Genomic DNA, 56,160 nt, shown 5'->3' on the forward strand with positions numbered 1-56,160 from the left:
TTTATTTTTAAAGTTTGTGAGTAAGAATCGTGAGGAAAAAAACACCTTATTTTGGTGATGGTTCCCGGGAAATCTCCCTTTGATGTTGACAGCTATGGGTCGGTCAACTGCCTGAAAGATGAGTTTATCTATTGATCCATCTGCCACTCCACTAGTTATACCGCAAATTAGTTCCAAATCTCACGTGATCTATAGCGAATGAATATAGATCATCTATAGCGAATGACAGCTGTGGGTCGGTCAACTGCCTGAAAGATGAGTTTTATCTATTGATCTATCTGCCACTCGTGGTCCACTAGTTATACCGCAAATTAGTTACAAATCTCACGTGATCTATAGCGAATGAATATAGATCATCTATAGCGAATGAACATATATCTCCCCCCCCCCCCCCCCCCCCCCGTCAACAGATCTCACGCCAAGCAAAACTCAGAAGTTGGCAGGTATGGATCCAATATAGCCCCTTTTCCACCAAAGCATTTTGAGAGCCGGTTCGGAGCCGGTGCCTGCGCGCGAACCAGTTCGACAGCCAAAGAACCGGTTCTCGGCCAGGAGAACTGGTTCCAAAGCGGCACCAATTCTTTGCTGGACTAGAACCGTTCTTTTACAACGTCATGCTTACGTCGGGGGCTGGGGCGGGTTTAGATGTGTTCTGAACATCTAATAAAGGATCGCAAAGCCAAGAGAAACATTTGCAGAAACACGATGGAGTCCGCCTTTGTAATCGTTATGCTTGAAGTCAACGCAAGCGTTTCTATTTTTGTAATTTTTTTATTGAAGACATTAAAAGCAAAGAAGAAAAGTCACAATATAGAACAAAAAAAGACACAATTACAGGGGTAGCCTACATAACTTATAAGAAAAAATTACACATCAAATGAAAAGATTAAAAGACTTGCATATTTGAATTGTTTTTAAAGCTTTCTTGGTATACGAGTTAGAGGTAATACGAAAGTAATGTTGTATTTGCAAGCGTTTCTAGCTAAGACGTATGGCGACGTACACAGTGACGTAACGACGTCGTTCCCTGGGCGCTCTAGTTAGTGGAAAAACGTCTCGGGTTATGACTATAACCCTTGTTCCCTGAGAAGGGAACGAGACACTGCGTCGATAAAATCGACTCTTTGGGGACGCTCCCTAAGCGTGCGCCTCTGAAGTATGAATGAAACTAATCCAATCCTGATTGGTGTTGCGTCGTGACGTAACATGTGACGGCATACCCGGAAGTATAAAAGTGACGCTGTCACAACACACACTAGCCTCGCGATGAAGCAAGACGCTCACGGGTCTGAAAAGGGGGCGTGGCAACACGACGCAGTGTCTCGTTCCCTTCTCAGGGAACAAGGGTTATAGTCATAACCCGAGACGTTCCCTATCGAGGGAACTCAACACTGCGTCGATAAAATCGACTCTTTGGGGAACGAGTACCCACTAGGCCACGCACCGAACAGACCCGCCCCAGAGTGAAACTGATTAGGCACTCAGCAAGGGCCGAGTACGTGTGCACCGGGCGTACTGGGAAGGCTGAGACTGTAAAACCTGATGAAAGTATGCGGGGTAGCCCAGCCGGCTGCCTCACAAATCTCCTGCAGAGGTACTCCCGACAGAAGGGCCCTAGAGGACGCCATGCCTCTAGTCGAGTGAGCCCTTAAGGCCAAAGGTGAAGGAACCCCACGCACCTTGTAAGCCTCAGTAATAGCCTGGACAATCCAGTTACTTATAGTTTGTTTGGTCGCCGGGAGCCCCCTCTTAGGTGACCCAAAGCATACTAACAACTGGTCAGATCTTCTCCAAGAAGCAGACTTTTCCAAGTATACACTTAAAGCTCTGACGGGGCAGAGCAAGTGAAGCCTCTCTTCTCCCGCCGACACATGAGGTGGAGGATGGAATGCCTGAAGGACTACAGAGCGAGCCGTACTCGAAGGAACTTTAGGCACGTAGCCCGGACTCGGGTGCAAAAAGGCCTTTACTTTGCCAGGGGCAAACTCCAAGCAAGCTGGCGTTACCGCCAGGGCCTGGAGATCTCCCACCCTCTTAAGAGAGGTAATCGCTAAGAGAAAGACCATTTTCAGCGTTAAGTCCTTAGGCGAAGCCGACTCTAAAGGTTCGAAGGGAGCGAGGGACAACCCTTCCAGAACTATTGCCAGATCCCAGGCAGGCACCCTGGACCTGATCGCCGGCCTCATCCTCCAAGCACCACGGAGAAACCTAATGACCAATTGGTGCCTCCCCAGAGGTCCACCATCTACTGGCGCGTGGAAAGCCGAAACGGCAGCCACGTACACCTTAAGAGTGGACGGGGAGAGACCCGCAGAGAAACGATCCTGAAGGAATTCCAGAACTGAAGCCACTGGGCAGTTTACTGGATCCAACCTTCGTTCTCCACACCAAGTGTGAAACACCTTCCACTTGAGGCCATATAATCTCCTGGTAGATGGGGCCCTAGAGCTAAGTATGGTTTCAACCACCTCAGCTGATAAGCCAGCATTTAGGTACTGAACCCCCTCAGAGGCCAGACCCACAGCTTCCACAACTCTGGGCGAGGGTGGAAGATTGTGCCCTCCGCCTGAGACAATAGATCCCTCCTCAGAGGAATCGGCCATGGCGGAGCTATGAGGAGTGATATTATATCCGAGAACCATACTCGTGTCGGCCATCTCGGGGCAACCAGAAGTAGACTGATGCCCTCTTGACGGACCCTCTCCAGGACCCCTGGGAGCAGAGCGATCGGGGGGAAAGCATACAGGCGAAGCCTCGGCCAAGCCTGTACCATGGCATCCAACCCCAGCGGGGCTGGATGTGAGAGGGAGAACCAAAGTGGACAGTGGGACGTCTCTCGAGACGCAAACAGATCCACTTCCATCGGTCCGAACCTCTCCCATATCGACTTCACCACATCCGGATGAAGTCTCCATTCCCCGGGCCTCAGCCCCTGCCTCGACAGGACGTCTGCTCCCCAAATCTGAACCCCTGGGATATACATTGCCCTTATTGACAATATCTTTCCCTGGGACCAAAGGATAATCTGATGCGCCAGTTTGCACAGAGGGCGCGATCTGAGTTCCCCCTGTCGGTTCAGATAGGCCACCACTGACGTATTGTCCGTCCGTATAAGGACGTGGCGACCCTCGATGTCTGGGAGGAAGCTCCTCAAAGCCTTGAATACCGCCATCATCTCCAGGCAATTTATATGCCAAGTGCGATGATGGTCCTGCCACAGACCCCTGGTAAAGCGGCCGTCCATGACCGCGCCCCAGCCCGTAAGGGAGGCGTCTGTCGAAACGGTTTCCCGGCGACATGACACCCCCAACACTGGCCCTTGGGATTGTTTCACAGTGACGGCCTGACCTAGCCTCACCCTGGACACCATCGCCAGAATTGACTCGATACGTGCAGGAGACATACGTGCCTGCATTGTAATCGAGTTCCACACGACTCCCAAAAAGGTCGTGCCCTGGGACGGTTCTAGCGCACTCTTCTTCAAATTGAGTCTTAACCCCAATTTTTGAATATGGCCAAGAACGACATCTCGATGCCGAACTGCCATCTCCCGAGACTGGGCCAAAATAAGCCAGTCGTCGAGATAATTCAATACGCGAAACCCCTGAAGTCTCAGTGGAGCAAGGGCCACGTCCATACACTTGGTAAATGTGCGGGGAGAGAGTGCTAGGCCGAACGGAAGAACCCGATATTGGTATGCTTCGCCCCCGAAAGCGAACCTCAGGTACCTCCTGTGACAAGGAAGGATGGAGATGTGAAAATAGGCGTCTTTCAGATCTATCGTGACAAACCAGTCCTCGGATCTGATTTGACTCACGATTGTTGGAATGGTCAACATTCTGAATTTGAACTTTCTCAGAGACCGGTTCAACACCCTGAGATCCAAAATTGGCCTTAACCCCCCATCCTTCTTTGGAACTATAAAGTACCGGCTGTAAAACCCGGACTCCCTGTCTACCGGAAGAACACGTTCTATGGCTCCTTTCGACAGCAGAGTCTGTACTTCTTGTTCCAGCACCTGAGCCTGCTCTGGGACCACCGCAGTGAGCACCACCCCAGAGAACTTGGGGGGGCGGTGCGCGAACTGCAGTCTGTACCCAACTCGTATTATCTGCAGGACCCATGGAGATATGTTGGGAAGATGATACCATCCCTCTACAAAATCTGCTAAGGGTACCAGCCTCTCGAGGCTGGCCTCTGGTGTCCTTTCGCTGGAAATTGATGCGGCCCGAAGCGCTGTTAACGGCGGACCTGCATCTTTTCCTAGAGGGCCCCGTTGCGAGAACAACCTCGGTTGTCTCACTGCGGAGGGGGCAGCCCTCTGAAGTCCTGCCTTGGCTAGGACCTCTTTTCCGAAGTCCTCTTAGCCTGAATGACGTCCCTCAGGTCGCCCCTCTGGCTGGAGGACTTCGGTTTTAGGGAGCGTTTCCTCTGTTGCCAAGACCCCGGAGGGGGGGCTCTAGAGGAAACGCTCTCCTTCTGCTCTGCCCTGTGGGAGGAGCTGGCTGATGGCTGGGGCTGATTGCTTTGCCCCCCCCTACTAGATTTGGCCTTCGCTTTCCGGGGGAGGTACTGCTGGAACGCCGCAGATTGTTTTCTCGACTCCTGAAACCTGTCGACAACCGAATTAACGGCGTCGCCGAACAGGCCAGAAGCCGAAAGCGGCGCATCCAGCAGGAAGGACCTATCCTTTTCTTTAATACCAGATAAGTTCAGCCACAGATGCCTCTCCGTGGCCACCATGGCCGCCATAGAGCGGCCAATAGCGCTGGCCGCTTCCCTAGTGGCCCGGAGAGACAAATCTGTGGCCTTCCTCAACTCCGCGACATCTTCAGGAGTAGGCCCCTCCCCCTCATCCAAATCTTTCAGGAGGTCGGCCTGGTATGCCTGCAAAATCGCCATTGAGTGCAGACACGAACCAGCCCGACCCGCCGCCATGTAAGCCCTGCCCACCAATGCAGATGTCTCTCTGCAGGGCTTACTAGGCAACACCGGGGTCTTTAGGGAAGACGCCGATTCGGGAGAGAGATAGCTCGCTAAAGCCTCCTCCACCTTCGGCATCTTCCCATATCCCATATCTCGAGCCCCCATAACATTGCTGTAATCTATTACATTGGGACTCGAAATACGGGACGAGTGCGGTCTTTCCCACGTTCTCGATATCTCTTTATGGAGATCAGGGAAAAACGGCAGACCCCGGCGGTGAGGCTGTGACCTGCGCTGCAGGTAACGCTCGTCCATTTTACTGGTGACTTGCGTTTCCTGCTCATGTTGTGGCCAGCTGATGTTTAGTCTGGCCACAGCGCGTGTCACAACCTCCACCAGCTCCTCATAACCCAGGCCGCGTGATGGCGTGCTGAGATCACGGTCGTCCGCATCGATGCTGAGCACGTCCCCTTCCTCAGAAGTAGACAGCTCAAGCACCGGGACCTGATCGCGGGTAGGAGAAACCGCAGCGCGGGCTCCCACACCACTCTCAGAGGCTGCGGGATCAGCCGATGGCGAGCGAGAAAATGCCTCAGCATTCTCACTCTCCTCCGCCAGATCCCGCTGCGAACCCCAGGATCTCAGTCGCCGCATCGCCTCGACATATGCGGGACCGGAACCCTGGGGAACGCGAGCCTGACCGTGCTCGTCAAAGCACGCCAGCCGGGAGCGCAGCACTCTAATAGGCAAAGCCTCACACATTTCACAAGCAGCCCCCTCGAGAGCTGCCCGTGCGTGCTGCACTCCCAAACAATACACACAGAGAGAGTGTGCGTCCCCACCCGTGATGTAACGAGGACAGGGATGCACACACCTCTTGAATTGTTCACTGGCCATACTTTCTTTCAATAATAAGACAAACAACACCAAATAAGACAGACAGTTTCAACATAAAGCGCTTGCTGAAGAGCGAAAGCTAGTGTGTGTTGTGACAGCGTCACTTTTATACTTCCGGGTATGCCGTCACATGTTACGTCACGACGCAACACCAATCAGGATTGGATTAGTTTCATTCATACTTCAGAGGCGCACGCTTAGGGAGCGTCCCCAAAGAGTCGATTTTATCGACGCAGTGTTGAGTTCCCTCGATAGGGAACAAACAGGTTCTGAAGCGGTTCGCAAGTTGAACCAACTCCGAACCAGTACTTTTTTTGGTGGAAAAGGGGTATATTTGGGTCAGACTGTCTTTCTACTAGCACTGTGTTTTTAGCAATGGCGATCACAACCTTTCCCGTCGTGTTGTTGGTAACCCCGCCCTCAGCCCCCGACGTAAGGGTGACGTGGTAAAAGAACGGTTCTCTGGTTTTGGTTTTTGCACCAAACCAATTTTCCTGGCCGAGAACCGGTTCTTTGGCTGTCGAAACGCAAAGAGCAGGTAGGCACCGCTCTCAAAATGCTTTGGGGGAAACGGGGTAAATCAGCTCCTGGTTCAGTAGTCAGGGCACTGATCAGGGAGTCCCCTATACCCTAATTAGGGCACTGTCTGAGTGGCCATTTGTATTGGTGTCTGAAACTATAGTGGACATTATTGAGTGCACTCATTCAATCCCATAATGCACCACAATTTACAACTGATGTACACTCAACGGCTAGAGAATACCAATAATGCACTGAGATTTGCGCGTCAAATTAATTGCCACCAAGATGGCGCCGCCGCTGAATCAAACATCCATCCACTTTCCATTTGGTCCAGCGTAATATCATACAGGGATTAATTCCTTTTTAATTGCTTATTAAATAGTTTAATTAAGGTTTATACATAGTTTCCATGACGTAAATATTTTCATTATTGCTGGAGCTGCCAGTTTTCTAAGTGTTGATTAACTTTCCAGCACTCAGTGTCCACTCCGAATGCAATCACTCGTTTTAATTCACTCTGTCAAGCGGACTATATAGAGTGCCGAAGTTACGACGTCACTCTGTAGGAAGTGAGTTAGCATTTTAGCACTCCCGGTTCTCTCGCTCTAAAGCCTATGGGATTTTTGAATGGGTTTTTGCTAAATCGCCTGAAATAAGGTCTGTGGTGAACAAATCCTCTAAATATTTTCACATTGACATAAAACACACAGTTATAACCTGCTTGTGTTTTTTTTTAAACTTTATTGTGTCTGCTTGTGGTTTTTTTAAATCTTTATATAGGCTTCAAAATGTATAAATTTTGGATTAACTTGTAAAGATTATCTTGATAGACAAAACGTGTAAGGGTCACAACTCTTTGTTGAACACAGATCTTATTTTTTGCGATTTTCCAAAAGTCTATGGGGAAAATGCATTGCTTTTCGACCGAGGGAACCCATGCGCCGCTAGCTACCGAGTCGTCCTACAAAGTGACGTAATAACTTCGGAACTCTATTAGTGGAGTAGTGGAGGGAATAGTGAATGAGAGATGGTGATGTCGTACACACCTACTGTCCAGCGTGTAAGTTAACTAGAGTCCTATACTGATTCCCAAGCTCGAGAGCTATAGGTAACTGATTGAGGGTTTACTACGCTATCTCACGACCAATTCGTACGAATTCGTACGAGTGATTAAAAAGTGGCTAATTCGGATTAATTCATACGACCTCACTCGTACGAATTCGTACGATTTGTCCAAACCCACTTGATGGGTAGGTTTAGGGGTGGGGTCAGGTGTAGGTCATTTGTACGAATTGGCCAATTCGTAAAATATGCACGATTTAGCAAAAACGTACTAATTCGTACGAGTGAGGTCATACGAATAAGCCACATCGTGAAATTCGTACGAATTCTCGTGAGATCGGGTTGGGGTTTACATGACAATGATGTACAACAAACGGAAACATTTTTCCTTTGTGTTTTTCACGTACAGACAACCATTCACACGGATCTGAGAAAACGATTAATAAACACGCTGTATTCTGAGGCCAGGCCAGTAGATGGCGATGCCACTTTGCAAACAAACACTACACTTTATGTCACCATTTTCACGAATTCGCATTTTTTGTAACTTGGTATAATTTTCAATAGCGTTTTCAATAGTTTGCGTGTTCAGGACCCCAAAACGCTATTAACGGCCGAAACGCATCAAATTTTTGCGATTTTAGTTATAAACTGTTGTGTAAACGCCATTTAAGACAAAACGCCATGACAAAACAAGAGCACGCTCGGATATGTATCCCACAATGCAGTGCACTTGATATAACGTATTCAGGACTGCCAGAAGTTATAGGCCAATAAAAATAAAGCGTGTTAATTGTTTTCAACTAATAACGTGCTGAATTAAATGAGGTCATTTGACAACACTACTATTTGAAATGCTTATCACTGCATAATGCACATCAATACTTTTCAAGGAGGCACAGTATCCTAGTGATCCTTTCCGAACATAGTCGCAGACATAAAATACTGTAAACTACTAAACTATTAGACCATGTGGAATCAAATGATGGTTCAACACAGATCTGCTGCTTTATACATGAGAGAACAGGAAGGAGCGCCGGCCGTACAGCACGAGTGAGCCGCTCACGGCCATGGACTAGTGCACCACCTTGTGGCCAAGAGTAGCGATGCCACACATTTCAGAAGAACAACTCTGTAAACTCTGATGGACATTCCCTGATTTTATAAACACGTGGATATCGATCTATTTTTGCTGATGGATCACGATGGACTGAAAGGTTGCATGACATAGACTGAAAAAAAAAAATCATAATATTTAAACCACTGTACTGTAGTTAATGATAGAGCGAAGGTACAACATTTAGCGTGAATAACTTGTGCGTGTCTTATTGAGAGACTGGAATCCATCTATGTGATTTTTATCTTGTGTCTAACAGTGCCAGTATAGAGCTATTTTGGGTAAAGATCTAGTTTTTTTTTCTCCCTATAGTTGATCTTTTGTCACTGGAATAAACGCAATGTTTTGTTAACAATACTAAAAGCACTTTAACTCGAGGAGGAGGGATTATTTTTGATATTATCTTTGGGTCCATCTTAACTGTACATGGTCTTTTTTTATATGTGACGAGAATGAGGAAGAGTGAAAGGATATATTTTGAATTATAGCAATGGATATATAGTCAAAGTGCCTATGAATAATAATAATTATAATAATTTGTTTTTGGTTTTTTTTGTTATTGTTAGTGATTTGAACAAACCCCGGACCTTATTGAGCTTTCACACATAATCTGTCCTGCACTTTTTATGTTACAGACATGAATAACTCCTCAAATCGGGCAGATTATTGAGGTTATTTGAAATTAAAACCTTTTTGGTGATATAAACCACTTAGCAATGCCCTGTTAACCACTTAAAACACATTATTATTATTATTATTATTATTATTATATGAGATGGCGTACGTTGTTGATAAAGAAAGGCTTTGGTTGATTAAGCACATTTTGCCTGTCTTTAACTGTGGCTGTAAGGAAACTTGTGTTTTGTGTTTAGTCACTTTCAGAACTGGACTTTCATCACTTTAACTGCTAATGATCTCAAATGACTGTTTTTAATAAATGAGAAGTTTTGAAGCAGTTGCGCGGTGATTTCGTCTGTGTGCTCGACGGACGGTGTTAAATCACTTTCGCAACACCTGTGCTCGTGTAAGGGGAGTGTTAGAAACTCCCGCTGTGTATTCCCTAAAATTCCCAGCATCATGAAAATGAAAGATTAAAGTCACATGTGAACAATCACATGTACACACAGAGAATACAAACACTTCAGATTGTTACTCAATGCTGATGTTTTTGCTGTTGTGTCAATGCTTATTTGAATATGTGTGCTGTTTATGAAATGCAAACAGTTAAAAAACTTATTGGACAGTCATGCTGCTTAAATGATTTTGTGTTATATTATCTTAGTCAATGTAATAGATAGATAGATAGATTGTAGTGTATTGTTCATCGAGTTTCCGTACACTCTCAGAAAAAAAGCTTTTCAAAAGATACACTTTTGTCCCTAAAGAGTGCATATTGGTCCCTTAATGTTACATTTTAGCACCTAAATTGTACATATTATTACCTAAAAGGGACAAAAGTGTACAACCCCAGCTGTTTTCTGAGTGGATGACATCAGGTTTGTATCATGGGACAGACAATGATGGTTATGCAAATGAACAGGAAGAGTTTATAATTCATTTGTGAGTGCAAACCCTCGTTCATCTCTCATCCTGTTCAAGACATTTACTACAGCAGAGCTGGCAGGTAAGATATTATCAATCTCTCATCATGTGATCAATTTATTACATACATAACTGAAATGTGAGTGTGTGCATAATGTGTTTAATTTGTGCATTCTGTGCACTGCTGTTTCTGAACTATGTCTGATTTAACACACGTCACATGCACTAATGCCAGTTTTTTGTAGACTTTAAAGTGTGTAAAGTGTTCCCATGTTGAGCAGGGTTAGCAGTTTGTGGTGTAGTCTATCTATCTGCATAATTTTGTGTAATACTTGTAATTTGTGTCACACTTGCATGTTTTAGAAGATGTATGACAGAATCTTTAATATCTGCTTGTGGAGTGAATTGAGTTGGCGAGACTTAAACTATGAAACTTCGTGTGTGTGTTGGTGGAGGTGACCTTTTCTGCTGTGTGTGACTCAAAATGAAGAAAACAGTGAAAAAAAGCACTGAAAAACCTCTGGAGATTCAGATTTTCCACTAGAATTGGCAAACAAATCACACTGATACGCTCTGCTAACTGCATACCTTAACACCCCCTCATTTAATTACTTAAATGAGCGATTAGAAATAATCTCTCATTTTATATTGCTATATTTTCTATTTTATTAGTGCTTTAAAGAAGCAGTCTGAGGCTATAGTGTTAATGAGATGTTGAAATAGACATTTTTAAAGATGCTTTTTATGTAAAGCTGACTGCTGACTTTAACTTGTCTCTTGTTTCCGGCCTGCAGGTGCAAAAACAGGAAGCCTCATTTCAGTCTTCAAAGTCGACCTGACAGCAATGAAACTCTTTCTGCTGTGTATTTTTGGCTTCAGTTTAGGTACGAATTTACTTTACGATGGATTTCCCTGCTCAAAATATAATCTAAAGATTCCCTCACAGTTTCTTGTTCAGATTGAGACATATTTCTCACTAAACACCGCTTGTGTTGTTTCCAAACTGATATCACTCTTTCGTCATGGTGGACCATTTCCAGACTGTCTTTAGCATGTTGTATCACTGAAAAGTTTGGGGTCATTAAGTTTTTAAAGTCCCCTGTTGTCAATAATTGTAAAAAAATGAATTCATTGAAAAAAGTGTCTTCATCACTCTAAAAAATGCTGGGTTGTTTTAACCCAATTTTGGGTAAAATATGGACAAACACCCAAAATTGGGTTAAAACAACCCAGTATTTTTTAGAGTGATGTTTTAAAATAGCTTGAATTTAGTGGTTCGTCAGAAACACCAGCGACTTCAACAGTTTACCAGTGTGTTGCGTTCAAGTGCTTGTGTTGTCGTAATGTAAAAAGATTGAGATCCAGACCTTCTATTTAGCTGAAACTATAAGATTGCTTTTAGTCATCTGCTACAGCAAGAAAATGATTTATAAAAACTCAAACGGTAAATAATATGCTGTATATTTTCTATCTAGATCATGAATAGTACATATTTTTACCATTCACGACTCTCGCTTTGCTCTTGCCATTCTGAAAAGTTCAAAGGTTATCTCATCTCGGCAACTCGTGCATCAAAATATTCTACGAGTTGCCCTGTGGAAAATACCACATGAGGGGGTGTTCATGTGCATTTTCCACGTCAGCTTTTGGTATTTACCATAATTACCATAGCACATGAACGCACCATAAGACTCCTAAATAGATATTTTAGCGCTGTTTTTATTCTTACAAATTATGAATAAACAGTAATATATGAATTTATGACAAGAGTGCGCCTCAAAAAAATCAACGCCGTTACAGGAGTTTCTGACCTTTGTCACAAAAAGTCGACGCACACACTTTTAATAATTGAAACTTTGGTTTTTAGTGCTAAAAGTTCATAATAAAACATAATTAGTATTTGTCAATAAAAAAAAGATAAAATTATGTTTTAAAAGGTAAGGTAAGAAGTCCTCTAAAAAGTATAATATATATATATATATATATATATATATATGAAGAGTTCAGATGCAAAAGCCTCTAAGTGCCATTTGAAATTTTCTTCTTTAATGATGATTTTTATCAAACTTGTATATTTAAGTTCAGTAATTTCACTTAAATAACAATTAATAGGTAATTTTCATTGCCATTTAAGTGAAATCGCTGAACTTAAATATATAAGCTTGATAAAAATTATCATTCTAGAAGAAAATTTCAAATGGCACTTAGAGGCTTTTGCATCTGAACTCTTCATATATATATATATTTTTATTTTTTATTATTATTATTATATCACATATTTTAGTAGTTATCATAAATAGATATATTAGATATTAGAAAAGATATAGGTTAGATATATGGCTTTCATTTTATAGTAATTTTATAAAACATATTTTGTAAAATGTTTATTTTATATAAAAAAATATATTAATAAAGTATATTTGATTTACTGTAAATTATAACTTCCAAAACTTTTCCATACTTTAATTTTTTGAAGTGCTTTCACTTCAGTAATAATCTGCTGATTGTTTTCTTTAAAACAACATTAAAACCTTGATTTTCACAACAGGGGGACTTTAAATACTTTAATTCAGATGTATTAAAATAGTAGAAATAGTATTGTAAAAATATTTGTTATGTTACAAAAGATTTATATTTCAAATAAATTATGTTGTTAAAACTTTCTATTCACCAAAGAAAAAAAATGTATCATGATTTCCACAAAAATATCAAGCAGCGCAACCGAAAATGTTTCTTGAGCATCAAATCATCATATTAGAGTGATTTTTAGAGGATCATGTGACCCTGAAGACTGGAGTAATGATGCTTTGATACAGCTTTGATCAGGTAAATGCAGTGAACATAAAAGACATCCTTCAAAAGTTGTAAATGTCAAGTTCTGCACTTTTAAACTGCTTTCTGATTGGCTGATGCAATGCACCAGTTACAGAGCTGCAGCGTTAGGCGAATGACTGCAGCAAAGCCACAAACCAGGAGTTTTGATTTCAGAAGAACTGTGTCACAAACGTGTTATTCAAATGTTGTTAATCGTAAAAAGTGCTCAGTTTCTTTACATTGTTTCACTATGACTGTAGGATGATACTAAACTTCATGAATCATCATGAAATAGATGATTCGGGCTTAAATTGTGTTTCATTCTTTCAAATTTTGCAGCTAAATGCCACGAGAATCGATATGGATTGAAGGGGAAATCGATCCGTCTGAGCATCAGTCGTGGAAACCATTCACAAGTTGTTTGGCGACGATTCGTCAGAAAAGAGTTGCTTTCACGCTCAGAAAAAGTTTCTCCTGTTTTCAGGGAAAAAATAAGTTTAAACCTCTCAGATTGGTCTTTGACCGTACACAACCTCCAGGAAAGCGACACTGGACTGTACGAGGCCTTTACGGAGTGGGAGGATAAAGCTCTGGCTGAGTTCAGTCTTACAGTGGAGAGTAAGATCCGTCCATCCATCTTTATTTACACACATGATGTAGTAGTTGCATTTGAAGTGGATCTAAAATGTTTCTTTAAACTCGTCTTAAGACAAGATTGGGTATTGTTCATAATTCATCTATAACTTTGATGAAAGTATTTGATAGTTCACTCAAAAATGTCAACTCTGTCAGTAATTGCTCGCCCTCATGTTGTTCATCTTCAGAACACAAATTAAGATATTTTTAATTAAAGGAGTAGTTCACTTTTAAAAAAACTTTTGCTGATAATTTGCTCACCCCCATGTCATCCAAGATGTCCACGTCTTTCTTTCTTCAGTCGAAAAGAAATTAAGGTTTTTGATGAAAACATTCCAGGATTTTTCTCCATATAATGGACTTCAATGGGGACCAAACGGTTCAAGGTCCAAAAGAAAATTTCAGTGCAGCTTCAAAGGGCTTTAAACGATTCCAGATGATGAATAAGGGTCTTATCAAGCGAAACGAGCGGTCATTTAAAAAATAAATAAAAAAGTTTAAGTTTTATAAGCACAAATGCTCACCTCGCTCTGTTCTGTGATGAGCGTTTGTGACTCTCCTGTTTGAACTCGTTCATCAAAATGAACAAATCTTTTTTCGAGTCATGACTCAAAGGGTCCTAGATCGTCTGGTGTCGTTTAAAGCCCTTTGAAGCTGCACTGAAACTCTCATTTGGACCTTGAACCGTTTGGACCCCATTGAAGTCCATTATATGGAGAAAATCCTGGAATGTTTTCATCAAAAACCTTCATTTCTTTTCAACTGAAGAAAGAAAGACATGGACATCTTGGATGACATCGGGGTGAGTAAATTATCAGCAAAAGTTTTTTTTTAAAGTGAACTACTCCTTTAAGAGAGAGCTGGATCACTCCTCCATAGGCTTCTTACGGGATCGAAACTGTCCGGCCCAAAAGTTATTAAAGACATTGTTAAAATAGTCCGAGTGACTACAGTGGCTCCGAAGATGAACAGCACGAGGGAGAGTAATTACTGACAGCATTTTCATTTTTGGGTGAACTATCCCTTTAAATGTTGACTCCTGTACACCTACTTCAGATATAAACTCCTCTTTTCCAGACTCTCTCTCAGAGCCTGAAATCGAAGTGAGTGCCCATGATGTAAATTCGTCTGCCGGAGTGTGTCGGGCCGCGGTGAACTGCTCCGTCGATGGCAGCTGGGCCTCGTACGACTGCGACCAGGGTGTGTGTGTGAGGACACAGGCGTCTCAATCCTCCATCAACATCTCCGTCACCGATCTGAACCGCAGCTTCTGGTGCCGCGTCAACAACCACGTCAGCAAGAATCTTTCGCAGGCTCCCAACATTAAGTGTAAGGTTATTTACTGCCCATCTTGTTTCACACTACAACACATTTCTAAAGACCAGGGTTCATGCTCTTATTTGCATATGTCTGTAGAGCATGCAACAGGCATGTGTATTAATAGCCGTCACATCTGTGGTAAATTCCCTCTGGTTTCTCATGAAGGAACGAGGAGGAGTGTTTATAACACTGTCTGAAGATAATATCCGTTTCCTTCAGATGCTGAAAATGAACAAACAAAGTGCAAAAACACGGAGGCGGTTGTGTGTATGTGTGAATGTGTCCTAATAAATATCCGAACACTCAAGTGCCAAATGTGAACAGGCATTAAAGCATTAAAATGAATGTAATCTGGATGTTGTCAATGTCATGTGACCTACCACCGTTAGTTATGTCGCTTCATCGCCATTCATAAATCCTGTCCTGTGGCCTTATGGGATAGTGAAGCATCCATTGTATGAACACTTCAGAATCTCACCAGAAGTAGTATTATAAAATAAAATAAATAAAAAAATAAGATAATATAAGTAAGGGTTAATGTACCTCCAGCTCTAGCATCATCAGCCTGAAGGGGTTTATTCTGAGATAACAACCGGCTGGATGTACATTATTCCTCTAATTACACGGCTAAATACTCAGACATGAAATATTAATCTGAGTTGAAGTATTTTATTAGCTCTTTAAACGCAAAACTTCCGCGGAGAGAGCAGTTGCTAGCGCGGCAAATTCAAACTAGACGGACATTTAAGAGACTTATTACACAGCAATTCGCCACATAAGCAATTATGGAGATAAGAGATATTGATTTGAGATAAAACTGTTTTAAAATCGTAACTGTTTGTTCTCTTGTAATCCAGTGTTCAAAACAGCAGCTGTGTTTGTATAAAAACAAGAGAGAGCGAATCCATGATACTTTTAATATTTGTTTAGCTCACCAAACTTCAGCGAAGAAAAGCGTTTCTATAGTTCCTGCGTTATCTGAAATATTGCACACAGCCGTGTGATAATATAATATAATCTAATACAATCCTAGTGTAAATGGCGGATTTTGTTGTTTCTCAGTCTCCAATGTGTGTTTTTATAAATGTTAATATTTCCATTTATCTTCAGGCCTATAAGTAAATAATCTTGTTTTATTTTACATTTAAAGTAAAAAAAAGTGAATATAAAATGAGAGTATAAAATATCTAAATAATAATAAGGCTGTAGCTATTTACACTGAGTGCAATTAGCAATATATTCAATTTACTGCATGTAAAATAGCAGTATTTTCTTTGTACTGTAAGTGTAAATAATAGTTAGAATTACATTATAAGTACCTAAGTAATACTTATATATACCTCAGTGTTGTACGTTAAACGGTATGCAATAACATAGTGTAAATTATTTTATATATTTATTTACTTTATATATATATATATATATGAAGAGTTCAGATGCAAAAGCCTCTAAATGCCATTTGAAATTTTCTTCTTTAATGATGATTTTTATCAAACTTGTATATTTAAGTTTAGTGATTTCACTTAAATTGCAATGATAATTACCTATTAATTGTTATTTAAGTGAAATTACTGAACTTAAATATACAAGTTTGATAAAAATCATCATTAAAGAAGAAAATTTCAAATGGCATTTAGAGGCTTTTGCATCTGAACTCTTCATATATATATATATATATTTATATATATATATCTAAATAAAATTATAAAAAATATGTTGCCTTATTGTGACAAAAAAGCCCTCCCTACTACACCAGCCGATAAATAACCGATAAACACTTTATTATTAAACACACTTTATTTCCAACTTTTGAATATTTTCTCACTTTTTATTTATCGTAAACGTTTTATTTTGTCAAAATAAATGCGATGGGAGTAAACCGAGTTCACCAAAGGTGGATTCAAACTTGGGTAAATTTGAACTTTCTGTCACAAACCCCACTGCTAGACTACTGTTGACCAAGTGGCCCAATCAGATATCAGTGGGCGGAGTCAGTGTAAATAGCCTCTGCCAATAAGCCGGGCTTTTTACACTTAGTGCACATAAACACTCCAATACCTGTATAAACAGCTGTTTTGTTGTTGTTTTTGATATTTCTAGGCCATGAAAAACTGCAAAGTGATTCGCTTCCTCCTCCAGACCTCATCTCTTGGATCGCCACCACCGCTGGCGTCGTTGTTGTGCTGGGATTGTTAATGTGTTTGATTGTAGTAGTTGTCAAGAAAAGAAAAACCTCAAAAGTTCACCCGCAGGTATCAGCCAAATTCTCTCTCGGAAATACATTATTTCAAGTGACTGTCATTCTTATGTTTGTTTCTTAAACTCTGTGTCAGTCCAGTCATGCTGTGACAGGTCGTGACATGAACACAGTGATTGAACAGCATCATGAAACGGTCTACAGCGCAGTGGAAAAGCCAGGCGCATCCCAGAATCCTCCAGGAAACAACAGTGAAACAACCATCTATGACACTCCATCACGACATGTATGTTACGTTTTGCTGAGATTTGCTTTTAATACCAGTTTAGATGCAGTGAAACTCAGTTCGACATGTTTATTTGTTGGCTTGTGTCTTCCTCAGCCCAGGGTCTGTCAAGTAAACAGCGTGACGGTAATGATAGAGAACCAGGAGCAACAGCCGTCTGGACACGACAGAACTGTTAAAGTAAGAGCTACAGTACACAAGGCAGAAGAACCCGATTCAGAACAAATCAACACTGTATACTGCAAACTAGGAGAGATATGACACGCACGGATACTGTACACGTCAGAGACGCCACCGCAATGGAGACTTTAACCAAAGAAAAAGGAAAAACTGAATTTTGTGTTTTTAATACTGACTATGTAATAATACACTGTATGCTACCTGCTAATTTTATTGAACCAGTATGCATTACACTCTTAAAAATAAAGTTTCCAGAAGGGGGGTTTTGTAGCGATGCAATTCATGATTTCTAGTCACGTGACAGACACCTGGAGGGCAACACATCCAGAATATGAATGCAATGTGTTAAATGGTATTTTCTGTAAAATGGGTTTCTTTGGATATATGCTCAAAAAGAAACGTGTTGTGTTGTGTTAATATTCTGGGTTTATATTTATACTATAAGACCTTATGTAGCCCCGCCCCTTTTCAGCGTTGCGCTCGTTGTCTTTTGACATTTTGATCTTGCGTAGGTAAGAATGAACTGCTCGTAAAAAATTTCCTGGTCGACATTTGTTAAGACATCTGCTTTACAATGCTTATGATAAACATTACAATGCTCATGATAACTTTTGTTAACTCTAATAAGTAAATCCACTCCTCTACAGCGATGCCATAGAAATATACAGAGCGACCGCGAAACCGGAAGTTCAAAGATAATATTCTAAAGATGACGGCGCCCACGTTTCTCTGGTGCATAAGGTCTAGTATGCATCATCAATGTATATTGAATTTGGTCTTTTAATATCACTTAGTACTTAGTACAAACTTGGTAAAAATGACTGGCGGGGAAAAGCGTGGTTTGCCCTCCAGACCGGGATTTATATAAGGGTGATAAACGTCATGTGAAAAACTATCAAACAACTTTCTGTCATCAGTTCTTTCTTTGTGTGAGGAATATTATAAAACTGAATATATTTTTTTTTATGAAACTAATAAAGGGCTAATAAAGAACAGTTATTTTTAAGAGTGAGTGAGGTGATTGTACATTTAAAACAGTCCTATATCGTTGACCTCATTGTGTAGCATGTTTATACAGCAAGGTTGTTGTTTTTTTGTTGCATTTTTTATTGCATTTTGTGTAAAAATGTCACAATAATATTAGAATTTTTTTTATTAAATGATGAGTCAAGGACCAAATGTTAATATATCTCGTTCGTTCATCACGCTGGAAATGAAAAGTTAAGCTGATTGTAGGATACGTTGTCTTGTGCAAATCTTTGACAAATGCAGTAAATGGTCATCCAAGTATTTAATGCAAACAAATTTGCATACTGTGTGTGTGCACAGTGTCAATACTGCAAAAATATTGGTATTATGTTGCATGGATTCTGCTGTTACTCATTATCTCAAACGCACTGCATGATGGTTAATATTTCTGGTGCTCCGGTTTGAATGAATCTCATTAGCTCATTACAGTATGTGAGTGGACAACTCTTTAATTACAAGTGAGTATTGTAATTTAATGTAATAGTAAATTGTTATATTTTTGTAAAATAAAGGCATTCACTGAGTATTTTTTTGTTTATTTGTTATTTATCTGCACTCGTTTCATTTAAGGAAGATATAAAACACGTTAAAACGGACTCAATCATTTTGAAAAATAAAAGCTCCAGAGTCTAGATTGTGATGTTTTTATAGCTAAATGAGGGCAAATGATTTCCGCAAATAAACGATGTGGTTTTCACAGGTAGCACACACAGGAAGTTCACATTTATTTGAGGAGAGTGAAATAGGTTACTCAAATCGTTTAAAAAAAAAAAAAAAAAAAAAAAAAGCCATAGGGAAAATTCAAAGATATATAAATATTCAAAATATTTAAATATATATTATTTTTAAATATAAAAGTATGTTGAGTTGGAATCGTTTAAAAAGTACTTTATTTTGTCTTACAGATTATCTTTTAGTCATTTATCTTTATTTTACTAAGCGAACGATGGTGCACTTAAATTCGGTTTTAAAACAAACTCATTTCAGAGCAAATAATGTTTGGTTTTACATTTATTGAGTGTTCTGATTATGATTGTGATTAATTTATAGACACATATTAAATGTCTCTTATAAACACAGTTACATCATCATAAAAACTAACGTTAAAAAGTCAAGGATAAACAACAAAAAAATAAAAAATAAAAGGACTAAAGCAACACTGATCAGTGTAATGGTGTCCACATGAAGCGAGCTCCACAGTGTAATGATATCAGTATGTTGTTCCTGAGAAAACCACTAGAGGTCACTGTGTGTTAAGTGATGAGTTGTAACATTACCAGAGCAAGGGAGATAGAATGAAGCACATGCTTGAAGTTACTGCAAATTGTTTAATAAAGAAAGAATTAAACAAAACATGGTACCAGGAGTGAAATCATCCGAAGATTACCTGTTGTGAAAGCGTCAAGATGGATGCTTTGAGACCACCGGAGAATTTGAAGCTCACAGGCAATGTTGATTGCAACTGGCGCAGTTTCAGACAGCAATTTGAGTTATACATGGCAGCCATCGGGAAGGACACGAAGCCAGAAGCACGTAAGGTTGCTCTATTATTGACAATTGCTGGTCCACAGGCTATTGAAGTGTATAACACCTTCGTGTTTGCTGAGGGTGAGGATAAAAACAAGCTTGACGATGTGCTAGACAAATTTACTGCTCACCGAAGAAGAATGAAACGTATGAAAGATACATATTTCGTTCACGTGTGCAACAACCGCTTGAAACATTTGACAACTTCCTAACTGACCTGAGACTCAAAGCGAAGACATGCAATTTTGATCAGCTGACTGACTCGATGATACGAGATCAGATTGTGTTTGGCATGAGTGATGCGAAAGTAAGACAACGCTTTACTGAGAGAAACAGAGCTCACGTCGCTTGAATCAATCAAAATTTGTCAAGCCAGTGAACTTGCTCAGCTGCATGTGAAAACTTTTGGTGAAATGATGCCGAAGAGCGTGTCTACGAGCTCAGATGCAGTAATCGGTGCAGTGTCATTCAAAGGAAAGCGATACATGTCTAAAGCTGTAAAACAGACGGATGATGTGTACAATTGCAAACGTTGTGGTACAGAACATCAACCTAAGCAATGTCCAGCTTTCGGGAAAGTTACTGCACTGCAGATTGTTTAATAAAGAAAGAATTAAACAAAACACACAGAAGACTTTACTACAGTCAAAGCAGGGCTACGTCACGAAAGTGTGAACTCGTAGGAGGACCGCGAGTGTTTAGGGTGCCATTTGGGACAGGGCCTTTGTCTACTGGAGAGGAGACCAAGTTTGGTTTGAAGATGAAAAATGTCCAATGTTCTCTCATCATTCCTGGTTTCTAACACACACTCGCAGTGTTTGACTGGTCTTGTGGCTGTCGAGCTACTCTCTGGACAAAAGAGACGGATTAAAACACCAGGTGTAAACGGCTGTGTGTCGTTTCTCGAAACAAGGTCTAGGCTGCTGGGAGAGGTGTTAGTGAGGCCAGAAGGGGGCGCTGCTCATCCTGCGGTCTGAGTGGGTCACAGCGGCCCAGTGTAGTGTTCAACGTCTGCTCCTGTGTGGTTAATATAAACCACAGTTTTTCTCTGAAAGATAGAGGTGTATCCCTGGTGTAAAATAGTTGAATACTGTTCCTCTGGGCTCAGTTAAACAGCACATTTTAAGAAATTACGAGATTTCTTATTTTTGTAGACATTATTTTGACAGCCATTAAGTAAAATATAATGATTTTAATGAAATACCATCATGACAGCAATATTTAAAAAGCGTTTATAAAACGTCATTACAACAGATTTGTTAGAAATGAAATAAAAACTACAATGAAAAGTATTGTTTGCGGTGTATTCTTCAGAATCACGCTTCATTTCCATTGTTGTGGAGCAAAAGCGCAACTAGTGATCATTTGTTATGCAGGAGGTCAGACACAAACGACTTAAAACTATTTTATTAGCATGTATAATTGAAACACAATGCAGTGCAGGCATGAATGAACAGTCAATACAGAAAGACACTAAAAAAGTACAGAGCAAAAAATCACACATTGAAACCAGATCGTGTGTATGGGGACATCTAGTGGACATCGAGAGGAGAGATCCACACATGTTAATACATACAATACATGATATAGATACAACTCCAGAATTAGCTTATAGAATATTTACAAATGTTTTGCTATTTTTATTTCTTATAGTATTCAGAATTCTTTAATAAGACACATAATACTCACAGTCTATATGACATAATACTATAGTAATCCCAGTAATGTTAGATGAATGTATAGCTATAAGCACAGTTATTTCTCTAGACTTTCTAACTGTATATGACACTAACAGAGAATTGTGTTAACTAATCTAAAGTATTTGATTAATAATAGGAGTAATATCTTCAATTCACCAACTTTTGGTACATATTTGAAGCACAAGATTGCGTTTTGTGTCTCATCTGAACATTCGTCATGACTAGATCCATCTAGCATCTGAAATCCTACAAAATAATACAGGTATAAATTAAATCAGATTTTGTTTGTCATTGCATGATATTTGTGATATATTGTGATATTTTGCGCTGTTTTTAGGTTACCTCGTGCACCTTAAGCTGTTGCGATGTTCACTTTGGAGTAAACTGTGTCTGAACTCTCACCGGTCTTTCCTACAGACGACAAGAGTTGAGTCGTTACTGTGCGAATGACATCACTATACAGCAATGTTTTATGTATGCATTTATATTACTGCATCATGTCACAGCAAACTAGCAGAACATGCACATGCATGTAGTGTTCATACCCTGGTTTTCTTTCTTCTTCATTCCCTTCACTGGTTTCAGGTCAATCTCAGCATAGGTGACATCCGAAGGCCCCTTCACTGTGTCCGCATCTGAACAGAGTGAGTGAGATCGAGTCTTTTTCTGCTTTTACTCTTTCAGTTATTGAGTTCTTATTTTGTTATCCATGATGGAAAATAAAATTTAACCATTTTTGAAAAACTACACACGGTCAGTTAAAATGTTAGATCATGTCTGTCTGTCTGTCTGTTTGTTCTATTTGTCTGTCTTTCTCTATATATTGTTCTGTACATTCTAAGTCAAAATAGCTGATTTTAGTTATATATATATATATTGTGTGTGTGTGTGTGTACTCTTCTTCTGTTCTTCTGTTCTGATGTCGCGCTGCTGATGTTCAGTCGAGGGAGAAGGAGATCCTCCTGCTGCTCAAACACAGAGAAACTTTAGCAACGATTCCCAAAGACCAGCTTTTCAAAACACAAACATGTCTTTCCTGTCCTCAGTTACGACAGGTACGTTATCTTCAACTATTAAACGCTTCCATCGATCAATATAGTGAAGATTGTCTGTATGTTTTTTTGAGGAGGTGAGAGGAACCTTTGTTGTGTTTGCAGCGCCACAGCAGGACCTGTAAGACGATGAGCAGAAACAAGACGCTCAATCCTGCGGAGACTCCAATGATCAGATCACGAGATCCTGATGGTCCCGGATAAAAGGTTAGTTGGTCAAATTAAGCAAGTCAGTTTAAACTTAAATCATTTAACTATTAAAATTTCTGTTGTTGAAGTTACTTACCAGCAGAGTTAAATAGGCTACATATTATATCCTAATAACTAGTGAGCACATTATATTCAACATTAATTAAATCTATTCTCAGTCTCATTTACAGTTAACTTAAATTACTCAATGCTTGTTTTATTCTTTAACATGTTGGTTACCGTTCCTTATTTGCAGACGCTTTTTAACTCATGTCGTGAAGTTGATCTGAACACACTCACCTGAAAGCGTCAGTGTAACTTCATCACTGGTGTGTGTGTATCGTGATCCTCGCGTCTCTCTTCCACTACAGCTGTAATGACCTGTGTGAGATTCATCAACTGAACTGATTCTGTATTCCTGTGATTGACTGACATGAATCTGTGAATGATCTTTATTCCAGCTGTAGGTCCAGCTAGTGTTGTCTGTCTCCTGTATGTCACATGTGAGAGTGACCGTCTGTCCTCTGAACACTCGTCCGTCAGGCTGAACACGCAATACAGCTTTGGGTCTCTCTGTGAGGAATGAACTGTGTTTAATTTACCCGACAGAACATGATACTGTTGACGGATGACATTAATTTACATAATATTCCTATTATTAAATCTGATTGCTACGTAAAAAACAGCACTTATACCTTTTACTGTTAGCGTGACTTTTGGACCTTGTGTTCTTCCTTCTACACCACACCCGTACTCTCCTCCATCAGAGACTCTCACGTCGCTCAGTGTTACTGTCTCATCAACAGATCGTAGTCTCTGGTGGTCTTTGTACCAGATAATCTCCCATCCAGAGCGTCTCACGTCACATCTCAGAGTAACTGTGTCTCCAGTGAACACTGAACTCTGGGGCTTCACAGTCACGCTGGGTTTGACTCCAACTATTTCACGATCTTCTGTTAATATACAGTCTTCAGTCATCTATCACTGTTTATGACTTCTATCATAATACTTAATGTGTCTTAATTTGACCTCACCCTTCAGAGTAATAATTGAGTATAATTATACAATACTTTAGAGTAATACCTCATTTCATTATGAGTAATAATTGTATGGCTGTTTTATGTTCTAACATGAGAGCTCTCATAAAGATATAAATATACAGATCCTGAGAGACATTGCTTGTAAAATCGGATGCTCACTGTAACTCACAGTTCACTCTGTCTAACATCTAGCAATGTTTACTAATGCAGTTTTTTTTAACTTGCAGTTTATTAATTGTTCGTGCATCATCTTGGCAAGATCCTTTCTATCAGTGATGATCACTCACCCGACACAGTCAGAGTCACTTCTTCACTCCAGTCAGAGCAGTTTGATCCTCTGCAGCCTTTACACTGGCACTCCTGTGTGGTCTCTGCAGTGATCTTGAACTCTTTCTCTTCAGTGTCGTGCTCTCTATCATCATCATCATCACACTTCCATCTATATGTCCATTCTTCCCCCTTTATGTCACATGTGAGAGTGACAGTCTCTCCTCTGAGTATCAGTGATGGTTCAGGCTGAACAGTCAGAACAGCTTTAGGTGTCTCTGAAACTGCAACAGAAGTTGTGATAAAACACAAATAAACCAAGATAAGTGAATAAGATTGAAAAGATTTAGAGTGCATGTCTATATGTCCAGTAATTGTGCAACACAATTAAAATATCAGTACTGTTCCTCTTGAAACATCATGCCCTGCTCGCTGACAACAATACACTCACTTTATTTTTATTTTTTTACAACCACCTTTTTTTCTTCTGTGCAAATAAAAGCCCTTCTTGTTACGTCATCACTTCTCAGTGTATTTCTGCAGTGAAGAGGATCAGACTCACATGATAATGCCAGTGTAACAGCGTCACTGATCTCTGACCTCTGTCCATCACTTTTTCTCTCTCCTCTACAGGTGACGTTGCTGCGTCTCTGAAATACATCAGGTATGAGGCTGAACGCTATGTCAGTGCTGAAGGGCCGAGATGACCCATCTATAAACCAGCTGTATGTCCAGTCGCCTGCATCTCCTGGTATTTCACATCTAGCAGTGACGCTTTCATTTCTGCCGGGCTCTGTCTTCACTACAGCCTTTAGTCTCTCTATAACATCACATAAAACATTCAGACGTTTAAACATTAATCGAACAAGACATACACAGCTCAGCGGTTTCATTAAGAACCCAATAAATGTCATGATGAACAATCGACATGCTGCCATTAATGCTCTCTATTCCACTGTGTTATTGCATAAGATTTGAAGAAAATATATAAATCACCTTGAGTTTGTTCAGGGCGGATGTTTGAAATCAGCACTACAAAGCAAAAAGAGACAAAATCACACACACACACACATGGACGCACACGCACGAGATAAATTAAAACATGCAGAAAACTTTTTAAAATAGAAAAAACAGAAGAAGTGATTTGTTGATTTGATGCAAGAGATCTGTACACTTTCACATCTATATAAGGCAGTCAATAATAACTGGAGATATTGAGCAAGAAAGAGGAAGTGTGAAGAAATCCTCTTCAATAAGAATATCTATGTGACGCTGTCATGATACAACTAAAACCACAAAGTGAAGAGAAGCTCAAGCCGTCGGACTGCAGATCTCATTTTGCGTGCCACCATTGCTTCATATAGGAAGTGACATCATTGCCAATTAATGTCAGCACACCACAAGAAGACTAAGATCCATAAATAAAGATCTGAGATGCTGAAGATCTACTGAAGACAACAAACATTACAGAAGTGTGTGTGATTCAACATCATTACAAACCGTAACAACTGAACGACTGACGAATCACAATAATGATCAATACACTGATCAATACACTCATTCAGCTAGAGTTTTTCACTTTCACACACACACTGTAAAACAATCACCAGGAATTCACAGGATAAAAGAGGATTATTTCTTTTTATAATAAATGAACAGTGTGGAATATCAGGAGCTACAGATTGATTTGATACTCAAATTATTAGCAGCATTAATCAAAAACAGAATCAATAGGCCGACATAAAAGATGAAAAACAGATGAACAGCGATTCACTATTATTATACAAACTGTGCAAATGAAGCATAGATGAGATATATACTCACAGAGCATTAGAGGAAGTGTCCTGAGCTCCATACTGGTCTATTAATGACCACTGTCAAACTCACAGCCAGTCTTATAGACTCAACACTTCCTGAACAGAAGAAACCGTAGTTCACAGGTCTGAGTTGCAGCAATAAATAAAACTAGATTATCTTTTAAGAAATTATGAAACAGTTCCTCATAATAAAGAGCCTTGATTACAATTTAGGAAAACTCTTATTAGGCATGTTCATATGTAGGCTATTACAACGATGGCTGGTTATATAGGAATTGGATGCAAATCTACATCAGACTGAATGAGAAGTGACTAATTTCAATGCTGGATCTGAATTGGGCTTTATGCAGATCACTTTAAACCAAATATTAAGAATTACTGTCAGACTCAAAAGATGTATTGACAAGTGTTGACAGTCTCAGAGCCTGAAAAAAGGGAAGTATAAAAACACCAGAGTTACCAAGAATTTCTGTGTGATTTTGCAACACAGCGACCATGTCCGGCCCAAAGCCAGCTTGATCAGTTTTCTGATCTCTGTAGAAGGAGTGTGTGAGATGTTGGAGTGACTGATTTAAATCCAAACTGCATCATTATCTACAGCTGTCAATCAAACTTCTGCATGTGATAATACCATGGTTTTTACAATGATGATCTGTGTATATGATTCAAAACTGGTTGAGAACCTTGATAATAAGTATTCTGTCATTATTTTGGCACTTAAATCGAGTCTAAATTGGTTAAACCCACATCAGCAGTGGAAAACATGTCCAACTGACTGACGTTCTTCCGCTCGCAGGCCTCTGATGCTCACTGTGGTTGCAAGTGGTTGAGATATGTATATCCCCCACACCATTACACCACCACCACCAGCCTGCACAGTGGTAACAAGGCATGATGGATCCATGATCTCATTCTGTTTACGTCAAATTCTGACTCTACCATCTGAATGTCTCAACAATCGAGACTCATCAGACCAGGCAACATTTTTCCAGTCTTCAACCGTCCAATTTTGGTGAGCTCTTGCAAATTGTAGCCTCTTTTTCATATTTGTAGTGGAGATGAGTGGTGCCCGGTGGGGTCTTCCAACACTATCTCACGACCAATTCGTACAAATTCGACGAATGAATAAAAAGTGTCTAATTCGTACTAATTCCTACGACCTTACTCGTACGAATTTGTACGATTTGTCTAAACCCACGTGATGGTTAGGTTTAGGGGCGGGGTCAGGGGTAGGTCATTCGTATGAATTCATACGAGTTGGCCAATTCGTAAAATATGTACGATTTAGCAAAAACAATGAGTGAGGTCGTATGAATTGTTACGTTTTAGCCACGTTTAAATCATTCGTCGAATTCGTACGACTTGGTCGTGAGATCGGGTTGAGTCTTCTGCTGTTGTAGCCCATCCGCCTCAAGGTTGTGTGTGTTGTGGCTTCACAAATGCTTTGCTGCATACCTCGGTTGTAACGAGTGGTTATTTCAGTCAAAGTTGCTCTCCTATCAGCTTGAATCAGTCGGCCCATTCTCCTCTGACCTCTCGCATCAACAAGGCATTTTCGCCCACAGGACTGCCGCATGATGTTTTTCCCTTTTTACACCATTCTTTGTAAACCCTAGAAATGGTTGTGCGTGAAAATCCCAGTAACTGAGCAGATTGTGAAAAACTCAGACCGCCCCATCTGGCACCACAACCATGCCACGCTCACCTTTCTTTCCCATTCTGACATTCAGTTTGGAGTTCAGGAGATTGTCTTGACCAGGACCACACCCCTAAATGCATTGAAGCAACTGCCATGTGATTGGTTGATTAGATAATTGCATTAATGCGAAATTGAACAGGTGTTCCTGATTATCCTTTTGGTGAGTGTATATAATGTAACCTTAATTTGATGTAATTTTGTTGTCTGATTTGAATGTATTGCCGTTTGAGGGTATAATCAGGGCCATTGGCTGTTTATAAGCTTTAAATATTTGACAGTCAGCTAGTTTCTTAACCCTTGTGTTGTGTTAAAAACCCTCTAACACTTGTGACGTTCCCGTTCAAAAATTATAGTTTTAAATCACTTGTTATACTATATTATCACATCATATTGGATTCAATCTTTTTGTCAACTTGTCTTCTTTCAATTAGGCCTGGTTTTATATTTCTATTTGCATCTGAGTAATCGTAGGCCTCATTTATCATTTTTAGTTGGCTTGTCATCAAAAACCCCATTATTATTATTATTATCATCAAAAAAGAAAAAATGTGCACTGTTGATCACACTGGTCTACTTTGTTTCACCAGGAAGTTTGTTTTGTAAAACTTTTATCAAGTTCTATTTAATCAGTTCAAAAATATATTAAAATGCGATCAGTTGCTTTTGAAAAGAAAAGCTGAACTTTATTTAGGGTTCATGCATCTTTATAACATGTGGGGATCATCAGTGACCGGAGATGCAGCAGTTACACAGATAGATGTGTGTGTGCTTCAAGCTGCACAAAACAACCTCTGAATGAAACACTCCACAAGTCCCTCAGCGATCTTCCTTACATTAAAGCCATTGTCAAAGTGCTAGTTCCAAAACCAGGATGACACATTCAGGAGTTTACTACTATTAATACACAAAATTACATGAAATATACACGCAGCATTGTTCACTACAGGTGCACGTTTGGGATTTGATCGGACGATGCTTAAATAAATGTTGATTTTTCACGTGTTTTAGTCTTGAAAATAAAGTTCAGTCTCTCTACTTGGTGAGTACGTTGTTTTTAGTCTACTAAACTATTTTACAAATCAAGTTTTATTCAAAATATGAAAGGAGAAAACACAAGCAAAGGCGTTAGTGGAGGAGCAGACGCTGAACTCAGCAGGTTGAGTCTACACGGTTCTCATGCGGCTGTTAAAGGCGCAGCGGCTCATTGTTGATCACAGTCAGATTGTGTGAGTTCAGATTCACTCAGAGAAATCATGGCAGAAACCGCTCCAGCATCCGCGACTAAAGCGGCCAAGAAGAAATCAGCCGCCAAAAGCAAGAAAGCGGGTCCAGGCGTCCGCGAGCTGATCGTCAAGGCTGTGTCCGCATCTAAAGAGAGGAGCGGGGTGTCCCTCGCCGCCCTGAAGAAAGCGCTCGCCGCCGGTGGATACGATGTGGAGAAGAACAACTCCCGCGTCAAGACCGCCATCAAGAGCCTAGTGACTAATGAAACCCTGGTCCAGACTAAAGGAACCGGCGCCTCGGGTTCATTCAAGCTCAACAAGAAAAAGACCGAGACCAAGACTAAACCCGCCAAGAAAGCGGCTCCTAAAGCCAAGAAGCCCGCAGCCAAAAAACCCGCAGCCGCGAAGAAGCCCAAAACTGCAGCAGCAAAGAAGCCCGCCGCTAAGAAATCGCCGAAGAAGGTGAAGAAACCCGCCGCTAAGAAAGCAACGAAGAGCCCCAAGAAGGCAAAGAAACCAGCGACTCCCAAGAAAGCAGCCAAGAGCCCGAAAAAGGCAAAGGCAGCCAAACCCAAAACGGCGAAACCTAAAGCAGCCAAGCCTAAAGCCGCCAAGCCTAAAAAGACTGCAGCTAAAAAGAAATAAACTCATTATTTCTTTCTTTTTTTTTTTTTTTACAAATCAAAAAGGCTCTTTTAAGAGCCACCCACTAATTCATAGTAAAGAGCATTATTTTATGTCACTGTTCAATGAATGTGTCAGTGTCACCGCGAGAATTAAATAATGAGCCCTTTATGTGCAAAATACATTTATCCAAAATTTCACACCTTAAACCTAGTCCAAGTCTAAAATGTATGTTAAAGCTATTTTTTTTATTGAAAGCAATTTGACTTAATCTTACAATGTCAGTGCCATTAATCTCAAGACGCACACGAATTATGTTTATTATTACGCTTTAAAACGACTATACTGGAAAGCACTATATATTTAAATGTGAATTGAACGTTAGACATTTAAATTTACAATTTAAACATTTTGATAAACTCTGTATCTGAGTAGACGTTCACATGTTTATCACAGTGAAATTTAAAACTAAACCGATGAAGACCGACTTTGATTTATTACTATGCTCAAAACCAGACAGTAAAGTGAAAATGGTAAATGCTTTACATAGTCATAAAACATACATACTAAAAATATTTAAAAAAAAGAAAGAAAATTAAGACACTGAAGAAATTAATGACGTATTCAAACTTTAAAGAAATGCATTTAAGAAAGCTAGGCCTGATTAAATAGTAGCAAACACTTGAAAATAGTAGAAAGGGGGTTGGGTTTGGTGTTTGGAGGGAAGCTCATTGATTGGCTCGATGATGTGCTCAGACTCCAGCCAATAGGAGATTAGTGAGATTTCTTTTAAAAGGTAGAACAGAGTCGAAAGTGTTACTTTCTTATTTTGACCAACAACTGTAAACTACAATGAGCGGAAGAGGTAAAACCGGTGGAAAGGCTCGTGCCAAGGCTAAGACTCGCTCTTCCAGGGCCGGACTGCAGTTCCCCGTCGGCCGTGTTCACAGGCTTCTCCGCAAAGGCAACTATGCCCAGCGCGTCGGTGCCGGAGCTCCGGTGTATTTGGCCGCTGTGCTCGAGTATCTGACCGCTGAGATCCTGGAGTTGGCTGGAAACGCCGCTCGGGACAACAAGAAGACCCGCATCATCCCTCGACACCTGCAGCTGGCGGTGCGCAATGACGAGGAGCTCAACAAGCTTCTGGGTGGCGTGACCATCGCTCAGGGTGGTGTGTTGCCCAACATCCAGGCCGTGCTGCTGCCCAAGAAGACCGAGAAGCCCGCGAAGGGAAAGTAAACTGACGGAAACTTCTCATCAAACCAAAGGCTCTTTTAAGAGCCACCCATTTTCTCCAAGAGAGAGTGATTTCATTTGTCCCACTATTGTTTTTTAATAAACGGGTTCAATTGAATAAAAAAAAACAATAGAATATGGTAGAGGAGTTGCCATTTGTAGGATTTTTACAGTACTATAAATGTTGACCCCATACATACATACATAAACTGCGAAATTAGTTTGTTTTCTTTTTCTATTTTTAATTTTTTACAAGTAGAAATGCATTCAAAGATCATTTTAATGAGTTAAATGTTATGTGAATTCAGGACACTAATTGTAAGGATTTGATGAATGTAGCCTACTATGAAAGTGCATAATGTTATAGTTTTATTGGCATAGCTAACATATTTAAATCGATATATTGATATCAAAACAAAGAAATTAAACATAATATGGTAAAATAATTTTATTTATTTTATTTTTTTAAAAATCAATCACGGGTTTTGCTGTGCAAATTAATACCCGATTTCGCCTTTTCTATTTTCAGACAAAGAGAAACGCATGTTCGGGCGGGAAACACAAACTCTTGTCTCTTGTAAATGAACAATTTTAAATGTGTCTATTTATACATTTTTTATTTATTGTTTTATGGTTTTATTTCATTACATTTAAAAACACGAATTAAATAAAGAACTTTAAATATGTCTATTAATTTGTCCATTTAAAAGTGATTTATTAATATACATTTTTAATTAAATTGATATGTTGAATCTTCATTTTATTTTTAAGTGGCACTCGTGCTCCCCCATTCAATGCATGTTCGGGCGGGAAACACAAACTCTTGTCTCTTGTTTGAAAACAGACACAGCCATTGGACAACTGTCATTTACTGACGCCAGACAACAACCAATCGAATGCCTCTCAAGCAAAGCCATCCAATGAGCGCATGGCAGACATAGGAATAAAAGGCGCTGTGAAATGAACTATTCACTCATTCTTCTGTTCACAGCAGCGACTGATCTCCTTTGAAGCAATGGCAAGAACAAAGCAGACCGCTCGTAAGTCCACCGGAGGAAAAGCTCCAAGGAAGCAGTTGGCCACTAAAGCGGCCCGCAAGAGCGCACCCGCTACCGGTGGAGTTAAGAAGCCTCACCGTTACAGGCCCGGTACCGTGGCGTTGAGAGAGATTCGCCGTTACCAGAAATCCACTGAACTGCTGATCCGTAAACTGCCCTTCCAGCGTCTGGTGAGAGAAATCGCTCAAGATTTCAAGACAGATCTGCGCTTCCAGAGCTCGGCTGTCATGGCCCTGCAGGAGGCGAGCGAGGCTTATTTGGTGGGTCTGTTTGAGGACACCAATCTGTGCGCAATCCACGCCAAGAGGGTCACCATCATGCCCAAAGACATCCAGCTGGCCCGCCGCATTCGCGGAGAGCGCGCTTAAATCCACCGCAGAAGCACAAACCCAAAGGCTCTTTTAAGAGCCACCTCAATGTTTTTAAAAAGAGTGCTATTTTCTTAAACAACTTTATAATAGTTCTTGATTTTATCTGAAATAATTACTTTTCTTACATTTTTGTTAAACTTAAAGTTACTTGCCAGTCTCTTTTATTTCTGAGTCACGATTTCCCTTTGCCAAACAGACTAGTTTAGATTTAGAAACTGCCAGATGAAAACTCCTTTCCAAAGCTTAAATGAGATTTCAACCAGGTCTCATGTATACACATAACATGGGGTCTATTGCTTATTTTCTGTTGCTTTTGTCGAATTACTATTAACTTTGATTGTCCAAGCATTGATTTTATTCCCTATGCAACTTTCTGCTGAATTTCACTTTTACAGAAGAGTAAATTTCCATTTCGTAGATTCTGTCAATAAAACGCTCTCTATTCATCACCCAACTTACTTTTTTTTTGTTGCTTTGGTAAGTTTTAGTGTATTGATAAAATTACTATCCGCAAGCTTCAGCAGTACTTTACAGTTTTCCATGCCAATGTCCTGCCTTTTTTCACTATCAGTTACCGAATTGCTACTGAAAGGTTTCTTTCTCTTACAAACAGCAATGTTCCTCCTAAAATACTGCTAGAATTTTCTTACATCTTCGGATCACTTACGGTACCAAGTTAACGTCACATCCTACCGAACACCTCCTTCAATACTCCAGTCACAGGTGTTGTCAACCGCTCGACCCCCACTTGGAAAGTAGATTTCTTCTTCTTCTTCCTTGGTTTTTTACGGCAGTTGGCATCCAAAAAGTTGCATCACTGCCATTTGAAGGGTTGGGTTCAGAATCCCTTGCCTCTTCAATTCAAGTAAACGTATATCCTTTTTTAATAATTACATTATTCTTATAATAATCACTAATCAAGTTATAATCATTACTGTTTTTGATTGAGTGTTTTACATATAGGTTTAAAGTATACTCTTATGCATGCCTCTTTTCATGAATGTTTTATGATGTCTGTGATTATTCTGTAGTGGTCCTGAGCTAGACATTAAAATACAGGCTAAAACAAAAGAAGATGAAATACAGCCAAAGAAGACCCTCATTATGTGATCCTGTTTGCCTGCTGACTGACCCTATTAAGGGGCAGAGGTCAACTTCTGTATGGCTCTATGATTTGTCTCACGAATATTATACTTCTTTAATACTTATATCTCTTAAGAAATAAAGTAATTGTCATTTCATCCCTTTCCAAGGATGAAAGGTTGTATCAGTGTTTTGCTTCATTTGATATGATAGTAAGAACTTAGGCCTGTACAATCTTTCTAGGTCTATGTTCCATTGTGCTTTGGTGTATGTTGGATGTTCTGTGCAGATCTCGTGACATGGGCACCAGGTCTCATGACACTCTTCGATGGCACCCCCGAGGTCATTGATGGACTCTTCGTGACTTGGATGACAGCTATCAAGATTTATGTCAAAATGCCCTTCTATCTATGTAAAATTGTTTAGATTTTATGTTCTCTTAGCCAATCAGAAGTGAATGTTTATGTAATGTATGCCCTTGAAAACAGTATAACTGGTGTACGATTTGTGTGTAAGGTACGAGTTAGCTTGCGACCTCCTCGTGAGACTTTGACGCTGGCTCTACCAATTGAACTGCAAACTATTCTACGTTAAATTTTTCTCTTTGATTCCACCTCTCGACTCCTGGTCTCATTTCAACATCTCTGGTCCTGGGCTGAAATCTGATAGTCCCCTATCATATCTGATTGTTATCTTGTCATTTCATACTCAAATTCGTCCTTTTAGTCCAGTCCTCTTTAGAAATTTCTTGCAAATTATGTTTCAACTCTTGCCTTTCGTGGGTACATTTCCTGCATGACATAAAATTGTGGAAAGTAGATTAGGTCGGTTGACGCAAAATAGAGCCTAAGTCCCTCCCCTTCCCGTCGACCACCATGGGACCTTATTTCGGAAAAATATTGAATGGTAGTCAATGGCAAGAGACAACAAATTCATCTCGTTTGAATTGTGCCCTGAATTACACATATGATGTTTGTCAATTTTAATGTAAAGAAATTCGCAGTTTAATGTAAAACCGTTGAGGTATTAAAGCCTGTGAAAATACGTCATTACAAAGACTACAAACCCCAAAGGCGCACATTTTCTCTCAATGAATGAGGCTAACTTTACTGAGGCTAATGTCTGTCATTGTTTCTATAGTCTTACGTTATAATCGTAACATTACGCGTTCTACCTGAGTGTTTTGTACCAGACTGCACACACACGAGCAGCGGATCTCGTTTCGCTTCCTGGGAGATGTAGTTCACAGAGCGATTTTCACATAATTAAAACTAAATGTTACTCTTCTGTTTTACGACAAACTGCGACGTTTTTGACTTTCAGACTTATCTTTTAAATTGACAAACATTATGTCTAATTGAGGGCACAGTTCAGACGGAACAAAAAGAAGTTGTCTCTCGCCATTGACTACCATTCATATTTTTTCCGAAATAAGGTCCCATGAGCCGGAAGCGGAGGGGCAAGACTTACCCATGCATCTGGTTTCAACTAGGTCCGCTAGCCGACTATAAACCCTACTTTTCCAAAGGGTTTCAATACTCTATAGTTCTGTGTTGAAGAGAGATTCAGTCGTCATGTCTGGAAGAGGAAAAGGCGGTAAAGGACTCGGGAAAGGAGGCGCTAAGCGTCACCGAAAGGTTCTTCGCGATAATATCCAGGGAATCACTAAACCCGCTATTCGTCGTCTTGCTCGTCGTGGGGGTGTCAAGCGTATTTCTGGCCTGATTTATGAAGAGACGCGCGGTGTGTTGAAGGTGTTTCTGGAGAACGTCATCCGTGATGCTGTGACTTACACTGAACACGCCAAGAGAAAGACCGTCACCGCCATGGATGTTGTGTACGCGCTGAAGCGACAGGGACGCACCCTGTACGGGTTCGGCGGTTAAGAGACCCACGAAGAAGAAAAACCCAACGGCTCTTTTAAGAGCCACCCACTATTTCTCACAAAGAATGAGTTTCCAAGTGCTTATAAATAAAGCAAAGGGGAGTTTAAGAGGTTATGAGCTCATCGTGGTGTTTTTAAAAACTAAGTTACTGATAAAACACGGCTATGATCGCTTCACCTAACGGTTTTATGCAACACTGCAGTTCCTGTTTTTATTTGGGCTTTACTGCATTATTACACATGTTACTGTTCACGGCCAGGGACAATTATATTTCTAGCGGAAGGAAGGTATATATTGATTTGACTTCATGAAAGTTGCACTAATACATTTTTTCTTTAGTTTAATGTTTTTGTTGTGTGGTAACCGTATTATAAAGGCAATATGGTACCGGCCTCTTGTTCCTTATTGCTGATATTTTAAATGCTTAAATGCTAATATTATATTATTGCTAACATATATCGTAGTTTTTGTAATATGAATTATATATTTTTTTTCAAGTTGGTTAAACTGAAATGTTTTATTCAATATTTTATACTCCAGGGCATTGCATGCGGAAAAAAAATTAAACAAAGAGACCTGATCGAATGGGGGATGGTAGAAGGATATGAGGCGATGGGCGGGATTAACATTTAAAGTCTGTGATTGGTTGTCCCACAAGTCGAGGAACTTTTAATGCAGCCAATGAGATCATTCTATGGGTCGGTCCAGGAAAACTAGCAATCAGAGAAGGCTATACCTCCCATTGTAAATTAGCATAGAGCAGTGGACAAAAACCCGCCTGTAGAAACGCATTGTCATTGTTCTTTTTAGTTTCACTAACTGGAGCATCATGCCTGAACCAGCGAAGTCTGCTCCCAAGAAGGGCTCGAAGAAGGCCGTCACTAAAACCGCCGGCAAGGGCGGAAAGAAGCGCAGAAAGTCCAGGAAGGAGAGCTATGCGATCTACGTGTACAAAGTCCTGAAGCAGGTTCACCCCGACACCGGGATCTCCTCCAAGGCGATGGGGATCATGAACTCTTTCGTCAACGACATCTTCGAGCGCATCGCCGGTGAAGCGTCTCGTCTCGCTCACTACAACAAGCGCTCCACCATCACATCGAGAGAGATCCAGACCGCCGTGCGTCTGCTGCTGCCCGGAGAGCTGGCCAAACACGCCGTGTCTGAGGGCACAAAGGCCGTGACCAAATACACCAGCTCAAAGTAGAGCGAGTCCGCTCAACAACACAAAGGCTCTTTTAAGAGCCACCCACAATGTCTTTAAAGAGCTTAAACACAGGGAATCTTAGTATGTCAAATGTTTTTGGAGAAGTCTGACGAGCTTCATTAATTTTTTCTTTTGTGTTTTGCTGGAACTCTGAGGTTTAACACTTAGAAAAATGTAATTGAATATTTTAACTACTCTTAGAAGAATTCATTTTATTGTGATTTTTTTTTTTTTTTTACTTCATCACAGACATTTTGTGTTTATAAATGAAGAGACTAATCTACAGCTCATTGTTTAGAGACTGATTGACTGGAACATCAAGAGAGAGTGTAATAATACAAATCACTTTATGCGAGCAGATTCATAAATGTTCTGATGTTTCTCTTAATCTGAAAATTTGAGTGCTTTCTGCACAGCCAAGCTGTGTGAAATGTAAATTAGATGGTGGAAAAGATTCCTTTGACTTTGTGTTATCATTAGCTGCATTGTTGCTGTTGGTCTGTTATACTGTTAAAATGTCAAAATACCTGCTGTTCCTCCCATTCAATACATTTAAAGATATTTGTGATGTTGTTATCTTAGCTTAACTGAGAATTAAATAAAAAATAAAATAAATAGAAATATCTGTACCTATAAAATCACTCGGTCAATGTAAATTACATTTTTCATTCTTAGACCTGATATACCGTAAAATTGTTGTCAAACAACATTTTGAACAGTTTTGTGTCCCTAAATGGCAATTTTAAGTATCTTTCAGTGAAATGCCATTAAAATAACATTACTGTTATTTTATATAAACAATGTGGAATTGATAGATTTTGGTGTATTTGGCCGAGCAGTGGTTTGGGTGGCTTGCCTATGTATTATATTCTTCCAATACATAAAATAGGCAAGCTTGACCAGTTCTTGTGGGGAGGAGAATTTATTGAAGGTTTGTAATGTAGCAGTCCTTCAGCAGCGATGTTAGCATGTCGCTCTCCAACAATCTTAGTCCAAAGTCCTGTCAGTGAGACCAACTTTATACATGATAGGCTACAAACAATAGAAAACTGTTAGGGCCTCTCACAGGAGATAGATCCACCCTGCAATCCACTCTGAGCAATGCTGATTCTTTGCCATTCACACCAATCAGTTTCTGTGGGCCATACACCTTTACAGACACAGATAGAGTTCAGTTTACATCTAGATTACATCTAAAGCATAGTTTATTTAATCTAAGGCAGATTCACAATGCAAATAAATCTGATGACTGAAAATACAAAATCCATCAGAATAAAACTTTGGTCTATCTTTACAAATTACTCAAACAAGCAAAATAACAGGCAACTGGAAACCAAAACCAACAAAATGTCAAGCTTTTACAATTGAAAGAAGCGCCACATTCTAGGCCATCTTATTGATTATGTGAAGTTTTGAGGTCTGTTAATTTGCCTTGAGAGGAAACGATGAGAGTGAAGGATCAAGCTACATTGGCATTTTTCTTGGACTGGTCGACTTAGTAGGTGTTTTAAGGGTACTTGAAAAATGCTACAGTCTTCATGGGTAACTTACACCAAAGACTTAGCTTTTGGATTGCATGCTATCAGTCACCAGGAAGCATAACGGAAGAGGTGAATTCAGCTTGATTCATAGTTATCCAAATCCCACCTATCATTGCAAAAGTTAAAGTTATGTAACCTGTTGAGACTAGGAAGGAGAAAGAGACTTTGCTGACTGCTGCCGCTCCATCTGAAATCAGGTGAAGGTGATTTACTACTAATCAAGGAACTGGCTTTACTGATTAGATGCGCATTCAATATGGTGCGATATTTTGCCCAGCCCTACGTGTTATAGACCTCCACGGCATCAACTCCAGCAATGGTAAGTAACCGAGCAATATTTCTTTCGTCCACAGCAGCTGCTTGTCCAATAGCGACAACATACAACTCGAACTGTTGTTTGAAAGTCCTCCAATTTGCATCCATATTTCCACACAACCTCAACGGCCCCGGTGGTTTAATGGCATCCATTGCTCTTTTCTACTGACCCCACTCCTGGTACCATGTATTGTTCAGGCAACAATAATAAAGATAAGAGAAATGACTGGTACAGACGTCTTTATTACACGTTGTTGTACACACAGCATATCTCCATTACCACACCACTCTTTAGTTTAGCACAATGCACTTCATCTTATACAACACATTACTTCCATCTGCTGGAGTCAATCATTTACAGCTGTACTTATTACACCTCCTAACGCTCCTCAATGATGCAGATTTCATTATCTTAAGTATCTTTCATTATATAAGTATCTTTCAATCTTTTTGCTGAACACACATGGGCTGAACACACGTTCAGACTTGTATCAGATTTTCCATTAAAACTATCCATCAGATTTGCAAGCTCACTTTTCCCCGGGGCTGATGCTAACCTTTTGTCTGGATTTGGTCAGACAAAGGCAAAAGTCCTCTTCCTCTTCCCATTTTTTAGTCTCTAATGAAAGCCCATAACCTCTGCTTGCTGTTCACTTAGTTTTGACTGTGTTAAACAATTTAACAGCTCCAGTTTTGCTCCAAATGTAAGAGAATAAAACACACGCGTCAGCGAGCAGCAGACACCGAGGTTGAGTCTACGAGGTTCTCATGTGTTATTTAAGACCGCGGCGCCGCTCGAGCGCTATTCAAAAAATTGCTGGAACCAGACAGCGTTTGAAAGCCTGCAGATCTAATCACACACAGAGAGAGAGAGAAATGGCAGAAGTCGCCCCAGCCCCCGCTGTTGCCGCCCCAGCCAAACCGCCCAAGAAGAAATCCACTGTGAAGGCTAAGAAAGTAGGTCCAGGCGTCGGCGAGCTGATCGTCAGCACTGTGTCCGCATCTAAAGAGAGGAGCGGGGTGTCCCTCGCCGCCCTGAAGAAAGCGCTCGCCGCCGGTGGATACGATGTGGAGAAGAACAACTCCCGCGTCAAGACCGCCATTAAGAGCCTGGTGACTAAAGGCACCCTGGTGCAGGTCAAAGGGACCGGCGCCTCGGGCTCCTTCAAGCTCAACAAGCAGCAAGCCGAGACCAAGAAGAAGCCCGTCAAGAAAGCGGCTCCTAAAGCCAAGAAACCCGCAGCCGCTAAAAAGCCCAAAACTGCAGCAGTAAAGAAGGTCGCCGCTAAGAAATCCCCGAAGAAGGTGAAGAAGCCCGTCGCTAAGGCAACGAAGAGCCCAAAGAAGGCAAAGAAACCAGCGACACCTAAGAAAGCAACCAAGAGCCCGAAAAAGGCAAAGGCAGCCAAACCCAAAACGGCGAAACCTAAAGCCGCCAAGCCTAAGAAGGCAGCTCCAAAAAAGAAATAAATCCATTTTTTATTCCTCAACGGCTCTTTTAAGAGCCAACCACTAACTTCAAGTAAAGAGCAAAACTCATGTATTTGAATAATTTGATCATTCTGGAATTAAATAGCCAAGATTTGACTTTCAACCTCTAAAACTATGCAATTAACCAAGTCATCAAGTTTAGGTAATCCTAGTGTAAAATTTTATTCATAAGAAATGGATTACAAATAACCAAAAATCATGTGATGGTTGAAACTGTAATCACAGTGCAAATAGGATGTTGAGTACAGAATATATACAAAAATAATATGCTGGAGAAGTGTGACAATACAAACAACACAACAATGGCAGTGATACAACTCAAATATTACAACAGGATAATAATACTGTGCAGTATCAGATCTAGTCAATATGCTCATAATATAGTGTATGAAGCACTTTTGGCAGGAAGAGGGTATAATATCCATTTTAGTACTTTTTTAAATTGTCTATCAAACATCTATGCATGTGATCGTTCCAAAAAGGGGGTTGGGTTTTGGAGGGAAGTTCATTGATTGGTTTAAAACTTATCACAGTCTAAACCAATGGGAGACTGGCACTTTCTTTTAAAGACAGTGCAGTCCCTCAGCTTTTTCATTCTACTACTTCTTTACAGAGAAGTTGTGTTATAATATTTTAATAAAATCAAACATGAGCGGAAGAGGCAAAACCGGTGGTAAGGCTCGTGCCAAGGCTAAGACTCGCTCTTCCAGGGCCGGACTGCAGTTCCCCGTCGGCCGTGTTCACAGGCTTCTCCGCAAAGGCAACTATGCCCAGCGCGTCGGTGCCGGAGCTCCGGTGTATTTGGCCGCTGTGCTCGAGTATCTGACCGCTGAGATCCTGGAGTTGGCTGGAAACGCCGCTCGGGACAACAAGAAGACCCGCATCATCCCTCGACACCTGCAACTGGCGGTGCGCAATGACGAGGAGCTCAACAAGCTTCTGGGTGGCGTGACCATCGCTCAGGGTGGTGTGTTGCCTAACATCCAGGCCGTGCTGCTGCCCAAGAAGACCGAGAAGCCCGCGAAGGGAAAGTAAACTGACGGAAACTTCTTATCAAACCAAAGGCTCTTATAAGAGCCACCCAATTTCTCCACGAGAGAGTGATTTCATTTGTCCCACTTATTTATTTATTTATTTCGAAGATCGTTTATATATAAGAAAAATAAATATTGCAGAGGAATTCGCATGTGTCGACAATTCTAACTATACTTACTATATTGACTATGTAATTAAAAAAAAGGAAACTCTTTTAACATGTTTGAGATTCTGATAAATCAATTTGTCTTTTTTTCATTATTTTATTTTTAAATTAAGTAGAAATACATGTTATGTTATGGACTTACTACACTATTTATAATGATTTAATATTATTTAAGGATATTTAAATTTATATAAAAAATATTAAACAAAGATATGGTAATTGTGCTTATCTTAGTTTTTACTATTAGTGCCACTAGTCCAACTTTACGCTTTCAATAATATTTTAAAAATGTATCGCGCCTTTTCTATTCTCAGACAAAAAAAAAATGCATGTTTCCGGCGGGAAACACAAACTCTTGTCTCTTGTTTGAAAAGAGACACGGCCATTGGCCAACTGTCATTTACAGACGCCAGACAACAGCCAATTGAATGCCTCTCAAGCAAAGCCATCCAATGAACGTATTGCAGCCCTAGGCTTAAAAAGCTCTGTGAAATGAACTTTTCATTCATTCGTCTTGTTCACACAGCAGCGACTGAAGTCCTCTGAAGCAATGGCAAGAACAAAGCAGACCGCTCGTAAGTCCACCGGAGGAAAAGCTCCAAGGAAGCAGTTGGCCACTAAAGCGGCCCGTAAGAGCGCACCCGCTACCGGTGGAGTTAAGAAGCCTCACCGTTACAGGCCCGGTACCGTGGCGCTGAGAGAGATTCGCCGTTACCAGAAATCCACTGAACTGCTGATCCGCAAACTGCCCTTCCAGCGTCTGGTGAGAGAAATCGCCCAAGATTTCAAGACAGATCTGCGTTTCCAGAGCTCGGCTGTTATGGCCCTGCAGGAGGCGAGCGAGGCTTATTTGGTGGGTCTATTTGAGGACACCAACCTGTGCGCCATCCACGCCAAGAGGGTCACCATCATGCCCAAAGACATCCAGCTGGCCCGCCGCATCCGCGGAGAGCGCGCTTAAATCCACCGCATTCACACAGACCAAAGGCTCTTTTAAGAGCCAACCCAATTTCTCCAAAAAGAGTTTAGTTTATTTTATTTGCTTTATGAAAACGTGTGTTGGAAACAGATCTGCTGAAATAAATAAAATTGTAACGAGTTTAACAACCAACTGTTCATAAAATATGTTTATATTAAAATAAACTAATTCCATCAATGCTGTGCATAACGTATGGGCTCAGGGTTTGCTTGTTGATTATTTAAACAAATTGCTTAGAAGGACAACTGGATTTTATTGGAGTGTAGGAGAGGCTTCTCATTGCAGAATCATGGGTGAAGTCTGAGATCCAGCTCCTCCTCTCTGAATGTAATTTGGGCAAGTGGGTGAAGTTAGACTGTCAAACCAAACACTAACACCCACCCACCATTAGATCCATAGAAGTGGAGCTGTACGTCCAAATCAACCCATTACGCAGTGAGAGGTGGAGCTGCATGTCATTTGCTGAGCACCAATTGGAGAGTAGCGGGTCGAGTGACGTTTAAAAGAACCACCCATTAATTTGGTTTCAACTAGGTCCGCTAGCCGACTATAAACCTCTGTTCTCAACAACAGTCAGTTATAGCTTCTGTTAGAAAATTGCAGAATTATCTTTCGTCATGTCTGGAAGAGGGAAAGGTGGGAAAGGACTCGGGAAAGGAGGCGCTAAGCGTCACCGAAAGGTTCTTCGCGATAATATCCAGGGAATCACTAAACCCGCTATTCGTCGTCTTGCTCGACGTGGGGGCGTCAAGCGTATTTCTGGCTTGATCTATGAAGAGACTCGCGGTGTGTTGAAAGTGTTTCTGGAGAACGTCATCCGTGATGCTGTGACTTACACTGAACACGCCAAGAGAAAAACCGTCACCGCCATGGATGTTGTGTACGCGCTGAAGCGACAGGGACGCACTCTGTACGGGTTCGGCGGTTAAGAGACTCACGAAGAAGAAAAACCCAACGGCTCTTTTAAGAGCCACCCACAATTTCTCACAAAGAACGAGTTTCTAAGTGGTTAAAAATATGTCACAAAGATGTTAACGAGATTTAGCTCTTTATGGTAATTTAATAAATCTCTTCGTTCCAGTCTTTGATTCTGACTGGCCAATAGCTGTGGTCTATTGATAAAACACGGCTCTTTGATCGCTTTTTTTTTTGGGCTTTCGTACATTGGGAGTTTGTTGCTGGTCAGGGACAATTATTTTTCTAGCAGAAGGAAGGCTTTTAGTGATGTACTTCATTAAAGTTGCAGTAATAAATATATATTTTTTTACTTTAATATTTTTGTTGTGTTAACCGTTTTATAAAAGCAATAAGGTTCCTCATTGCTTCCATATTCAGAGATGGAATTGTAACATTCATTATGGTTCTGTGGAAATTAAAAATACTATTATTACAATATTGCTAATATATAGTTTTGTAGTATAAATTACATATTTTTTTCAGTTTGATTAAACTGAAATGTTTTACTTTCAATATTTTATACAGGGCATTGCATGCGAAAAATGAAACAAAGAAACCTGATCGAATGGGGGATGGTAGTAGGACATGAGGCGAGGTCGGGATTAATATTTAAAGATTCTGATTGGATCACCTGCATTTCAAGGAAAGTTTTGTGTGACCAATGAAATTCGTTCTATGTTTAGGTCTAGGAATCCTACCAATCACAGAGTATCGTTCCTCCCTTTTGAAATTAGCATAGAGCAGTGGATAAATCCCGCATGCAGCGATCAGAGCTACAATTTCTTTAGTTTCACTAACTGAAGCATCATGCCTGAACCAGCGAAGTCTGCACCCAAGAAGGGCTCGAAGAAGGCCGTCACTAAAACCGCCGGCAAGGGCGGTAAGAAGCGCAGAAAGTCCAGGAAGGAGAGTTATGCGATCTACGTGTACAAAGTCCTGAAGCAGGTTCACCCCGACACCGGGATCTCCTCCAAGGCGATGGGGATCATGAACTCTTTCGTCAACGACATTTTCGAGCGCATCGCCGGTGAAGCGTCTCGTCTCGCTCACTACAACAAGCGCTCCACCATCACATCGAGAGAGATCCAGACCGCCGTGCGTCTGCTGCTGCCCGGAGAGCTGGCCAAACACGCCGTGTCTGAGGGCACAAAGGCCGTGACCAAATACACCAGCTCAAAGTAGAGTGAGTCGGCTCAACAACACAAAGGCTCTTTTAAGAGCCGCCCATAACTTCTTTTAAAGAGCAAATTGCATGGTCTCTACAATGAAAGTGCACATCATTTTAAACTGGTGGGCTGCAAATTGAAAGTTTAGTTTCACTCAATTGTCACATTCTCATGCATTTGGATGAATGTCCTATGTACTTGTATAAATGGCAGATTTCTGCCTAATTTTAAAATATCTTCCAACAATATATATAGAATGTTCCTGGTAGTAGTTTAGTCCCCCGTGCTTTTAAAACTGGGGGCTGTTTAAACTATTTTCAAAATGAAATAAAAGCTTTTCACAATACTTTGGTATGTCCAATAATTTTTAAAAAAATAATTTGTATTATAAAATAATTTAAATTTTTTTTCTATTTTACACTAAGTAGTTTGTCATATCCCCAAGGCATTTCACTGATAAAAAAATATTTACACAAAATGTCCACTGTCAATTTTTTTTGGCAACATTGAAAGTATTTATTTGTGTCTGAACCTGAACTCCATCACAACTTTCAACTTTTCATCAACTTTTCTCTCATAATAATTTAGACTTCTCCCATATGTGACATAATTTACCAGATATTATATAATTCAAGTCTTTTAACAGTGTTGCGAAGATGGTTGGTATCATACTTTTTATAAATATTTTTGAGGCCTGCAGTGAAGGGAGGGTACTGTCAAGCTTAACAACTCCACCCATCACATAAAATTATGGTTTAAGAAGTGAAGATATTCTGACCAAAATCATGACATCTCATAATTTTGTTATACGTTATGTAATGTGTCCACTTAACCATTGACAAGCTTATGTCAGGTTGGGCAGCCACATCAGCCGCAGAAAGACAGTGTTGTGAATGCAAATTTGTTGAGCCAGAAAGAAGTGTGCAATATGAGAAAGAGAAAAAAATACAAAATTGAAGACAATGTCTCCCTTCAAACCGATTACACTATTCACAACCTTGTCACATTAATATTTTGGGAAAAAATCGGGACAATTAAAAATGAAAGCTTTTCTTGCGGATTACCTGAAATGTTAAGGATTGACACAATTAAATTGTTTTTTTCAAACATCAAATTTGTATTTTTTTTTTTTTTTACAAAAATAATGAGACCACAGACATAATTTGTTTTCTCTTTTTAAATTCAGTCCTACAGAAATGTGAAGATTATCATAAATGTTACATTTGTAGTTATTAAATTGTTATGAGGGACATATGAGTAGTAGATGTATGTTTCATAATAAGTTTTGTGTAAAATCCTTTTTAAACCAATTCCAATTTGTCCGTTATGGGGTTGAAAATAACAGATGTTCAAATCTGAAAAAAATGTGAAAATTTTTATTTTTGGGAGGTTTGATATGTGCATTGATGTTAGGCATTTAGAAAATGAGTTATAGTAATATATATATATATATATAAGTTGAAATATTACTAATGCCCAGGAATGATCCTTATACTAAAGTGTAAAAGTTTGAAGTACTATGGGTGTTATCAGTGTTATCAGACAAGCTCATGTGTGGAAGATTAAAAATGTATGTTTACGGCAGTTAGGAAAATGCCAATGTTTTATATGTTGTCTGCTATTTAACGTATAACAGTGATTTCCAAACACTTTGTCAGTCAAATTAATTTGACTTAACATATTTACTTGAAGAATCAGTTACTGTTTTAGCAATGCATAATCATGTGTTTGCATGTGTTTCTCCATGTGTACTCCTGTTTCCCAAACTATCCAAAGGCATGAAGCATGTAAATTGGTGTCTGTGTGTAAATAAGAGAGTGAATGTGTGTGAGGCCTGTGATGGACTGGCCACCTATGTTTCCTTTCTTCAGCCGGAGATCATGGACAGAGGATTGGCAGTTTTGGAGAACTGATGGATTGGGATCGAATTAAGCAATCCTCATTTTGGGCAACCCTCATACATTTGTTATTTTTATCATTAGCAGCCTACTAAAAATGTCATACATTGACAATGTCAAAACATAGTATCTGTTTGCAACTTTTACTGGTGGCAATCAATTTCATAAAGCATTATATTTAGCAATCATCTCATCACTTTGTTTCATTGGAAAGAGCATTTCTCATTTGTTGGCCACTTATAATATTCTGTAAAACGCGTTTATTTTTGTGGAACACTAATAGCTTACAATGAATTTCAATTATAAAATGCCTTTCAAAATATTTAACAAAATTCACTAAATATATATAGATTCATTTGATTAAGAAATTGTTTTAGACCATGATGGTTAAAAAAATCATGACACAAATGTGAGGCAAATAAAGATATTTATTACACTGCTCTTTGGAATACACACATATTAATCTCAGCAGTCATTCATTTATAGAGAACAAGTGAATAAAACAATATACGTTTACTCAAAAAAGTGACAGACAACTAACCAAAACTGAAGAAGACAAAGTATCATTGTCAAGTTTTCATTAGGAAGATCAGACAGACATCACAGTGACATGATAAAATGGCTGAAACTTTTCTAGGCTATGAACAATATTACAAATATGAAGCCTATAAACATGCATAGGGTGAAGGGTGGAGTGAATTATTGCTTTTATTGAGATGTCGAATCAGTAGTTTGACCACCCATTTTTCCAGTATTTTAGAAACAACAGGTAAAACACTGATTGCTGATGCCATAATGGATAAGGACTGATTAATCAGATGGACTGATTAATCAGATGTGTAATAGGCTGTATAAGGTCCTCTTTGTGCCTTTTTAATTGTACCAAGGCCAAAGATATCCATGGCCTTCTAAATTTTAAGCTATTGATAATGTTTGATACTTCTAATTCAGTTATTTGTTGTAGGTGAAAAATCGGCTGTGCATTATTGATGGAGCAAATAGAGTAGGTAGGTAAATTAAAAAGTTGAGTTATTTCAAAGACTGAGTTTTAAAAGAACGTGTTTAGTTCAGTAGAAATGATGGTTGGATCTGTAACTAGTTCAGTGTTAATTTTCAACTCTAAATCTCTATTGTTGCAATTCTATAATTATAATTTGTAGCATGAGGCGTTGAGAGTTCTTCAACAGAAAATACACCATTCAGAAATGTATTTTGAAAAATGGCCCCAAGCTTTCAGATGTGTGTTTGACCTTGACTCCGTCACTTCACAATGCAGAGTAATGTGGATCTCTGGATACTATTGACGTGGCAACAGAAAGTCATACACTACATAACAATATAGGCATCTCCAGAAGGAATACATGGGAATCATCAGTGACCAGAGATAAAGAGTTGTTAGATAGATGTGTGTGCTTCAAGCTGCACAAAACAACTTCTGAATGAAACACTCCACAAGTTCCTCAGCGATCTTCCTTACATTAAAGCCATTGTCAAATTGCTAGTTCCAAAACCAGGATGACACATTCAGGAGTTTACTACTGTTAATACACAAAATTACATGAAATATACACACAGCCTTGTTCACTACAGGTGCACATTTTGGATTTGGTCGGACAATGCTTAAATAAATGTTGATTTTTCGCGTGTTTTAGTCTTAAAATAAAGTTTAATCTCTCTCCTCAATGTATACGTTGTTTTTAATCTACTAAACTATTTAACAAATCCAGTTTTATTCCAAAAATGAAAGGAGAAAACACAAGCAAATGCATTAGTGGAGGAGCAGACGCTGAACAGAGCAGGTTGAGTCTACACGGTTCTCGTGTGTTTGTTAAAGGCGCAGCGGCTCATTGTTGATCACAGTCAGATTGTGTGAGTTCAGATTCACTAAGAGAAATCATGGCAGAAACCGCTCCAGCATCCGCGACTAAAGCGGCCAAGAAGAAATCAGCCGCCAAAAGCAAGAAAGCGGGTCCAGGCGTCCGCGAGCTAATCGTCAAGGCTGTGTCCGCATCTAAAGAGAGGAGCGGGGTGTCCCTCGCCGCCCTGAAGAAAGCGCTCGCCGCCGGTGGATACGATGTGGAGAAAAACAACTCTCGCGTCAAGACCGCCATCAAGAGCCTGGTGACTAACGAAACCCTGGTCCAGACTAAAGGAACCGGTGCCTCGGGCTCCTTCAAACTCAACAAGAAAAAGACCGAGACCAAGACTAAACCCGCCAAGAAAGCGGCTCCTAAAGCCAAGAAGCCCGCAGCCAAGAAACCCGCAGCCGCGAAGAAGCCCAAAACTGCAGCAGCAAAGAAGCCCGCCGCTAAGAAATCTCCGAAGAAGGTGAAGAAACCCGCCGCTAAGAAGGCAACGAAGAGCCCCAAGAAGGCAAAGAAACCAGCGACTCCCAAGAAAGCAGCCAAGAGCCCGAAAAAGGCAAAGGCAGCCAAACCCAAAACGGCGAAACCTAAAGCAGCCAAGCCTAAAGCCGCCAAGCCTAAAAAGACTGCAGCTAAAAAGAAATAAACTCATTATTTCTTTTTCTTTCTTTCTTTTCTTTTTTTTTTTTACAAATCAAAAAGGCTCTTTTAAGAGCCACCCACTTATTCATAGTAAAGAGCATTATTTTATGTCACTGTTCAATGAAAGTGTCATTGTGTGCAAAATACATTTATCCAAAATTTCACGCAGTTTAAACCATAGTCCCAGACTAAAACGTATGTTTCAACTGAAAGCAACTTGACCTGATATAACATAAATATGTCAGTTAAATTCTTTAATCTGAAAATGTATTTTTCTAAAGGTCATAATCATTTGATTACAAACAAGTATTCATTACTTCAATGAGCTCATTGTCTCTGCCTTCAATTATAACATTTTTTAAATTAATTCATTTTAGGTCATCTGTGAAGTACATTGTTTATAGTTCCCTCCTAGAACAGATCACACTAAATTGTAATGGACTCATGCATTTTCTGTAAAGCTGCTTCGAAACGAATTTATTGTAAAAAGCACATGTACAATTAGATGTGAATTGAACGTTAGACATTTAAATTTACAATTTCAACATTTTGATGAACTATGTATCTGTATAGACGTTCACATGTTTATAACAGTGGAATTTAAACCAATGAACTAATATCGACTAATATGGTCAAAACCAGACAGTAAAGTCAAGATGGTAATTCAACATTCTTTACATAGTCATAAAATATACATACGACATATATATAAAAAATAAAAAAAATGAAAATAAATACTGAAGAAATGAATGACGTATTCAACCCTTAAAAGAAATGCATTAAAAGAAAGCTAAGAGGCCTGATTAACATAACAAACACTAAAGAATAGTAGAAAGGGGGTTGGGTTTGGTGTTTGGAGGGAAGCTCATTGATTGGCCCAATGATGTGTTCAGACTCCAGCCAATAGGAGATTAGTGAGCTTTCTTTTAAAACGTAGAACAGCGTCGAAAATGTTACTATCTTACTTTGACCAACAACTGAAAGCTACAATGAGCGGAAGAGGCAAAACCGGAGGAAAGGCTCGTGCCAAGGCTAAGACTCGCTCTTCCAGGGCCGGACTGCAGTTCCCCGTCGGCCGTGTTCACAGGCTTCTCCGCAAAGGTAACTATGCCCAGCGCGTCGGTGCCGGAGCTCCGGTGTATTTGGCCGCTGTGCTCGAGTATCTGACCGCTGAGATCCTGGAGTTGGCTGGAAACGCCGCTCGGGACAACAAGAAAACCCGCATCATCCCTCGACACCTCCAGCTGGCGGTGCGCAATGACGAGGAGCTCAACAAGCTTCTGGGTGGCGTGACCATCGCTCAGGGTGGTGTGTTGCCCAACATCCAGGCCGTGCTGCTGCCCAAGAAGACCGAGAAGCCCGCGAAGGGAAAGTAAACTGACAGAAGCTTCGCTTCAAACCAAAGGCTCTTTTAAGAGCCACCCAATTTCTCCAAGAGAGAGTGATTTCTTTTGTCCGATTTTTTTATTTATTTTTTTTTTTATGAAAGTTCTATTAATTATTAAAAAGAAAAATGCTAGGGTAGAAGAAATCCCATAAACTAATAGTTCTACTTAAGACTACACACAACTCCTATTAAACAAAAATACATTTCTTCATATGGAACCTAACACTCTTTTAAATGTCTGAGATTAAATCAGTGTTTTCAATGTTATTTATTTATTCTTTAAATCTGACAACATGAGTTTCCCTAGAAAATGTTGATGAGTACTGTGTTATCCAATCTTGCTAGACTATTTGTATATATTTAATGAGCGTAATATGAAAGTGCTTAGTTTTATTAGCATGGCTAAAATGTTGAAATGTTGATAAATACAAAGAAATGAAACACAGCGTGGATAAGTATTTGTGCTTTTCTCAGCTTTTACTAATAGTGCCACAACTCTAAACTTTCAATAGCAATGAAAAATCAATCACAGGTTTTGCTGTACAAATACCTGATTTTGCCATATTTTCGTGTTGTTAGGTCTCCCCTTTTATCTAAAAAGGGTACAAGAGGGAACGACGAACAAACAGTAGAGAGACTTTGAGGATCTCCAGTCCCAGATTCAAATAATCAAACAAATTTCACTTTGAAATGGCATGTCTACCTTTTATTTGTGTACCCAAGCCGAAGCTAGAAAATATGTTAATAATATAAAGTAAAGAAACACATTACAAATAAATCCAAAAACAAAAATATAAACTCGGAGGAGGGCCCAATTCAGAAAACAAAATAACCTAAAAGGGGAATAACATTAACTTACCAATACATAACAGAAAACAAAACAACAGATAACTTCCCTCACTCCCTAACTAACCATTAAACAATGTTTAATGGTTAGTTAGGGAGTGAGGGATCTGTTTAATAAACATGAGAAAAGTTCTGGGTATCCTCCACCCTACATTATCCACAAACTTTTAACTGATCATAAATGAAAAGAAAATAACTTCAAGAGTCACGTAAGGGCACACATTGTTGACTACACTCCAAAGGCGGGAATCACAAACTCTAGTCTCTTGTTTGAAAGGCCAACTGTAATTTACTGACGCCCGACAACAACCAATAGGATGCCTCTGAAACAAAGCCATCCAATGAGCGCATGGCAGCCAAAGGTTTAAAAGGCGATGTTTTCTAGTATTCCTTCATTCACTCTTCTGTTAACAGCAGCGACTGAACCCCTTTGAAGCAATGGCAAGAACTAAGCAGACCGCTCGTAAGTCCACCGGAGGAAAAGCTCCAAGGAAGCAGCTGGCCACTAAAGCGGCCCGTAAGAGCGCACCCGCTACCGGTGGAGTTAAGAAGCCTCACCGTTACAGGCCTGGTACCGTGGCACTGAGAGAGATTCGCCGTTACCAGAAATCCACTGAACTGCTGATCCGCAAACTGCCCTTCCAGCGTCTGGTGAGAGAAATCGCTCAAGATTTCAAGACAGATCTGCGTTTCCAGAGCTCGGCTGTTATGGCCCTGCAGGAGGCGAGCGAGGCTTATTTGGTGGGTCTGTTTGAGGACACCAACCTGTGCGCAATCCACGCCAAGAGGGTCACCATCATGCCCAAAGACATCCAGCTGGCCCGCCGCATCCGCGGAGAGCGCGCTTAAATCCACCGCAGAAGCACAAACCCAAAGGCTCTTTTAAGAGCCACCTCAATAACTATGAGAGATGATTTTCATATTATTATTAATATTGTTTTTTAAAAGTGTTTATCAGTATTGTTTTTCTCACTAATATTTAAATAAATGTAAAGTACAAAATCTAATAAAATTCTTAATATTAATACATTATCTTTCACATCATCATTGACGCAATTTTAATATTAACTAAACTCATATACTTCTAATGAGCCCATCTTTTTATTACTAAAAATTGCTCTATAGCCCCTCCGAATTCAGTTGTATATTCTTCATGTAATTTTTTAAAAAATGAAAATAGTAATGTAAAATAAAAGTAGTGTAAAGAAACAAAAAAATCAAATATACAAATGCAATTTTCTCTTTGCTTAGCCTATCTTTCAGAAACATCCTTTCCTAATTACACCTACAATTACTAATTACATGTTCTAATGTTTCACTTTATTATTCTACACACACAACCCAGTTTCATGTTATATATTCAGGGTATTATTTAATCCAGTATGCCCAACATCATTCTCCAAATAATGTCCTCTTCCTTTTTATTTAAATATTTTCTCTCATTCCTCCAACCTTCTTGTGGATACTAACATTCTTGCTTTAGTTTCCATAGTTTCTCCTCCTGCCACTTCTTTTTCATTTCTGCTTTGATTATGCTTTTAACTTCCACCTTACTATAATTTCCACATCAACCTCAAACATCTTGTTACATTTAGTATTCTTTTACATTTTTCAACATTCTCGATATGTATTTTCCACTTAAGTTTTTGTCAAGCCATATCCCAAGATACTTAAAACAATCCACTCTAAATTTCTTTCATAAGTTTAAGTTGAATCTGTCCTTGAATTATTTTCCTTTGTGAAAAAAGACTACTTTTGTTTTTGCCACTGAAAACCTAAAACTACTTTCCATTCCAAACACCCCACCTTCCCTACTGGCTCTCACATTTTACTCCTACATTTCTTTCCTTTTTCCACATAACGCCGTCATCAGCAAATAATGCAACACTTATTGATCTATCAACTTTAATAAACACTTCATTCATCATAACTAAAAACAAAACTGGACTAACTGTACTCCCTTGAGGAGTTCCATTTTCCACTAAATACTTTGTACTAAATTCTTTTCCCATTATTATTATGATCTACCTATCCGTTAAAAAGTGTTTAATCCAACTATACAGTCTCCCTCTTATTCCCATCTGAAAAAAATCTTAATCATTAACCCTTGTTTTCACAACATATCGTATACTTTCTCTACAAAATACTATAATTTCTTCATTAATTAGAACTTTTCTAATTTCTAATCTAATCTAAACATATAGCTGGATCTGTGCTTTTTCGCAAGCGGTCTGTAATTTTCTTCCAAAATTGGCCCATCAAAAAAACTGACCTCGACCTGGAAATGCGTAAGTGACTTTTACTAGAACCTCCCATTACTGTGGTTTCAACTAGGTCCGCTAGTTGACTATAATGGCCTCTTCTTCAATCGTGTTGTTCTAGATTTGGCTGTTTTCAGTTGAAGAGTATTTGTCGACATGTCTGGAAGAGGAAAAGGCGGGAAAGGACTCGGGAAAGGAGGCGCTAAGCGTCACCGAAAGGTTCTTCGCGATAATATCCAGGGAATCACTAAACCCGCAATTCGTCGTCTTGCTCGACGTGGCGGCGTCAAGCGTATTTCTGGCTTGATTTATGAAGAGACCCGCGGTGTGTTGAAGGTGTTTCTGGAGAACGTCATCCGTGATGCTGTGACTTACACTGAACACGCCAAGAGAAAGACCGTCACCGCCATGGATGTTGTGTACGCGCTGAAGCGACAGGGACGCACTCTGTACGGGTTCGGCGGTTAAGAGATTTGTGAAGAAGGAAAAACCCAACGGCTCTTTTAAGAGCCACCCACATTTTCTCACAAAGAACGAGTTTTTAGTTGTCGAAATGTACAGTAACGTGGTAAATTAATGAATTCTCTTACACGGATCGAAAAATAGAGAAAATTAATATAAATGAGAAAATATTAGTATTACATAAATAACGGACAAATTAAAACGTTTGAAATTTTCATATAGAAAGTCAATTTTTTTTAACCAGTTGATCGAACAAACAAGTTTTTTCTAGTTATTAATGTATTATAAATAAATAAAAGCTGTTGATCTCAGGCAACGTTGTACGGTTGTCATCTGGTTGTCTCATCTGGTTGTACCACAGTGGAACACAAATTACCAAACCATCAAATCAAGTTACCATATCCATCTTCATCCTCTTCTTCACTCTCCCTGCTGGATTCACTATAACCTCATCTTCCTCATATGATACCACCTCCTCACCCTCATCAACAGCCAGCTGTGCTTTAAATACCTTTTATAGATGCTATAGACAATGTGTAGAAATAGTATGTGAATTACTTTTCATTACAGATTCAATATTTATTTAATTGTAACTCCTTACAAATATAATACATTTGTATTCCAACCTGGTTTGGCCTTATGCGATTCCACTGTGTTGCTATGTTGAGGCAACACAGATTTTTGTTAATTTCCTGATATATAAAGATAAAGATAAAGATAAAGAAAATACTTATTAACTTACTAGTGTATATGACTCATATTTTTGTGGGCGATTAACTACGCAAATTATTTAAAATGAACTTTTCATTCGGGAAAATATGGAGACGTGCTCATGTGAGTCATGGAGAATATGGAGACGTGCTCTCTGTGGGTCATGTGACCACTATTTTGCAATTTCATTGATTGGTATTTGAGTTCTTCTACCATGAGATAGGTTAGGTCTCATTTTATCAAACAAACAAACAAACAAACAAACAAACAAACAAACCTACTAGCTATATTAGACCATGTTTCCTGGAGGCAACACCATACCAAGCTAGAGAGGGTTAAGTGATTTGTATTTTTACTGTGCTATATTCACAGTTCATTGTTATATATATATATATATATATATATAATATACACACACACACACACACACACACACACACACACACACACACACACACACACACACACACACACACACACACACACACACACACACACACACACACACACACACATTTTTTATGAAGATTACCGTACATACATAAAACAAGGCTAATTCTGCTTATAAATAAATGTTTAAATTATATATAATCATCTACGTATGAAAGAAAATCTGAAATGATTCACAATAATCCATTTATTCATTCCTGAAAAATGCGGGAAATTGAAACAAAGAAATGAAGTCACGGGGGATGGTAGTTGTCGATGGGCGTGATTAACATTTCAAAGCTTCTGATTGGAACGCCTACAATTCAGGGAATGTTTTATGTGACCAAGGAAATCGTTCTATGTTTTGGTCCAGGAAGCCTACCAATCACAGAGTTTCGTTCCTCCCTTTTTAAATTAGCATAGAGCAGTGCATAAAGCCCGCCTGCAGTGACACAGAGCTATATTTCTTTGAGTTTCACTGACTGAAGCATCATGCCAGAACCAGCGAAGTCTGCACCCAAGAAGGGTTCGAAGAAGGCCGTCACTAAAACCGCCGGCAAGGGCGGAAAGAAGCGCAGAAAGTCCAGGAAGGAGAGTTACGCGATCTACGTGTACAAAGTCCTGAAACAGGTTCACCCCGACACCGGGATCTCCTCCAAGGCGATGGGGATCATGAACTCTTTCGTCAACGACATCTTCGAGCGCATCGCCGGTGAATCGTCTCGTCTCGCTCACTACAACAAGCGCTCCACCATCACATCGAGAGAGATCCAGACCGCCGTGCGTCTGCTGCTGCCCGGAGAGCTGGCCAAACACGCCGTGTCTGAGGGCACAAAGGCCGTGACCAAATACACCAGTTCAAAGTAGAGCGAGTCCGCTCAACAACACAAAGGCTCTTTTAAGAGCCACCCATATTATCTGTGAAAAGAGCAGTTGTGTTGCATGTTAAGGAAGATGCCGTAGAACAATAAACTATTCTGTGAAGACATTCATGGCTGGTTTCAAAGTAAAGGTTTAAAGGGTTAGTTCACCCAAAAATGAAAATTAAGTCATTAATTACTCACCCCCATGCTGTACCAACCCCGTAAGACCTTCGTTCATCTTCGGAACACAAATGAAGATATTTTCGATTCAATTTGAGAGCTGTATAACATTGGCTGCCTAAGGGACTGGTTCTTGACGGCCCAGAAAGTCAATGAAGAAAATGTTTAAATATCCCAAATGACTACCGTGGCTCAACTATAAGTTTATCAAGTGATGAGAATACTTTTTGTGCGAAAAAACAAACAAAAATAACGACTTTATTCCACTATTCCTTTTCTTCCTTGTTGGCCTGAAACGAGACTTCCTTAGATTTCCACGACGCATGCGCGAGAACTGAAAGGAAGTAGTAGAAAGAGGTCGCAATTATCGCGCATGCGTCGTGGAAATCTAATTAAGGAAGTCTCGTTTCTGGCCAACAAGGAAGAAAAGGAATAGTGGAATAAAGTCGTTATTTTTGTTTG

General features: G+C 39.9%; 15 protein-coding genes, 1 long non-coding RNA gene and 2 pseudogenes across 17 annotated transcripts; 17 read left to right on the forward strand and 1 right to left on the reverse strand.

The window, feature by feature from the left end:
- The first annotated feature begins 10,034 nt into the window (after positions 1-10,034).
- LOC120470264 (uncharacterized) lies at positions 10,035-19,054 on the forward strand. The gene is made up of 7 exons (XM_039659772.2): positions 10,035-10,148; positions 10,861-10,950; positions 13,220-13,498; positions 14,594-14,845; positions 16,937-17,088; positions 17,170-17,319; positions 17,416-19,054. The coding sequence occupies exons 2-7, from the start codon at positions 10,911-10,913 to the stop codon at positions 17,578-17,580; spliced, it is 1,038 nt and encodes a 345-aa protein (XP_039515706.2). The 5' UTR covers positions 10,035-10,148; positions 10,861-10,910; the 3' UTR covers positions 17,581-19,054.
- Positions 19,055-21,448: 2,394 nt separating this feature from the next.
- On the reverse strand, positions 21,449-26,232 carry LOC120470009 (B-cell receptor CD22). Of its 2 annotated transcripts, none has more exons than XM_089131335.1 (11): positions 26,128-26,232; positions 25,300-25,335; positions 24,866-25,123; positions 24,324-24,587; positions 23,692-23,949; positions 23,297-23,569; positions 22,896-22,994; positions 22,652-22,720; positions 22,301-22,390; positions 22,098-22,166; positions 21,449-22,001 (listed from the first exon to the last, which is right to left on the reverse strand). In XM_089131335.1, exons 1-10 carry the CDS (start codon positions 26,156-26,158, stop codon positions 22,108-22,110), a joined length of 1,437 nt encoding a protein of 478 aa, XP_088987461.1. In that variant the 5' UTR covers positions 26,159-26,232; the 3' UTR covers positions 21,449-22,001; positions 22,098-22,107. The 2 variants fall into 2 exon arrangements, with proteins under 2 accessions (XP_088987461.1, XP_088987459.1); XM_089131333.1 differs by having other exon boundaries at positions 21,449-21,993; positions 26,128-26,230.
- On the forward strand, positions 22,093-23,300 carry LOC148998530 (uncharacterized). The gene is made up of 3 exons (XR_016168597.1): positions 22,093-22,181; positions 22,341-22,399; positions 22,697-23,300. It is a non-coding gene; the product is annotated as an uncharacterized LOC148998530 (long non-coding RNA).
- A 1,100-nt stretch (positions 26,233-27,332) lies between the features above and the next one.
- Positions 27,333-29,706, forward strand: LOC120470010 (histone H1). The gene has a single exon (XM_089131345.1). The coding sequence runs from the start codon at positions 29,073-29,075 to the stop codon at positions 29,685-29,687; it is 615 nt and encodes a 204-aa protein (XP_088987471.1). The 5' UTR covers positions 27,333-29,072; the 3' UTR covers positions 29,688-29,706.
- Positions 29,707-30,387: 681 nt separating this feature from the next.
- LOC120470017 (histone H2A) lies at positions 30,388-31,029 on the forward strand. Its single transcript, XM_039659397.2, has one exon. The coding sequence runs from the start codon at positions 30,519-30,521 to the stop codon at positions 30,903-30,905; it is 387 nt and encodes a 128-aa protein (XP_039515331.1). The 5' UTR covers positions 30,388-30,518; the 3' UTR covers positions 30,906-31,029.
- Positions 31,030-31,891: 862 nt separating this feature from the next.
- Positions 31,892-33,191, forward strand: LOC120470014 (histone H3). The gene has a single exon (XM_039659394.2). The coding sequence runs from the start codon at positions 31,918-31,920 to the stop codon at positions 32,326-32,328; it is 411 nt and encodes a 136-aa protein (XP_039515328.1). The 5' UTR covers positions 31,892-31,917; the 3' UTR covers positions 32,329-33,191.
- Positions 33,192-34,937: 1,746 nt separating this feature from the next.
- LOC120470025 (histone H4) lies at positions 34,938-36,118 on the forward strand. The gene has a single exon (XM_089131498.1). It carries the CDS (start codon positions 34,989-34,991, stop codon positions 35,298-35,300), a length of 312 nt encoding a protein of 103 aa, XP_088987624.1. The 5' UTR covers positions 34,938-34,988; the 3' UTR covers positions 35,301-36,118.
- LOC120470020 (histone H2B) lies at positions 36,094-37,719 on the forward strand. The gene has a single exon (XM_039659400.2). The coding sequence runs from the start codon at positions 36,130-36,132 to the stop codon at positions 36,502-36,504; it is 375 nt and encodes a 124-aa protein (XP_039515334.2). The 5' UTR covers positions 36,094-36,129; the 3' UTR covers positions 36,505-37,719.
- Positions 37,720-38,899: 1,180 nt separating this feature from the next.
- LOC120470012 (histone H1 pseudogene) lies at positions 38,900-39,866 on the forward strand (annotated as a pseudogene).
- A 578-nt stretch (positions 39,867-40,444) lies between these two features.
- On the forward strand, positions 40,445-41,065 carry LOC120470016 (histone H2A). Its single transcript, XM_039659396.2, has one exon. It carries the CDS (start codon positions 40,500-40,502, stop codon positions 40,884-40,886), a length of 387 nt encoding a protein of 128 aa, XP_039515330.2. The 5' UTR covers positions 40,445-40,499; the 3' UTR covers positions 40,887-41,065.
- Positions 41,066-41,228: 163 nt separating this feature from the next.
- Positions 41,229-42,193, forward strand: LOC120470013 (histone H3). Its single transcript, XM_039659392.2, has one exon. The coding sequence runs from the start codon at positions 41,603-41,605 to the stop codon at positions 42,011-42,013; it is 411 nt and encodes a 136-aa protein (XP_039515326.1). The 5' UTR covers positions 41,229-41,602; the 3' UTR covers positions 42,014-42,193.
- Positions 42,194-42,539: 346 nt separating this feature from the next.
- LOC120469764 (histone H4) lies at positions 42,540-43,135 on the forward strand. The gene has a single exon (XM_039658927.2). It carries the CDS (start codon positions 42,649-42,651, stop codon positions 42,958-42,960), a length of 312 nt encoding a protein of 103 aa, XP_039514861.1. The 5' UTR covers positions 42,540-42,648; the 3' UTR covers positions 42,961-43,135.
- A 105-nt stretch (positions 43,136-43,240) lies between these two features.
- Positions 43,241-44,498, forward strand: LOC120470022 (histone H2B-like). Its single transcript, XM_039659401.2, has one exon. It carries the CDS (start codon positions 43,796-43,798, stop codon positions 44,168-44,170), a length of 375 nt encoding a protein of 124 aa, XP_039515335.1. The 5' UTR covers positions 43,241-43,795; the 3' UTR covers positions 44,171-44,498.
- Positions 44,499-47,917: 3,419 nt separating this feature from the next.
- Positions 47,918-48,563, forward strand: LOC120470011 (histone H1 pseudogene; annotated as a pseudogene).
- Positions 48,564-49,447: 884 nt separating this feature from the next.
- On the forward strand, positions 49,448-49,935 carry LOC120470019 (histone H2A-like). Its single transcript, XM_039659399.2, has one exon. The coding sequence runs from the start codon at positions 49,510-49,512 to the stop codon at positions 49,933-49,935; it is 426 nt and encodes a 141-aa protein (XP_039515333.2). The 5' UTR covers positions 49,448-49,509.
- Positions 49,936-51,206: 1,271 nt separating this feature from the next.
- Positions 51,207-51,699, forward strand: LOC120470015 (histone H3). The gene has a single exon (XM_039659395.2). It carries the CDS (start codon positions 51,231-51,233, stop codon positions 51,639-51,641), a length of 411 nt encoding a protein of 136 aa, XP_039515329.1. The 5' UTR covers positions 51,207-51,230; the 3' UTR covers positions 51,642-51,699.
- A 1,496-nt stretch (positions 51,700-53,195) lies between these two features.
- Positions 53,196-53,746, forward strand: LOC120470026 (histone H4). Its single transcript, XM_039659406.2, has one exon. The coding sequence runs from the start codon at positions 53,210-53,212 to the stop codon at positions 53,519-53,521; it is 312 nt and encodes a 103-aa protein (XP_039515340.1). The 5' UTR covers positions 53,196-53,209; the 3' UTR covers positions 53,522-53,746.
- A 1,391-nt stretch (positions 53,747-55,137) lies between these two features.
- Positions 55,138-55,739, forward strand: LOC120470024 (histone H2B). Its single transcript, XM_039659403.2, has one exon. It carries the CDS (start codon positions 55,148-55,150, stop codon positions 55,520-55,522), a length of 375 nt encoding a protein of 124 aa, XP_039515337.2. The 5' UTR covers positions 55,138-55,147; the 3' UTR covers positions 55,523-55,739.
- The last annotated feature ends 421 nt before the right edge of the window (positions 55,740-56,160 follow it).

Source organism: Pimephales promelas, chromosome 1 (assembly GCF_988280905.1).
Source record: "Pimephales promelas chromosome 1, fPimPro1.hap1.1, whole genome shotgun sequence".
In the NCBI taxonomy this organism is placed as follows: Eukaryota; Metazoa; Chordata; class Actinopteri; order Cypriniformes; family Leuciscidae; genus Pimephales; species Pimephales promelas.

Excerpts from the sequence above, each read along its gene's own strand:
- LOC120470264 (XM_039659772.2), top strand. The coding sequence starts at position 10,911 with ATGAAACTCTTTCTGCTGTGTATTTTTGGCTTCAGTTTAG. Across the intron at positions 10,951-13,219 it reads TATTTTTGGCTTCAGTTTAG|CTAAATGCCACGAGAATCGA; the intron begins GTACGAATTTAC and ends CAAATTTTGCAG. Across the intron at positions 17,089-17,169 it reads CCTCAAAAGTTCACCCGCAG|TCCAGTCATGCTGTGACAGG; the intron begins GTATCAGCCAAA and ends ACTCTGTGTCAG.
- LOC120470009 (XM_089131335.1), bottom strand. The coding sequence starts at position 26,158 with ATGGAGCTCAGGACACTTCCTCTAATGCTCT. Across the intron at positions 25,336-26,127 it reads GACACTTCCTCTAATGCTCT|TGCTGATTTCAAACATCCGC; the intron begins GTGAGTATATAT and ends TTTGCTTTGTAG. Across the intron at positions 22,391-22,651 it reads AACAGAAGAACAGAAGAAGA|ATGCGGACACAGTGAAGGGG; the intron begins GTACACACACAC and ends CACTCTGTTCAG.
- LOC120470010 (XM_089131345.1), top strand. The coding sequence starts at position 29,073 with ATGGCAGAAACCGCTCCAGCATCCGCGACTAAAGCGGCCAAGAAGAAA.
- LOC120470017 (XM_039659397.2), top strand. The coding sequence starts at position 30,519 with ATGAGCGGAAGAGGTAAAACCGGTGGAAAGGCTCGTGCCAAGGCTAAG.
- LOC120470014 (XM_039659394.2), top strand. The coding sequence starts at position 31,918 with ATGGCAAGAACAAAGCAGACCGCTCGTAAGTCCACCGGAGGAAAAGCT.
- LOC120470025 (XM_089131498.1), top strand. The coding sequence starts at position 34,989 with ATGTCTGGAAGAGGAAAAGGCGGTAAAGGACTCGGGAAAGGAGGCGCT.
- LOC120470020 (XM_039659400.2), top strand. The coding sequence starts at position 36,130 with ATGCCTGAACCAGCGAAGTCTGCTCCCAAGAAGGGCTCGAAGAAGGCC.
- LOC120470016 (XM_039659396.2), top strand. The coding sequence starts at position 40,500 with ATGAGCGGAAGAGGCAAAACCGGTGGTAAGGCTCGTGCCAAGGCTAAG.
- LOC120470013 (XM_039659392.2), top strand. The coding sequence starts at position 41,603 with ATGGCAAGAACAAAGCAGACCGCTCGTAAGTCCACCGGAGGAAAAGCT.
- LOC120469764 (XM_039658927.2), top strand. The coding sequence starts at position 42,649 with ATGTCTGGAAGAGGGAAAGGTGGGAAAGGACTCGGGAAAGGAGGCGCT.
- LOC120470022 (XM_039659401.2), top strand. The coding sequence starts at position 43,796 with ATGCCTGAACCAGCGAAGTCTGCACCCAAGAAGGGCTCGAAGAAGGCC.
- LOC120470019 (XM_039659399.2), top strand. The coding sequence starts at position 49,510 with ATGTTACTATCTTACTTTGACCAACAACTGAAAGCTACAATGAGCGGA.
- LOC120470015 (XM_039659395.2), top strand. The coding sequence starts at position 51,231 with ATGGCAAGAACTAAGCAGACCGCTCGTAAGTCCACCGGAGGAAAAGCT.
- LOC120470026 (XM_039659406.2), top strand. The coding sequence starts at position 53,210 with ATGTCTGGAAGAGGAAAAGGCGGGAAAGGACTCGGGAAAGGAGGCGCT.
- LOC120470024 (XM_039659403.2), top strand. The coding sequence starts at position 55,148 with ATGCCAGAACCAGCGAAGTCTGCACCCAAGAAGGGTTCGAAGAAGGCC.